The sequence below is a fragment of the Aplidium turbinatum genome, chromosome 7 (genome assembly GCF_918807975.1).
Source record: "Aplidium turbinatum chromosome 7, kaAplTurb1.1, whole genome shotgun sequence".
NCBI classification, from domain to species: Eukaryota; Metazoa; Chordata; class Ascidiacea; order Aplousobranchia; family Polyclinidae; genus Aplidium; species Aplidium turbinatum.
Window position 1 is genome coordinate 33,797,430 of NC_137478.1, and position 55,857 is coordinate 33,853,286.

The 55,857-nt window shown below is 39.9% G+C and overlaps 3 protein-coding genes across 4 annotated transcripts; 2 read left to right on the top strand and 1 right to left on the bottom strand.

Moving 5' to 3' along the window:
- Positions 1-1,206: 1,206 nt before the first annotated feature.
- On the top strand, positions 1,207-36,337 carry LOC145774672 (GDP-L-fucose synthase-like). 2 transcript variants are annotated; one of them, XM_082585966.1, is made up of 7 exons: positions 1,207-1,467; positions 1,666-1,906; positions 8,648-8,856; positions 14,851-15,038; positions 19,496-19,668; positions 25,627-25,820; positions 33,216-36,337. In XM_082585966.1, exons 3-7 carry the CDS (start codon positions 8,782-8,784, stop codon positions 33,381-33,383), a joined length of 798 nt encoding a protein of 265 aa, XP_082442092.1. In that variant the 5' UTR covers positions 1,207-1,467; positions 1,666-1,906; positions 8,648-8,781; the 3' UTR covers positions 33,384-36,337. The 2 variants fall into 2 exon arrangements, with proteins under 2 accessions (XP_082442092.1, XP_082442091.1); XM_082585965.1 differs by lacking the exons at positions 1,207-1,467; positions 1,666-1,906 and having other exon boundaries at positions 8,587-8,856.
- Positions 10,360-13,541, bottom strand: LOC145774446 (uncharacterized). Its single transcript, XM_082585696.1, has 3 exons — positions 13,290-13,541; positions 12,602-13,112; positions 10,360-10,370 (listed from the first exon to the last, which is right to left on the bottom strand). Exons 1-3 carry the CDS (start codon positions 13,539-13,541, stop codon positions 10,360-10,362), a joined length of 774 nt encoding a protein of 257 aa, XP_082441822.1.
- Positions 36,338-38,308: 1,971 nt separating the features above from the next.
- Positions 38,309-53,799, top strand: LOC145774671 (putative tRNA pseudouridine synthase tag-124). Its single transcript, XM_082585964.1, has 9 exons — positions 38,309-38,457; positions 38,572-38,647; positions 40,487-40,622; positions 46,910-47,090; positions 47,315-47,422; positions 47,703-47,834; positions 47,927-48,042; positions 51,118-51,251; positions 53,156-53,799. Exons 1-9 carry the CDS (start codon positions 38,309-38,311, stop codon positions 53,660-53,662), a joined length of 1,539 nt encoding a protein of 512 aa, XP_082442090.1. The 3' UTR covers positions 53,663-53,799.
- The last annotated feature ends 2,058 nt before the right edge of the window (positions 53,800-55,857 follow it).

Here is a 55,857-nt window from a genome sequence, read left to right on the forward strand (position 1 = left end):
CTTACATCCTTTCCAATTTGCTCAAGACCATCAACGCAGAAAAAACTACAGCCTTAAATGATTACATATAAAAGGCAAAGCACTAAAAAATGGGTAGCCACTTTAACAAGTCGAAATTCTGCCACTGAAATTGATTAGAATGAAACCGCCAACCAATAATAAGCTACGGTTTAAGTGACGTAAAAAATGGCGAAAAGAAAATGATAGAAAGCAAATTAAGTGATGGATTTTTTGTCAGCTGGTTGGCTTAGGGGTTAGGGTTAGGGCTAGAATGTAGTCATTTCATTGACGCGGGTTCGATTCCCACTACTGCTATTGCTCTTTTTCTTCTGTATAATAATTACCAAATAAAGTTCAAAACAAGCATTAACTCTCTGGATGAGTGCCAGAAGGATCACAATTGGACGGTAGCCTCTTATAATCTTATAACATGTTCTGATTGGTTAGCGGTTGCATTGTAGTCATTCGCAGTGGCAGAATTTCGACTTGTTAAAGTGGCTACCTAAAAAATGGCCATGAATACAGAAACACCAACCAGCAATGGCTACTCCAAACCATGTCGTAAATGTGCTCTATGCGGTAACCATGGAACGCATAGCCTAAGCCTAGCTTATGACAAAAACATGCACCTTCATTAAATGTAAACCCAACAAAAATTTCAGTTTCAAACATAAATTAACTTTCCAAAATTACGGGATTATTATGTTGCAACGTGCACTTCTTCGCGTGATCTTGAGCCGGGCGCGTAACCACTGAACTACCGGGGCAGACATCGGCAATGGTAAAGGATGTGGTCGGCTGTATGTTCCTCTGCACCACAGTTGCATGTCGCAGATGTTGATAGGCCCCATTTGTGCATCAAGGATGCGAAGCGCCCAACAACAGTGCGGAGGCGGTTCAGCCGTACTGAACTCCTTTCCTGTTGGCATGGGTCTAGGGTCTGGGACAAAGATGTGAAGTTTAGAGATGTTGTGCGTCCATTTCTCTTGCCAGGTAGGCTATTGGTGATCCAGGATGAGGTATTGCTGTTGTGTTCCAGCAAGGATTGTGCTTGAGCAACAAAAGGGCTTCTCGATTTGAGGTATTTTTTATTGCCGGTCTGATGGTGTAGCTGTGGAGCTCGTGGTGTGGCTCTATAGTGACTGGCGAGCCAGTCAGAGTGTGGCAGCTCTGCGCGTCTTCGGCGAAGCTCGGTCTCGGTGGTCGGCACTTGGCAGGGGGCCAGGGGCGATGCTTGAAAGAACTGGTAAAAACTCGGTAGGTGTACGTAGGTTTCAGGCATCCCGATTCAATATGCAAGGCGTCGAGCAGGGGAGTATGAGCACTACAACATCATACAGTGCCGCGGTGGAATTGACAAGAGCCAGGTCTGACGACCCAGCAGCGGGGGTCTGGGGGTCCTCCCCCAGAAAAATTTGAACAATTACTTTGAATTTGAGACATTCTGAGAGCATTTTCAACAAAAATGTGGGTATTAATATTCCTTTAAAATGGTGGTGTCTGGTGGCATAGCAAAAGGATAAGATCATGTTTTCTTCGGCATTTTTCGGAAATAAAGCTAAGTCTCTATGTTTTCTTGTTGCTAATTCCTGGCTGAGATGTTTGGTATTGGCAAAACTTGCACTTTTAATGCAATTTTGTTTAAAATTAGGCAATTTTTTTTAGACTGAAAGCATCATTCTCAATATCGTGACGTCACACGCGTGCCAAAGAGGGGTTGTAACCCCCAAAACCCCCCCCCCCCCCTTGGCTACGCCACTGAGCATAGGCATACAGCTTAGATGTTGTTGGTGGAAGGTCATGGATTTAAACATTGAAAAGGAGTAGAGCCAGGACAGATCCCTGAGGAAGCTCCATAATCAATTTGACCATGTGCTGTTCGGGAAGAAGGGAAAAAAGTTTGCAGGTGAGGCATACATATAGTGTCATGTGCTGCAGTGAGGTCAATGAACACGGTCAATGAACCAGCGTTTTTCTTTGTCTCAAAACAATCATCTATGTCTTGACTCATGTGAGTGACCTGTTCTATAGTTGATCAGACATGACAAAAACCTGCTTGCTCTGGTGGTATTGAGTGGGTCGATGATTGGATCGGCTTGGGTGTGGATGAGCCATTCGAGGAATTGATAGGGGATGCATAGGAGTGTGCAACGGTAGCTCCTAGCTTCATCCACGGCTATGGCGTCAGCTGGTCTTCAGGTTTTGGGTATTTCTAGGTGGTGCAAGCAAGAGGAGAGAAAAGCGTGCCATACGCTTTCCTCTTACAGCGCTGGTGAGTGGTGATCGCAGCTGGATATATTCCATACAATAGCAAATGTTCTCGCAAAATACAACAGTGGTGATTATTAGGGTGGCTCTTAAAATTGAGTTTTTGAATTTTGCATGGGACACCCTTTCAAATGGTGAGGTTGTCAGAAAAAATAACTCTTGCAAATTTTTTTTAAATTTGAAGTTGATTTAGAGGTGGCCCTCCCCCCCTAAAGTTCTGTGCCCTCTCTCGAAATACCAAATCTGCGTATCTCGAAAACCACTTGAGCTAGAGATACGGTTTTTGTGTTAAAAGATGCAGAAAACATGGTTTTCTATCTGCTTTCTGAACATTGAATGCATCTATCTTGAGTAGAAAAGCAGTTATTTAGAAAAAACGCATTTGACCAAATCTTGATTTTACAACCTTTTTTGTGACCACAAAACCGTCTACAAAATTTCGTTTTTTTTTCTTAATTTTTGCACCTTAGAGGGAACACTGGTAACGATATTCATTTCAAAATGTAATTCTGGTCAGTACTGCAAGAAGCGATATTATCGACAATATTTTACATATTGCCTTGCGTATCGTGACAGGATGTCTGCGACCTACACATTGTACACACTCGGACAATTTCCCTGTCCTTGCAGGCAACCAACCAGCTGAGTTTTGTCGCGAAGAAGCCATCCTGTCTCTTTCTCGGCATTACGAACCCCAACCACTTGCTCCACTCAAGTCTCTACAAGTCTGTGAGCGAGCAATCGAGCATCCTCGCCAACTGAAATCGAGACACCCATGACGCACAACTCCTGATGAAAACCGCTGAAAACCAATCCATCAGCGCGGCTACCTGGGAGGACAACAAATAGAGCTCAGAGAGGAAGAAGAACTCCTCAAGGCTCTAAAGTTTTATCTCCGACACCAGCCCCCATCCAACCAGAATGCATAATTTGCCAAGGAAGGCCTGGGTGTGGCACAACCGCCTGCGTGCTGGGCTACTGGAGTCAGACTATTCCGCTCAAACATGCACAAATTGGGGATGGCTCCATCCGCAATCTGTGAGTGTGGCATAGAGGAACAAACCACAGACCACACCATCTGTAACTGCGCCAAATGGTGTGCGTGGTCTGCTTGAACTGGATGACGAATCAATGCAATTGCTACTCGACACCTGCTCAAGCATCTAAACCACATCGGCACTGCCCAAGGGTGGTAAAAGATAGAGCCCCTTGACCCCTGGAGTAACAAAGAAGGTTTAAACAAAGAAGAATCGACAATATTGTTCTTGTTGGAATTTGGATTCAACAGTTTCCTGTGTTCAGTAACAACTTGCAAAAGAAACTGAAGTTGGTACTCATCTTCAGTTGAGAGTTTGTTAAAATCCGGGATTAGACTGAGAGCAACTCCTCTCTCTGCTCTGTCATTGACTACTGAAAGTCCCTTCGCCATGTGTAAAGCTTGAATAAATGCACCATCTTCAGTCCAATGAGCAGGATCCTTTGAAAGTCTAATTATTGCTTCATCTTCACCCAACAGCTGAAGCCATTTTGAATTAGAGGTGCAATACTGTTCTAGACCCTTATTGCTAAGAAACGCATCTACTTTGATGCTTCGTCTCCTTGGTGGACGTTCTGCTGTTTCATTTAACATGGTTGCCACCATTACCTTGTTACTTTCCACAGACAATCGAGAGTCAAACAAGGCTAGTTCAACCATTTCTTCAGACAGATACCATAAATGCAGACCAAGCTTTTGCATAAATCGCCTTCGCCTTCCAACAAGTGCAATGCATAGCACCTGAAGCTTGAAAGCAGATTCCACACTCAGGAGTTTCTTCAAGGAATATGACAAAAAACGGGCATTTTAGCTATTCATGAATGCATAAAAGTTTAGGAATACTTATTTCGTTTATTACTTTACCAGTTTTACAGGTTAGTTTATGAACTTTGTTTATTGAATAGCTTGGGCCACAATACTTGTTTAGCACTGTTTTGTGCTAGAATACCGAAAACAGGTTTTTTCTAAATAACTGCTTTTCTAATCAAGATAGACGCAATCACTGTTCAGAAAGCAGATAGGAAATCATGCTTTCTGCATCTTTTGACACAAAAACCGTATCTTTAGCTCAAACAGTTTTTGACATATGCAGATTTGGTATTTGGGAGGAGGGCGCAAAACTTTAGGGGGGGAGGGCCACCTCTAAATCAATTTCAAAGTCAAAAATTTTTTTGCAGGAGTTATTTTTTCTGACAACCTCACCTTTTCAAAGGGTGTCCCACACAAAATTCAAATTTTTTTCATTTTTTGCCAAATAAGAGCCACCCTAGTGATTATGACGCACTGACCTAATTCTGCATCACTCTTTGATACTAGGGTCATTCCATGTCAACTCAACAGGGTGTGCAAGCTCGACCCTCTTAGATTTTTTTGAAATTCACACTTAAGTTTTATATTGATGTATAATGAACACAAAAAAAATTTCAGCTCATTATCTCAAGACGTTTAGAAATTACAGCCCTTCAAAGTCACCAAGGTCCCTCAAAATGCGTTCGCATGTAAATTTTCCTCCATGTTTGGGTCTTCACAACTTTTCATGTAAAGCATTTACAAATCTGAAATTTGGTATTCTGATTAAGAAGCAGCCCTAGTTTTCATATCTACCATCGAAATTGCTAATTTCAAATTAGTTTTAGATATAGAACCTTTCAAAAATTGAAATTTTTTACATTTGAAAAAATTACATCAATTTTTGATGTCCGCTATCTCCCAAACCAATAGTCCCAGAACTACCATTTTGCATATTATTATTCTATACTAGTTGGTAATTAACCCCCATGAGACTTACACTAAAAAAATGTGAAATTATTGAAGTTTGGAGGGTGCAAAGATGAAGCGCGAGCAAAAAAGCGCAAAATGCGCCATCTTGTGGTTAATATTTGACCCTGTGGACAGTCATTCAGGAAGTTGAAACTTTCAGAAAAAAATCTTCTTTGCCTAAGCTATAAACAGTTCAAGTTTCAAATATGTAACCCAACTCCTTCAATAGTAAATGCAGCTGTGAAATCATGAGTTTGACCATCACATGCAAAAGTCTTGGGGGTGTGAGGTAGTGTGGCTTACTTGGCAAACATGAAAATGTTTTGAATTTTGCTGAGGACACCCTTTTAAATTGTGAAGTTGTCAGAAAAAATAACTCCTTCAAAACATTTTTGAATTTGAAATTGATTTAGGGGTGGCCCTCTCCCCCTGAAGTTCTGCGCCCTCCCCCAAAATACCAAATCTTTATATCTCAAAAACTGCTGGAGCTAGAGATACAATTTTTGTATCAAAAGATGCAGAAAACATGATTTCCTATCTGCTTTCTGAACAGTGATTGTGTCTATCTTGAGTAGAAAAGCAGTTATTTCAAAAAAAACTTGTTTTGGGTATTCTAGCACAAAACAGCTCTGAACAAGTATTGTGGTCCAAGCTATTCAATACACAAAGTTCATAAACTAACTTGTATATAACTGGTTAGTTTCAAGATAAACATGAAACTAAACAAACAAGCAAGCAAACAAAGAAAAAAAAGTCAAATGAATCAGTAATAGGTCACAACTCGCAGCTATAACTAAGTCAAAACAGGAGAGTTGTATTGTTTCATGTTTTTGTGAATCTCTGCTATTTACTGTTGACTTTTTAAGATCATAGCATGCATAACCATCACAACGGGTAGATGGCTTTCCGTGTTTCAGCATAATTATCTTTAAATGCCTTGCTCAATAGCACATTGAGCTGGTAACAGTAAAATAAAGCAGCACTAACACAACAAAGCAAGTATGGTACTGTAGTTAGCAAAGCACATTCAACAGTATGAGGCAAAGAATATTGCACAGCAAAATAATATAACTCCATAAGTGTACAGGATATATTTGTCACAGGACATCCCCGGCCAGGAATAAAAAAAAAACAAATTAACACTGAGATTTGCAAGTCAGAACATCTTACATAAGATTTAAACACTGGAAGCAAAGTAACGGACACAAAAGATTGTGGCAAGTCATTACAATTCATTTGCAGTGTGATGGCAAAATAATCATAATTCGATCATAGTCCATTGTGTTTAATCTGTACTGTCTGCCACCATGCCCTTGCAACTGTAGAGGACTTATTATACACAAAATATCCAGGAATGAAACCCAGTACTCATTCGTGAGTTGTGAGAGCATCTTCTGATGTGATGCTGCTACTACCTATTGCTGATTCATTTGTTTTTTTTTCTTTGTTTGCTTGCTTGTTTGTTTAGTTTCATTTTTACCTTGAAACTAACCAGCTATACAAGTTAGTTTATGAACTTTGTGCATTGAATAACTTGGACCAAAATACTTGTTCAGCGCTGCTTTGTGCTGGAATACCCGAAACAGGTTTTTTGAAATAACTGCTTTTCTACTCAAGATAGACACAATCACTGTTCAGAAAGCAGATAGGAAATCATGTTTTCTGCATCTTTTGACACAAAAACTGTATCTCTAGCTCCAGCAGTTTTTGAGATATGAAGATTTGGTATTTTGGGGGAGGGCGCAGAACTTCAGGGGGAGAGGGCCACCCCTAAATCAATTTCAAATTCAAAAATGTTTTGAAGGAGTTATTTTTTCTGACAACTTCACAATTTAAAAGGGTGTCCTCAGCAAAATTCAAAACATTTTCATGTTTGCCAAGTAAGCCACACTACCTCACACCCCCAAGACTTTTGCATGTGATGGTCAAACTCATGATTTCACAGCTGCATTTACTATTGAAGGAGTTGGGTTACATATTTGAAACTTGAACTGTTTATAGCTTAGGCAAAGAAGATTTTTTTCTGAAAGTTTCAACTTCCTGAATGACTGTCCACAGGGTCAAATATTAACCACAAGATGGCGCATTTTGCGCTTTTTTGCTCGCGCTTCATCTTTGCACCCTCCAAACTTCAATAATTTCACATTTTTTTAGTGTAAGTCTCATGGGGGTTAATTACCAACAAGTATAGAATAATAATATGCAAAATGGTAGTTCTGGGACTATTGGTTTGGGAGATAGCGGACATCAAAAATTGATGTAATTTTTTCAAATGTAAAAAATTTCAATTTTTGAAAGGTTCTATATCTAAAACTAATTTGAAATTAGCAATTTCGATGGTAGATATGAAAACTAGGGCTGCTTCTTAATCAGAATACCAAATTTCAGATTTGTAAATGCTTTACATGAAAAGTTGTGAAGACCCAAACATGGAGGAAAATTTACATGCGAACGCATTTTGAGGGACCTTGGTGACTTTGAAGGGCTGTAATTTCTAAACGTCTTGAGATAATGAGCTGAAATTTTTTTTGTGTTCATTATACATCAATATGAAACTTTAGTGTGAATTTCAAGAAAATCTAAGAGGGTCGAGCTTGCACTTTTCCAAAAACCTGTTGAGTTGACATGGAATGACCCACTACATATCTTCGACAGTTAATCCACGATCATTCTATTGCGAAATTAAATAATTGGCTAGAAGAAACCGGCAGCCAAACATGGCCGACTGAGGAGGTAGCACCAGCGATCAATCAAGCACTATCGGTACTTAGCGGCCATGGCTGCGATGGCCGCCGGCTGCTTTAAGGCTTGATACCATATACCGGTACTATATATATAACCATTTATTTCTTCTTTTTCCTGTTTTACGTCTCATTTCCTAGAATCAGGGTAGGACGGGGTCTGGCAAGGCACATCCTCAGTCTCCATTCATCACGATCTAGGGGGCTACTGTTGGTCATCTGCCACCGCTTCCTTGTCATCGTTTACGGTGTCACTCCATGTCTTCCTGGGACGTCTATTTAAAAGAGAATTTTATGTGCGTGCTGATAATAGCCTAGTTTGCTTTATTTGCTCGTTTTATGTTTTTTTTGAATTTTTTTTATATGTGCTAGCTGAAGATGCTATTACTATAACGAAATCGATTATTAATTAAATTATACTTGGAGGTTAGATTGTTATGCAAATGCCAGCATTTGATGAATGCAAAATAGCAGTATTCAGTTACTAAACTTTCTAGTGGAATACTAGTTGCTCTTGAAATAAACATGATCTATAGACTTCAAAAGTTGTGTATATTTAAAATTTTTAACTGTCAAACTGCATGCGTGATATTGATTATTGATTGGTAGTGATTACAAATTCATAGGCTTGTTTTTGTGTTGATTTGCCTGTTTTAGACTTGTTTTCAAAAACTAACCCTAACCCTGAGCTACACGTCATTTTCTTGTCAACCATCAGGGTGGATGTTTGCAAGAAACAGTGGTTTCATTTATATATATATGTTTTATAGTCCACAGGAATAATTTAATGTTATGGCGAATGTGATAGGTCAAGGTGGCAAATCTGAAACTGTTATTTTAGTGACTGGCGGAACAGGACTGGTTGGAAAAGCAATTGAGTATGTAGTTGAGCATGGGGAGAAAAAGACTGGGGAAACTTGGATTTTTGCTTCCAGCAAAGATGCAGATTTAACTGATATTTTCAGCACTAAAGCGATGTTTGAAAAGTACAAGCCAACTCATGTGATCCATCTTGCTGCAAAAGTTGGCGGATTGTATGGAAATTTGCGGGTGAGCAAGTAAAATTTTGCACAGTTCAGTGACAGCACTAGTCACTGACTAGCCTATTTTTACCATAATATTGTGAATACAGTACTGGTACCTGTTGTATTTCCAGACGTTTAATATAAAATAAACAATAATAATTGTAGCGATAGCCAACCAAGTGAGAAAACCATTTACCTCTTGTTACTTACTGATTTAGTGTATAAAATCAACGCAATATATAGTAAGAAAGAAACGCAAAACAATCAACTGAGGAACGTGGTACAGAACGCTCAATTGATTACACGCGCAGTGCGGTAGTAATCAATTCCAACGTCTGTACCAGAAAACGCTGAACTGTGATTATGTAGTGACGCTGGTCACGAGTTACATATATTCAACGTAAATAAAATGACGACTATAACACCTCCCCCGATAATTTTTATACACAATGAACAAGACACCGAATTAAACAATAACTCTCAAAGTCCGAAACGGGCCGGAGGTCTGCGGCGACGGCTCGACCTTCGTGGGTTGTGTGGCCCGAATTCCGGTACAGTCGGTGTGTCGTCCGAATTCGTTCGGGCTGAGGTGGAGACAGCGGAAGAGTCGATTGTTGGTGCAGGAGTATCTCCCGGCTCCTGGTCCTCCGATGATGCATAGCGAGGTTGCAGTTGGTCCATATGGCGCCTCCACGTCGGACCATGTGGCAGCAGACGTACCAGGAAGATTCGGCTACCCTGTCGCTTAATCACCTCGGCTAGAACCCAACGAGGATCCTGGCTCCGTCGTGGAGTGAATGATAGCGTGTAACAAGGATCTCCCGGTTTGAAATGTCGTTTTGTAACTTCAGAGGCGTCCGTGTTGTGATGGTTTTGTCGGGGTACCACTTGAGACGGTGTGGGGAGAAGCGTGTCGATCTTGGTTCGAATCTGACGATTGTTGAGTAATTGGCTTGGAGAGTAGCCACTCGGAGTGGGCGTGCGTCGATACTGCTGTAGGAATTCCAAGACTGCTTGTTTCGGGGGCAGGGAAGATTCGCGAAGTGCTTGCTTGAACGTACGTACGAGGCGCTCCGCTGCTCCATTGGTCTCCGGATGGTAAGGGGCACCCGTGATGTGCACCATACCCCTCTCCTTACAGAAAGTTTGGAATTCTGTGGATTTAAAAGTAGTAGCATTATCGGTAACTATAGTATGGGGATAGCCGAAATGAGCAAAATCTTCTTCTAGCAGGTTGATAGTAGCTGTTGAAGATAAGGAAGTAGTAGCATGAATACAAGGGTATTTAGAAAAAGCATCAATGCTGAGTAACCAATGGTAACCCATGAATTCTACCGCATGATCTATGTGTAAGCGACTCCACGGTGCTTCTGGAACCGTCCATGATTGGACCTGGGTTTTAGATTGCGGTTGATATTCGCCACAGGTACTGCACTTGTGACAAAGTTCCGCTATGTCTCGATCGATGTTTGGCCAGTAGACGGACGTCCTTGCCAACTGCTTCATTCTCTCAATGCCGAAATGTCCTTCATGAAGCAACTGAAGAACGGAAAGACGAAGTTTGGAAGGGATGACCACTCTGGAACCGTAAAGTAGACACCCGTAACAAGTAGAAAGAGAGTCTGCGTACTTACGAAACGGTTCGACCGGGTCTTGTGGAGAAGACTTGGCCGGCCATCCTTCATGAATGAAACGCATTACCGTGGAAATGATAGGATCTTTAGAAGATTCTTTACGCAGTGAGGCGGCATTTGGGGTCTGGACCTGCAAATCCAAAGCATCGATAGCGCAGACGATATCAATGTCATCCGCACTTTCCTCTTCATCGAAGACTTTATCCCATCCTGCTGGTAAGCGACTCAAAGCATCAGCGTTTTGATGATCCTTCGTCTTCCTGTACTCAATAGTGTATGTAAATTGCGACAAAAAGAGTGCCCAACGAGCCAAACGATTTGCTGCCAAAGAAGGTGTCAATTTGGTCGGGCCAAAAAGACTAAGCAATGGTTTATGATCTGTGACCAAAATGAATGATCTACCAAAAAGATATTGATAGAATTTCTTTAGCGCAAAAATTATCGACAAAGCCTCTTTCTGAATTTGACTATAGTTTCTCTGCGAAGCTGTTAATATCTTTGAAACGTTTGCTATAGGCCGTTCTGTGCCATCTGGGTAACGGTGAAACAAAGTAGCACCGATGCCCACACTAGAAGCATCACATGCGATACCTACCGGAAGTGAAGCATTGAAATGTGTAAGAACCTCATCAGTAGAAAGATAATGCTTCAGCTGAACAAAAGAGTTTTCCTCTTGTTTTCCCCATCTCCAAGGAATGTCCTTTTTCGTGAGATGGTATAGTGGTTCTGCTGCAGTAGAAGCGTTCAACGGTAGAAACTTCGAATAAAATTGTAAGGAACCTAAAAACGAACGAAGAGAAGATACGTCAGTGGGGGCAGACATCTCCAGTACGGCGTTTACCTTGGGACCTTTGGAGATGCCCTGCCTGGACAAAATGTGTCCGAGATACTCTACCTGAGGTTGTGCAAACTTACACTTGTCTTTCCTACACCTCAGGCCTTTTGAGTGAAGTCGATCGAGGAGCCGTCTAAGATTCTGGAGATGCTCCTCAGCAGTAGTGCCACTGACAAGAATGTCGTCTAGGTAGACTGCAACCCCTGGAAGGTCGGCTGTAAGGTCGTCCATGATCTTCTGAAAATAACCTGGAGCAGAAGATATGCCAAAAGGTAAAACATTTTGTAAAAGTACGCCACGGTGAGTGCTTAATGCGAGTCGTTTTCGACTGTCAGGACCAAGTCGAATCTGATTGTAGGCATCAGCCAAGTCTATCTTGCTGAAACCTTACCCACCACCCAACTTTTGCATTAAGTCTTCTGGTAAGGGTAACGGGTGACGATGGGTCTCCAGGGAAGGGTTCACCGTGACTGAATAATCGCCACAAATGCGTAACTTGGCCTTCGCTTCTGAAGAATTTGAACGCTTACGAACTGGAACAACCGGTGTGCCCCAATCGCAAAACTGAACTGGTGTCCATACACCACGTGCAATGCCCGAATCATAGGCTTGTGCTAAGTCCTCCTTTAGCGCGAAAGGTACAGGCCTAGGTTTGAGAAAAACAGGTTTAGCATCAGACTTAAAATCTATGTCTAGTTCATAATCTCGTAAGCACCCGAGTTCAGGCTTAAAAACATCTTTGAACTCGTCACATAAGAGGGAGCATGCTTTCTCCAGACTCTTATCAGGCTTGTCGTATGACTGGATACTCTGTAAAGTAGAATAGTTAGACAGAAGGAATTTATCGATAGAAATTCCTAAAGACGAGATTGCATCACGACCTAGCAAGTTCAGTCCTTTGACTGTCGTGACTACAAAAGGAATATTATCTGACCTTCCCGTGGAAGGACAAGTTACCTGGGCCGTGAAAGAACCCGTGATTGGTACTAGATGCTTGGTAGCAGATTGGAACTGCGACACTGGTGCTTGCAATTGAGGTGCGCCTACCCGAGTCCAGACGTCGCTGGAAAGGAAATTTCCATTTGTAGCAGTGTCCAGTTCTAAGTGTGTGGTTACCGAATTAATGGAGATCGGTACTTCCAACTTTGAATTTCGAGGTTTTCTGCAAGAACTAGAAAGTATGTTAATTTCCTTAATACAATTTACCTTAGAAGGTTTGAACTGTCTAGCTTTCTTTCGACAAACACTCTGTAAGTGTCCCGTAATATTGCAGAAATGGCAAGTGGCTTTCTTAAACCTACAGTCATTGGCGTTGTGGTTGGAATTACCACAGCGATAGCATTCTTTATTTTTAGAAGAAAAGAAAGTACCTGTAAGTTGCCTAGTTTTTGGAGGTTTACTGATGGTCCTTACTTTCGCAACTGGTACTGGTGGAGTGCCGTAAACAGTTTCTTTGGCCACCTTGGCTGCCTCTTCGGTTTCTGATGCAACCTCCACCGCACGTTTGAAAGTAAGTTCATCAGCTCTGATTTTGAATAACGCCTTAAGCACCGCCTCGTTACCTATTGAACAAATAAAACGAGTACGTAAAGCTTCGTCCAATGGATTTGAAATGGACGAGAAGTCACAGGTGGCAGCTGCCTGGCGTATGCGGACGGCTAGTTCTTGAGCTGTTTCACCGGGCTTGCGCTTCATTTCGCTCCAGAAACGGAATCGCTCCCTCACGATGAAGCGTTTTGGGTCGAATTGTTGAGCCATGTAATTTGTAATTTCCGTCATGGTGAGATCGTTGACTTCTTTTGGGTTTGTTTCCTGCGCAGCCAAATTTGTTAACATTTTGTAGATTGTAGGTGATTGATTGGTGAGAAAAACCTGCGGCATTTTGTCTTGTGCGACTGAATGTGCTGCTACAAAGGTGTTAAACCTCTTCCAATAGTCTGCCCACAGTTCAGTGGTGGCATCAAACATTACGAACTTAGGTAAAGATACCTGTTGTTGTATTGTTGTTGGTTGTGGTCTTGAAGTTTGGGCTCGTATTTCTCGTAGTTGTTCAAGGTGGCGCTTTTCTTGGTTGGCAATTTGATCTTGATGACGTTGTTCTTGTTCTTGGTGACGTTGTACTTGTTCTTGGTGACGTTGTACTTGTTCTTGGTGACGTTCTTCTTGTCTGGCAATTTGTTCCTTCGTCTGGCGTTCTTGGTTGGCAATTTGTTGTTGCAGGACTTCGATCAGTTTCTCCATGTTTCTAAAATCCTGTAGAAATTCTGTAAAGATCCTGCCGGCGACGCCAGTTAAATGTCTGTTGTATTTCCAGACGTTTAATATAAAATAAACAATAATAATTGTAGCGATAGCCAACCAAGTGAGAAAACCATTTACCTCTTGTTACTTACTGATTTAGTGTATAAAATCAACGCAATATATAGTAAGAAAGAAACGCAAAACAATCAACTGAGGAACGTGGTACAGAACGCTCAATTGATTACACGCGCAGTGCGGTAGTAATCAATTCCAACGTCTGTACCAGAAAACGCTGAACTGTGATTATGTAGTGACGCTGGTCACGAGTTACATATATTCAACGTAAATAAAATGCAAAAGTTGGCGGATTGTATGGAAATATTCAATATATTCAACGTATATTTATATATATTCAACAACGTATTCAACAAATATATACAAATATATATATTCAACAAATATATTCAACAACGTATACATATATTCAACGTAAATAAAATGCAAAAGTTGGCGGATTGTATGGAAATTTGCGGGTGAGCAAGTAAAATTTTGCACAGTTCAGTGACAGCACTAGTCACTGACTAGCCTATTTTTACCATAATATTGTGAATACAGTACTGGTACCGGTAGCCGTGACCCGAGCATAATGCATATTTTTTCATTTTCTCTTCAACAACTAAGAACAGGAAAAGAATAATTGGAGATATTATACGTAACAAATGCTTTAATCTTATAACCTATCAAAAAAGTAAAAAAAATACTACATAGTTTTAAAACAATGAAAACTATTAATACTACAAAAAAGTGCTCAATGCTAAGCAAAAAAGCAAAGCAGAGCAAATTAAATCAAATATAGTTATTACTATCTGAAGCCTTTACAAATTGTTTCACCTAACGGATCATCAGAAGGTCTTATTCAAATAGAATCTATTTATAATATATACAGCTACTGCAAAATGACTTCGGACCTTTTTACCAAAATTTACGCCATGTTTGTAGCTGTGCGTTTTACATCAGATCATACCACTAACAATAAGCATTGTGACTAACAATGCGAAGATTGTGAAAAATGTGAAGAAGGTTATAATAATGCAATATGACAAATTATTAAGAAAGGTCAATAGTTTTTATTAAAAAATTTCATTGTATACAAAATGCTTGTTTTTCTTGAAAATTTAGAAAGGTCCGCAGTCATTTTGCGGTAGCTGTATATAGTTTTATATATTCATAATTTTTTTTAATAAGTCATAACGTATTGCAAATTCTACTCAATTTTCCCCTCCCTGCCCTACTGGTTTTTTATTTTCAGGCAAACTTAGAGTTTTTTCGTAAAAATATGAATATCAATGACAACGTTCTCCAAACTGCTCATTCTACCGGAGTGCAAAACGTGGTTTCATGTTTATCAACATGTATATTTCCGGATCATACCTCTTACCCAATCAATGAAACTATGCTTCATAATGGACCTCCCCATGATTCAAACTATGGATACAGGTAATTTCTGCCAATATTATGAAGAACCATGTTTTGTCTTTCACTTCAGCATTTCCTTAATTTTAAAACCTTTTTTTTACTGAATATTTGTGTTGGCCTCCAACAAGCAACATTAGACCTGTTCTAAAATCAAAAAAAAATTCAAGTTTCTTACATTGTTTCCCATGATTTTGACCGTGAGAAATCAGAAAATGACTACCATTTTGCTCTCAGGTAATGGCATACTGTAGCGGCCGGACGCTGCTGATTAGCATGCCCTCTTATGAATTTTTTTCCCACAAACTTTCTGTCTCATTTGCATAAATCTGTAAGTGTAGCCATTACTGGTTACTGTGCGATGTAGCCACAACGATGTAGCCACAACCATGCGATGTAACATAACGGCAAATCTACGTGTCCATGAAGCACTAGTCAGAATGTGATTAGGCATGCTTCCATAAAATCATTGCTTACAATTCCCTAGATTTCTAAGCCATTTGCAGAACTAACTCTAAAGCCCAGTATTTGTACAAATCAAGTGGATTCCAGTGCGCGTGACGTCAGAGAGAGTGCTCGGGTGCTACACGTACCCTCCCTCAAGAGGCCTAAAAATGTTCATTTTTGCCCAAATCACCCAAAATCACCCAGTTTTAAGCCATGATTCTGACAGTGGAAGTTTTTATTTCAAATAAAAACATTTTGAGGTTTTTCATGCCAAATGAGCAAATCATTTGGAAAAGTTACACATTCATTCTAGCATATTGTAAAAGCTCTTTAATCCTTGTGTAACTTGGTGTTTTTGGTTTATTTCAAACCAGGGTGGAAAACATATTAGCATCCAAAGTTTTGCTAACACTAAATTGGTTAAGAAATTTTCTGTTGCCATATAAAAACTGAGGATGCGAACAGCTAATGTTAGCCAGTAGCCACCTTAATTGGACCTACCTCTATCAGCTTCAAGTCTATGTCAACAGATCCTACCATTACTGCTAAACAAACTTTGTAAGCATAGTTTTGATCTGCACTGAGATTGTCAATAAAAACAACAAGTGTAAACGAAAAGTTTTAGTTAGAAATGGGAGAGAAGTTAAAGTACCTTTATCAGGTTGCCTGGCTTAGTCATATGTTGGATTCCTTGTTTTTCCATTTAGTTATAGAATCAAAAACCCTTGAGCTGTAACAGTCGCATACCACTGAGAAGCATAAACTAATGCAATACGCTGTTCAGCAGAACTAATATATCTCTATCTGCAGACAGTGCACACTGTTTCTGGCCTTCCGGCCTCCTCAGTGCAGTAGGTTCACTGACTGGTATGGCCATGGAGATATATAGCCTACCTCCAATCCTCCATTTGGTATTTTCCCATTTGTGTTACTTAAGTTCCAAAAATGGTGGTCCACGACATTAAGGCGCGAACAAAACGGCGCAGAAAAAACGGCGCAGAGACAAAATGGCGCAGAGACAAAACGGAGCAGAGACAAAATGGCGCAGAGGCAAAACGGCGCAGACAAAACGGCGCCAAAGTCAACGTAACAATTTTTTTTTTTTTGAAAATACTTAACTCAAGCGCTATAGTTGATCAATAATAGTTTTGATTCAAACGCGTTGCTCACTTCAAGTTCATTTGGGAAGCACGAAATAACGTTACCGTGCAATAATATCTAATTTGTGATAATTAAATGAGTTCAATAACACTCAATGACATTCTTAATTCAAATGCGTTGCTCCTTATATTCGAAGTCAAGTTAAGACCGGGAAGTAAAAACCACATTTGGTCGGGGAGCAATTTGAAACAGCGTAAATTTGTTTGCAATAAGTTCAAAGATTATGTCGCATCATTTTCAAGACAAAATACGGCGCGATTAATATTCCCGCATCACACTTTGCATTCTGTCTCTCACACTAACAACCGTGACGGCTTATCAACTGCCAAGAAACTATTTATTCTGTAATTAGGCTATCCAGCTGGCAAAAGTGCGACCACAGTGCTTAGAGTTAGACGTGAAAATTGTTTGTTTTGAAAGGTGCGAAGATCGGAAACAACTGTTTGCTTGAGATGTAGGCAGATTTGGCTACAAGCCGCAAAAATTATATTCTTACACAGCTAACAATTCCGTTGTTTTTGCATTGATGTTGATTCAACGTCTGACAACGTTGAATCAAAGTTATAATGGCGGATATTGTTACCTGGATAATTGCTTTGTAGTACAGAATTAGCGCACGTGACAGTTCAGAGAGATGGGTGTCAAAGATAGGATGCAAATCAATATCACAGTTGGACGGAATCTATGGCAAACCAGACGGGTTTTATTTTTACTTTTCGAGCTGGGTACAAATTGCAACGGTTTGCCGATGTTTAGAACGATTCAATTAGCGAAATCAGGAATTGTTTATTTACCACGTTTCTGCAGAAACAGATGCAAAACAAAACGTAGTGCAAAAATATATAGTTACAGACTTTTCGCAGTCTATACTCACGAGTTACGTCATTTTACATTGATTCAACCATGATGATAATAAATCAAAGCTAAAACAACAATGTGCTGGTACGAGCTAAAAAATAGCACGCTTGAATCAAAAACTTCAACGTCAAAGTTCGCGTTGTGACGTCACAGAGATCGGTGAGATTAAAAGAAGTCCGATTGCAGCAGTTTGCAGAAAAATGTTTTGATCATACAATAAGCTCTCCCAGTCAGCAAAGCTGGTCTTTTTTACATTGATTCAACGCTTGCAGACAATAAATCAATGTAAAAAGGACCAGTTTTGCTGGCTGGAACATACTGCGTAGTGTTCTGTAACACAGAACTAGTTAACTCTTTAAAGTCTTATCGAAACTTTTCCTTTGCAAAATAAACAAACAAGATGACGATATCTCTCTCTTGTAGTCTCATTCCCGATGACCATAATAACAAACCGAATAAAACAAAATCTATCAAGCTGTCTAGCTCTCAATAAATGACATATGCCGGTCCGTATTTATACCATTAGCCAAACTGGATCAAACAGAAAAAATAAAACCCGTCTGGTTTGACACCCATCTCTCTGAACTGTCACGTGCGCTAATTCTGTAGCCAAATCTGCCTACATCTCAAGCAAACAGTTGTTTCCGAATTTTCACGTCTAAGCACTGTGGTCGCACTTCTGCCAGCTCGATAATTACTCATTTAATTATCACAAATTAGATATTATTGCACTGTAGTTTCTCTTTACAATAATGTTATTTCGTGCTTCCCAATGACTTTGGCGCCGTTTTGTCTGCGCCGTTTTGCCTCTGCGCCATTTTGTCTTTGCGCCGTTTTTTCTGCGCCGTTTTGTTCGCGCCTTAATGTCCTGCTTCGCAAAAATGGTACTACTGCCAACCTTGCCAAAGTGCTCAAACTGCAAGCAATGAGCTTTGTGCAATGCACAGCAAGGTGTCTCCAGCAAAGTGCTCAGTCGGCATTAGCCAAGAGCGTCCATAACTGCAGACAGTGCACACCGTTTCGGCCTTCCGGCCTCCTCAATGCACTAGGTGCAGTGCACCTAAGTTGTGCCACCTTCCCTTCAACCTCGCTTATTGGCCTACCGTCTATGGGTCTTGCTGTGCAACGTGGGCATAAGTATTGGGGATCCCTTTTGAGTGTGCCGTTTATTCCACTGCAATTCTTGTGGACCCAGAGAGAGCAATTGGTGCAGAAGGTAGAGCGGTTTCACTGAAGCATACCGAGCAAGGATGCTATCCTGATCTTCTCAGTGAGGTCATGTTGAGACCAGAAATCATTACTTTGGTCTTTCTAATATTCACGTTTAGGCCCTTTGCTGTCGTTCTCAAGGTGTAGTTCCGTCAACAAGTGTCTGCTCCCACAACAGCTCCCAAGGACAGCCAGTTTGCAGCGAAGTGAGAAAAGTTTTTTTTTCGTGTTACATAATGCAGGTAGCAAAACAATCAAGCACTGTAAAAAAATACAACAGATTTTTTTACTCCATTGCTATTAAAAATGTGAGGTAAAAAACAGTTCGTCTTAGCCATTTTACTTTTATTGGAATGCTGATAGGCTGTTAAATGGGGCACTGCCTGGCTGAAAACAAGAGCAAAATATTTGGTACCAACTGTGTCACAAAAGTTTGGAAAATCATATAAAAATTTGTAGTGTGATTTTTGAGCCTTTTATGTTAATCTGACTTGCCAGAAAAACAAAAGTAGTCCAAAGCAATCCAGCTCTTAGAAAAGCTTCATAAACAAATGCATTGTAACAATATTAAAACATTTTTATATGGTGCAACATTTGAAAATTTTAAGGGGTTGCCTTTTGCCACAATTACCCCCTTGTTTTTTGCCCCATCTTGCTATTAGATATGTAGTATTTCTTTTTTGGCAAAGTTAAAAAACTAAAGTATTGTATGTTCATCTTGTAAACTTTTATCTGCCTCTCAAGTGAATCTTAAAATGGAAACACTCCTGGAAGAATATTGATAAGTAGTTGATATCTTAATGCAGCTATGCAAAACGGATGATTGATGTCATGAACCGTGGATACAATGACGATCATGGGCGAAACTATACTTCCGTGATTCCATGTAACGTGTATGGTCCTGATGACAACTTTAATATCCAGGAAGGTCATGTTTTGCCTGGTCTCATGCATAAAGTCTATAATGCCAGGAAGAAGGGTAAGCGCATTGTTTATTGTTTGTAGTTATCCCTCATGTTATGTTCTTAAACATCATTTTGTTATTTAACAATTTCAATTGTGTGTCAAACCCTTGCAATGCGGAGAACAAGAGACGTTAGAGAACATGGCATTTTGGCACAGCAAGCTTGGTTTGAGGCAATTGTTGATCTTGCGTATACGCCGTATAGACAACTCACCGTACATCTCACTGCGTGACTTCCTCATGTGATGCATATTTTTCATTCAATTTATCTTGTGCAGATGTGTTTATTTACCGATTCTGAACTTCTATCACTATTTATTTAATAACCTGACCCTTAGGGTGTTGCACACGCCCCATGAAATTAAAATTCTAATCTAAGCTTGCTTGAATTTCTTTTGGTTCTGTGTTAATGAATTTCAATGATAAATCCAAAGTTGGAAAAATTTCATTAATGTTTACCCTTCCTACACATTTTGTAAAAATTCAACCTTTTATGCCACTGGAGGTTGCTTGCTCAACTTTACGTCAGTGAAAGCATCTTTAAAGCATGCCCCATTTTTTGCATCACAATTTAAAAAAAGTGTGTCCTGACTTGACCTTTGGGGTCCAGAGGTAGGGGCATATTAGTGCACATTTGTAATTCTTTGCTGCCAATAGTGGCGAAAATAAAATTTGCGTTTTTCTTGGCAACCACCTAACCAATTCAAACAGAATTTCGCATAGCCCTCTTTTTATGTTCAGAGGGTTTTGTTTGTAATGCTGGTTTGTTGTAATACTGCCATTAGAGGGCAGCGAAATACAGATTTGAGTGATTTGATTGTGTTATTTTTCCGTCTTATAATTTTATTTTCATTAGTTCAAACACCGTGTAAAGATATATGTATATATCATATAAACACATTGCAAATATTTTTCTCAGTCAGATTTTCGGGGACGTTTTTGGAGGTTAAGCATCTGTTAAGTATCTTAATTTTTTCCTTTTCCACAACCTCAACACAATTTGGAAGATTTTCTTCAGTTTTTGAGAAATGTAAAAAATCGGCCACAAGCTTCACTCCCCTCTCAGCAGGGTCAGTGCAAACTCTTAAGGAGCTTACAATCGTTTTGCCAACAACGTATTCCTCATCTTGTACTGCAGGCTTTTTATGAAAAGCATTGGGGATTGAAAAGATTTAAAAAAACAGTTTGCTGTCAGACGTGACAAACTGTGTTACAGAAACCCATTGCCCAGTTATGATATCTGGTAGATTTGGCTTGCCAAATCCAGCACCAAACGTACTTGTATTTGATTCATTTTCAAAGGCTAGATTTATAAGACTTTCAGCTTGGAGGTCTTTTTGTCTAAATGTGATATCTTTATCCCACAGGGCTAAATAAATGGGTTCTGACAAATACCATGTGAGTCTTAAAAAAGATTTAATTGCAGCAGCTCTTACAACCTCAGTGAAGGGGATCAACCTCAGTGAAGTTCTTGATATTGTTGACAAAATTCAGATCAAGATATGGTGCAAGAGGGCAATTGAACCACCACTCATTGTAAACAAACGTACAAAAGTCTACAAATCTTGTAATAATAATAATCGTGATTTTATTTGCGACCATTGCGATAACATATAGTACAGTACACTGCGATCACAGATGCGATACAACAGACGACAGGAAGCAGCGAAGTGACATATAGCCTTCGAGTCAGCTGCTCCCCTTATTTTGGCTTGCCATTAAGTGTCTTTGCCGAGACACAGCCGCGTGCTCTGGAGCGGTGTCGAACCCACGTTCTTTCGAATGTCGCGCAGATGTTCTCACCACTCGGCTACGCAGTCGACAATGTAATTCTTTGTATTTCTTTCTATGTAATTTATATAATTTCTTTTCTTGTAATTCTTTGTATTTGGGAGTTTGAAGCGATTCCTGGCTGGATGGACTAGTCCAGGGCTTCCCAAACTGTGGGTCGCTACCCCGCGAGGGGTCGCGTAACGAACTTCAGGGGTCGCACAGAGTATACCAATTTTACATAAAGTAGTGCATATTATCCTGTGGTATTTTTCAGACCTTTATTTTATATATAACTCAGTTGTTGAAACTGATGTAACTGTTCAAAACATTATTTAAACTGAGTTGTAGATTCTGCTTAAATAGGCCTAGTCCTAGGCTAGCTTGAGGACTGCATGCTAGTAGCTAAATATTGAAAAAGTAAAACTAATCGAATCAATCGAAAGCTGGTTAAAAAAATCGAACGGTAACGATAATTTTGTCAAATTTTGCACGGAAGTGGAGCTATTTTGGAAGGACTGTGTTGGCATGTGTACTGAGGGAGCTTCTGCAATGACAGGACATACAGCTGGGTTTCATGCAAAAGTGCGATTTGCGAGTGACAGGCCTACACAGTCATATTGCATTTACGCACTATAGGCTATGATTTATTGCGAGACCTTAATAGCTAAAAAGAATATATCCTCATCGGAATTTTATTGTGCAAGATGCTGTGAAAATATTAACTTTATTAAGAGTCGCGCACTCAATACCCGTATTTTTGCAAGTTTTTATGGTGAAATGTAATGAAGGAGAGTTCAGTTTAAATCTCTTTTACTGCATTGTGAAGTAAGATGGCTCTCAAAAACAAAACTTTAAAAATGCTATAATAACGTTGAAAAATGAAGTCCTGGTTTTTCCAACGGAAAAAAATCCAACTTGGTCCATCATTTCTGCAATGACATCTGACTTTCAAAATTATGCTATTTGTGAGATTTGCTTGATAAATGGAAAGAACTTAATTTATCCATCTAATGAAAAAACACCAATGTTTTTACATTGAAATCAAGAAATCAAAAACTTGAAGCGTTTGCTAAAAAGTTAAACATCTAGAAAGAAGAAGTTGAAAATGATTCATTTGAAATTTTTTCATCTGCTGTAGAGTTTTTGACTAACAGTGATGTGGAACCAAATGTTCAAGCCTGTGGTTATCGACCACTTGTCAAATCTGTTGAAACAGTTATAAAAGTATTTTCTTCCAGAATTAAACAATGTCAAATTAGATTGGATCCGAAACCTACTTGCAATACAAAAACAAAATACCAAGCACGGAGCACCTCTCTTCCAAATCTCAAGAATAACATATTGATCTATTTTCTGACTCTACGTTGCGGTTTTGAATTTTCTGGAATAAGTTTCACACTTTTTGGCTGGTTAAAGCGAAATATCTATTATAGGCCTAATTATCTCACTCAGCAGTGAGTGCACTCCTGCCGTTTGTGTTCACGCGTCTGTGCGAGTCAACGTTATCAAAGTTGACGACAATCGCAAGAAAATACCGTTCCAGACTAAGCAACATTGAAATCGTCTTGAGACCAGCAGTAACAAACATTGAGCAACGACTATAGATTTGCTTTGCAGCAGAAAGCAGTCGCACTGAATAAATGTGTTTTGTTTCCAATAGGCTACATGTAAAGTAGCAGGTTTCGAGTATCGGTAGCATGATGCTACTCTAGTTTCGTTCGAATTAAGCCTTTTAATAAATATCACAAATGTATATTTTGCACTGTTTATCATGTCAACTGTAAAGGGTCGCGGAAAATTTTAGGAGATTAAAAGGGGTCGCGAGCAAAAAAGTTTGGGAAGCCCTGGACTAGTCTAATGCATCATGACCATTTTGTAACAATAGTTGCTTCCCCATCCACCGAGCTTTATGGACAGCGTCGCAGTTCAAAAACTTAAATTTGCTTTCATTGCTTCCAATGTAGGCTTCTTGTAGGCTTCATTGCTTCCAATGTAGGCTTCCAATAAATCTAACAATTTTTGTAATATTTTCTTGGCTAAGCCTGAGCTTCTCGGATGAGATCTCAGGCCTCGAAATTCGTTTTTGTTGACGGCGGACAAACGTGTCCGGTCTGAGCAGCTATCTCGGCGGACAAATTAAGTCTTACGGCGGACACACCAGTTTTAACGTCGATCGTCATACTTAATCACTTTATCTTGATAAGTCTTCGCCATTTGAGAACCATAGTTACGGTTTAGGCTTTTTAAAATTTCAACGAAGTCACTCTGAAAGGCTTTCATCAAACCAACGAAGTGCGCTTGAAGAGTCAAAGCGCCGTGTAGCTGCTAAATATGATGATAATATGATGTTTGTCAAAGTTTTTAATTCTATGGACTTTCTGTCTGATGCAAATAAATAATAAAACAATAATACGTCGCATAACTGATTAACCTCCACCTCCGAGGTCGTATGGCTTCTTGCGTCACAATGCTCTAGGCACGAGTCGGCAAACTTCTACACTAACGCTATTTTCTACTGTGCGAAGCTTCACTAGGCTTTTTTCTTTAGGTTTATTTTTGCGTGTCATGTGAGCGAAAGTGACGAAAAGAGTAAACAAAACATTAGAAACAGCGCAATTACATTTTGATCTCTCCGTGATGCGGTCGCCTCTCCAAAATAGTATCAGTATTCCACGAGATCACGACAGGCTCGGGGCTATAATCAGCGCAGTCAGGGCCGTCCAGGCATATGCGCATGAGAGCTTCAATAGTATCGATCTTCAAAAACGTGCGCCAATCTCCACGCGATCATTGCTTGTCGTTAAGATACGTAATACCGAGATCTACTCCGTGTCTTCTCTCCAGACTGGCTAATTGAGGGAAAAGCGTAAATGCGGGCTCTTGTTTAACGATAAAATGTGCGATTTCAAACAACCTCTTAATTCTGATTATTTTCGTTGTCACTCATATTGTCGAGGGCCTTGGTGATCGGAAATTGATGGCTTGGAGTATTGTTGGCCAGATATGTTGAAGCTGCAGCCATATGAGGTAACGATGTGTTGTGATCTTTGACAGAGCTAATCCTTACATTCGTTGTTCCTTTAATATATGCGTCTATCACCACTAAATTTCCTAGTAGTAGGTTGATTGCCCTTATTCTCACTTTCAGAATTTTTTCTGGGTCTTTTCTTTCTTACTGTAATACCAAAACTTAAGTTTTGCTGCATCTTGCTGTAGTAACCTACTCGTATTATCTAACTTTGTGACCAACATTGCCTTATCAATATTGCTCGGAGATCAAAGCCAGACATTGTGACATAAGACTTGAACTAAGTTGGGCGTGATTAGTGTGGAAGTAGCGGTCGGTACTCCCATCGATTCTTAGCGAAGAATTCACCCTTGTTACGCTGATTCAATGTCATCAATCGTAGAAGCAACGTAAAAATCGAAAGTTTTCCTGCTTGAATGGAAGCTAAGGGATACAGATACAGTATTAACTTTTTCTAGATGCGCGCTGAGAATGCGATAATTTCGCATTCCCAGCGCAAATTATATTCTTGCAACAGTTGCTCGTGCTATAAATGACGATTTACATCGCTAGTTCCTGCGTTATTTCTCGGCGGACAAATATGACCGATCTAGAGGGTACTTCCCGCGGACATCACATGCTGTGACGGCGGACATGTCCGCCGTGTCCGCCGTGAATTTCGAGGCCTGGATCTATTAACGCATTAAGCTTTTTTAATTGTGCGATGGCAAATCCCCCAATTCGTTTGGATCTCTAGTGTGCAGTGGAGCTGATGCAAGGGTTACAACCGTTTTAGGGTTACAACCAAGTACAAAACATTTATCCCAGAAACAAACCCTTCCCTCTCATAAAAGAGGGCTATGTCAAATTATGTTCGAATCGGTTGAGTGGTTACCGAGAAAATGCAAATTGCATTTTTGCCACTACTGACAGTAAAGAGTATTAATAATAATATGTGTTGAAAATTCGGGCACACTTTTTGGAATTGTGCAGAAAAGTAGGGGCATTTTTTGAAGGTATAAAACAACATCCTCATTTCCTCAAGTGGCAAAAAAGTTGATGCTTTCACATTGAAGTGGGTCACGAAAACACAAACACACGAAAACACAGTCACACAAAACAACAACAAACAACAACAAAAACTGCTGATGTGGGGGGGGGTAAAGGTTGAAATATCATCATGGTATTTTCAGGTGAATCTCTTACTATTTGGGGTAGCGGGAAGCCACTCAGACAATTTATCTACTCCCGCGACCTTGCCAGGTTGATGATATGGACGCTGAGGGAGTATCATGGTTCCGAACCGATTATTCTGTCTGTTGGAGAGGAAGATGAAATATCAATCCGAGAAGCAGCTGAGAAAGTGGCCACAGCCATGGACTTCAAAGTAAGTTATGCTTCGATTGCAATCGACTTTACTGCAACGTTCTGTGATTTTTTCTGAACTTGATTCAACAGTGTTATCAGGCAAATGTGCTTAACTGTCCATATTTTATGCACTTTACTGGATTTTTCGCGCATGACTGGCTGTGGCTTAACATTTCCAATTTTTATAAACCGAGTCAGGCAATCTACCTGATTTATTTCCATTGTGCTTGATGTCAATACACGTTCAGCTTTTTATTATACATTTTGCACCATTGAGTGGTAGTTTCGTACGTGGAGCTCGTTGAACTTAAGCCACTTCTTAAATATATTTCCGCATTTTGTAAACTGTAAACATTTTGTAAACCGCTTTTGTAAACTGTATTGTAACCACCGGTGGTGGGATGGCGCAGCGGCTAAGGCGCTCGCTTTCCAATCATGCAATCCTAGTTCGACTCCCAGCTTAAGCTGGTTGTTGAACAGGGTTGAGAAAAATCCGGGTTTTAAAGCCCAACCCGCATGGGTTTTAAAAAATAAAACGTTTTTTTTTGGGTTATATTGGGTTTTATTTACAAAAGATGCAAAAAAGGTAGGTTCATGCTTATTTCACCTCAAATACTACTTTTTACCAATGAAGTGCCTCTCACTCACAGTACATGCTGGCATAACTCAATAAAATAAGGGGTCCACGTCTTTTAGGCGCTGACAGTTAGGCGCTGGTCTAATAGGCGCGCACACTGTGGCGTCTGGAAATTTAGGTGCGGAGCACTGTGGCGCCCGTTCATTTAGGTGCTATTCCTACTAAAGTCTGTAGATTGTATCAGCTTGGCAGGTAGGGGCGTAGGGCAATGCTTTTCACACAAAATATTATATTGAACAGGAAAATATATTGTTTTGTTAATGCGTGTGCGTTATTGTTGGTCATGGCTTCTGTTGTATTTCCAGACGTTTAATATAAAATAAACAATAATAATTGTAGCGATAGCCAACCAAGTGAGAAAATCATTTACCTCTTGTTACTTACTGATTCAGTGTATAAAAGCAACGCAATATATAGTAAGAAAGAAACGCAAAACAATCAACTAAGGAACGTGGTACAGAACGCTCAATTGATTACACGCGCAGTGCGGTAGTAATCAATTCCAACGTCTGTACCAGAAAACGCTGAACTGTGATTATGTAGTGACGCTGGTCACGAGTTACATATATTCAACGTAGATGACGACTATAACACCTCCCCGATAATTTTTATACACAAACATAAAAAATGAACAAGACACCGAATTAACAATAAAACTCAAAGTCCGAAACGAGCCGGAGGTCTGCGGCGACGGCTCGACCTTCGTGGGTTGTGTGGCCCGAATTCCGGTACAGTCGGTGTGTCGTCCGAATCCGTTCGAGCTGAGGTGGAGACAGCGGAGGAGTCGACTGTTGGTGCAGGAGTTTCTCCCGGCTCCTGGTCCTCCGATGATGCATAGCGAGGTTGCAGTTGGTCCATATGGCGCCTCCACGTCGGACCATGTGGCAGCAGACGTACCAGGAAGATTCAGCTACCCTGTCGCTTAATCACCTCGGCTAGAACCCAACGAGGATCCTGGCTCCGTCGTGGAGTGAATGATAGCGCGTAACAGGGATCTCCCGGTTTGAAATGTCGTTTTGTACCTTCGGAGGCGTCGGTGTTGTGAGGGTTTTGTCGGGGTACCACTTGAGACGGTGTAGGGAGAAGCGTGTCGATCTTGGTTCGAATCTGACGATTGTTGAGTAATTGGCTTGGAGAGTAGCCACTCGGAGTGGGCGTGCGTCGATATTGCTGTAGGAATTCCAAGACGGCCTGCTTCGGGGGTAGGGAAGATTTGCGAAGTGCTTGCTTGAACGTACGTACGAGGCGCTCCGCCGCTCCATTGGTTTCCGGATGGTAAGGTGCACCCGTGATGTGTACCATACCCCTCTCCTTACAGAAAGTTTGAAATTCTGTGGATTTAAAAGTAGTAGCATTATCGGTAACTATAGTATGGGGATAGCCGAAATGAGCAAAATCTTCTTCTAGCAGGTTGATAGTAGCTGTTGAAGATAAAGAAGTAGTAGCATGAATACATGGGTATTTAGAAAAAGCATCAATGCTGAGTAACCAATGGTAACCCATGAATTCTACCGCATGATCTATGTGCAAGCGACTCCACGGTGCTTCTGGAACCGTCCATGATTGGACCTGGGTTTTAGATTGCGGTTGATATTCGCCACAGGTACTGCACTTGTGACAAAGTTCCGCTATGTCTCGGTCAATGTTTGGCCAGTAGACGGACGTTCTTGCCAACTGCTTAATTCTCTCAATGCCGAAATGTCCTTCATGAAGCAATTGAAGGACGGAAGGACGAAGTTTGGACGGGATGACCACTCTGGAACCGTAAAGTAGACATCCGTAACAAGTAGAAAGAGAGTCTGCGTACTTACGAAACGGTTCGACCGGGTCTTGTGGAGAAGACTTGGCCGGCCATCCTTCATGAATGAAACGCATTACCGTGGAAATGGTAGGATCTTTAGAAGATTCTTTACGCAGTGAGGCAGCATTTGGGGTCTGGACCTGTAAATCCAAAGCATCGATAGCGCAGACGATATCAATGTCATCCGCACTTTCCTCTTCATCGAAGACTTTATCCCCTCCTGCTGGTAAGCGACTCAAAGCATCAGCGTTTTGATGATCCTTCGTCTTCCTGTACTCAATAGTGTATGTAAATTGCGACAAAAAGAGTGCCCAACGAGCCAAACGATTTGCTGCCAAAGAAGGTGTCGATTTGGTCGGGCCAAAAAGACTAAGCAATGGTTTATGATCTGTGACCAAAATGAATGATCTACCAAAAAGATATTGATAGAATTTCTTTAGCGCAAAAATTATCGATAAAGCCTCTTTCTGAATTTGACTATAGTTTCTCTGCGAAGCTGTTAATATCTTCGAAACGTTTGCTATAGGCCGTTCTGTGCCATCTGGGTAACGGTGAAACAAAGTAGCACCAATGCCTACACTAGAAGCATCACATGCGATACCTACCGGAAGTGACGCATTGAAATGTGTAAGAACCTCATCAGTAGAAAGATAATGCTTCAGCTGAAAAAAAGAGTTTTCCTCTTGTTTTCCCCATCTCCAAGGAATGTCCTTTTTCGTGAGATGGTATAGTGGTTCTGCTACAGTAGAAGCGTTCAACGGTAGAAACTTCGAATAAAATTGTAAGGAACCTAAAAACGAACGAAGAGAAGATACGTCAGTGGGGGCAGACATCTCCAGTACGGCGTTTACCTTGGGACCTTTGGAGATGCCCTGCCTGGACAAAATGTGTCCGAGATACTCTACCTGAGGTTGTGCAAACTTACACTTGTCTTTCCTACACCTCAGGCCTTTTGAGTGAAGTCGATCGAGGAGCCGTCTAAGATTCTGGAGATGCTCCTCAGCAGTAGTGCCACTGACAAGAATGTCGTCTAGGTAGACTGCGACCCCTGGAAGGTCGGCTGTAAGGTCGTCCATGATCTTCTGAAAATAACCTAGAGCAGAAGATATGCCAAAAGGTAAAACATTTTGTAAAAGTACGCCACGGTGAGTGCTTAATGCGAGTCGTTTTCGACTGTCAGGACCAAGTCGAATCTGATTGTAGGCATCAGCCAAGTCTATCTTGCTGAAACCATACCCACCACCCAACTTTTGCATTAAGTCTCCTGGTAAGGGTAACGGGTGACGATGGGTCTCCAGGGAAGGGTTCACCGTGACTGAATAATCGCCACATATGCGTAACTTGGCCTTCGCTTCTGAAGAGTTTGAAGGCTTACGGACTGGAACAACCGGTGTGCCCCAATCGCAAAACTGAACTGGTGTCCATACACCACGTGCAATGCCCGAATCATAGGCTTGTGCTAAGTCCTCCTTTAGCGCGAAAGGTACAGGCCTAGGTTTGAGAAAAACAGGTTTAGCATCAGACTTAAAATCTATGTCTAGTTCATAATCTCGTAAGCACCCGAGTTCAGGCTTAAAGACATCTTTGAACTCGTCACATAATGGTGAGCATGCTTTCTCCAGACTCTTATCAGGCTTGTCGTATGACTGGATACTCTGTAAAGTAGAATAGTTAGACAGAAGGAATTTATCGATAGAAATTCCTAAAGACGAAATTGCATCACGACCTAGCAAGTTCAGTCCTTTGACTGTCGTGACTACAAAAGGAATATTATCTGACCTTCCCGTGGAAGGACAAGTTACCTGGGCCGTGAAAGAACCCGTGATTGGTACTAGATGCTTGGTAGCAGATTGGAACTGCGACACTGGTGCTTGCAATTGAGGTGCGCCTACCCGAGTCCAGACGTCGCTGGAAAGGAAATTTCCATTTGTAGCAGTGTCCAGTTCTAAGTGTGTGGTTACCGAATTAATGGAGATCGGTACTTCCAACTTTGAATTTCGAGGTTTTCTGCAAGAACTAGAAAGCATGTCAATTTCATCGATACAATTTACCTTAGAAGGTTTGAACTGTCTAGCTTTCTTTCGACAAACACTCTGTAAGTGTCCCGTAATATTGCAGAAATGGCAAGTGGCTTTCTTAAACCTACAGTCATTGGCGTTGTGGTTGGAATTACCACAGCGATAGCATTCTTTATTTTTAGAAGAAAAGAAAGTACCTGTAAGTTGCCTAGTTTTTGGAGGTTTGCTGATGGTCCTTACTTTCGCAACTGGTACTGGTGGAGTGCCGTAAACAGTTTCTTTGGCCACCTTGGCTGCCTCTTCGGTTTCTGATGCAACCTCCACCGCACGTTTGAAAGTAAGTTCATCAGCTCTGATTTTGAATAACGCCTTAAGCACCGCCTCGTTACCTATTGAACAAATAAAACGAGTACGTAAAGCTTCGTCCAATGGATTTGAAATGGACGAGAAGTCACAGGTGGCAGCTGCCTGGCGTATGCGGATGGCTAGTTCTTGAGCTGTTTCACCGGGCTTGCGCTTCATTTCGCTCCAGAAACGGAATCGCTCCCTCACGATGAAGCGTTTTGGGTCGAATTGTTGAGCCATGTAATTTGTAGAGTGAAGTGAGTGAAGTTGCCTAAACTGGCAATGCTTTCTCACACAAAATGTTATATTACACAGAAAAATATATGGGTGAAGCTGCTTGAACCGGAAATGCTTTTCACACAAAATGTTATATTGAACAGAAAAATATGTTATGGCTTCCGTGAGTGAAGCTGCTTAAACCGGCAATGATTTTCACATAAAATGTTATATTGAACAGAAAAATATGTTGTTTTTTTTAATGCGCGTGTTCAGCATTTATTTGTTGTTAGTCCAGGTTTGCGCCGGCGAAAGCTTTATCAATAAATTATTCAAGTTTCCGAAAATGTATGAGATTGAGTTCACTTTTAGTTAGGTCAAATAATAACTAAACATTAGTAAAAAATGTACCGTAGGCTGTACTCAAGCGGGCGGTAGGCTTGAGTGAAGAGTAACTTAGTTTTCCGTCAAAACCCGGACTAGGTTTAATAACGAGCGAAGTCTCACCATTATGCTTGCAACTTGTAGCCAAGGTGTAGCCTATATGCCCTGTAGAAATGTATTCATGTGAACAGTAGTAGAGCGTCTTACGCGTTCTCGTCACATGGCCAATCCATCCCGAACAGAAGTAATTTATACATGTATTTAATCTAAATTACCAGACATTTTTCACACAAATCTGTTGTATTTACGCGGTAAAAACATGTCATGTGATCGACGTAGACGCACAATCTTGACATCAAATGAAAGCATACCTCTTCAGCTATCCGAAGATGCAAAGCTTTGCAATAAAATTTAAAACATTCTATGTACAACTAATCAACTGTAGCAACTTTCCAAAAGGAATTTTTTCTAATTTTTAAAAAAATTAAAAATTGGCAGAAAAGTGTACTTCATTATAATTTTTACTACCCAAGCATGATACGATAATATGAAAATATATGTAGTTTAATCGAATGCCAAAACAATTCTGCACATGAGAAAAAATTTACTTCGTTTCTGCGCGCAATGCTTTAGGAGGTACAGCAGAATGATTATATATGGAAAAATTTGGAAAATTTTAAGCAAAAAGTTTACGTAATTTAGCCTACAGTGTTTTTGATCGAGAAATTCCAAAGTAAGGGGTTGCCTAGCCAGTTTTGACTGCCAATTCCAATGAGTAAAAGAAAAAAAATCCACTGTGTCCCCATCTTTAAGAAGTCCTCATCTGATAACTGCACCGCCAAAATATTTTTTTTTAATTTGCCAAAAAAGGACAGGCAAAGACTATGGATCTGCCATCATTTACATTATTTTTTTGCTTGAAATAGGCTACCTTTTAACCTTGGACGTAGGGATACTTCCTTGGTCATCATGGCAAAAATCCCAACACGTGTGTATACGTCCGTGGTCGCGAAAGAGTTAACTAAAAATGAACTCAATAATGTTCGGAAGCTTCAATAATTTATTGATAAAGCTTTCACCAAAGCAAACCTGGACTAACAACAAATAAAACAATAATAAATCAATAAAACAACAATATATTTTTCTGTTCAATGTAACATTTTGTGTGAAAAGCATTGCCGGTTTTAGCAGCTTCACTCACTGAAGCCATGATATAATTTTCTGGCAAGTTGCCAAGCTAATACAATCTACAGACTTTACTAGGAATAGCACCTAAATGACCGGGCGCCACAGTGCTCCGCACCTAAATATCCAGACGCCACAGTGTGCGCGCCTATTAGACCAGCGCCTAACTGTCAGCGCCTAAAAGACTTGCTCCCAAAATAAGGCACTAGGGCTGTTTAAGTATGAGGCCTTCTTGCATAAATGAGTTTTAGTGTAGTACAAAGTGGCAGTACTTGATTTTTGTGTACAGAAATATCCACTGTGTTTTCAATTTATCCTTGGAAATTTCCTTCACAATCACATGATCCTTAAGTCCTAATTTGAAGTTTGTTTTAAGTACCTTGTAGTGTTTTGGTTCATTTTTTCAATTTTCTGATAAAAATTGGACAAATATGATGCTCTGGGTTTTTTATGTTTTTTTTTGTTTTTTTTAAGTGGGTCTGGGTCTTTTTGGGTCGGGTAAAATACTGACAACCCTGTTGTTGAAAAACACAGCTCACCTCTACCCAGGGTGTAATAAATTGGGTGAGCGTAGTTGCTGAAGGAAAGGCGGCCGAGAGAAAGAAACTGGCCACCCTACTCTCGTTAGTGCCGAAGGCTTATTTAGTATAATGAGAACCTTACCTTCTCATCCTCCGATGCTTGGATCAAGTATGGGACTCACCTTTTTTTTAACCAACGGTAGCCAAGCAATCTTTATGACCTGCTTTAATGATCTGCTCCTTGCATTGCTAATTTTAATATTTTTATTTATTTCAATTCAAATAAAAATCATTCTGTTTATTTCAGAATGGATTCGTGTTTGATACCAGCAAAGCCGACGGCCAGTACAAGAAAACTGCTGATAATTCAAAACTTCGCAGCCTCTTTCCAGAGTTTACATTCACCCCGGTTGATGCAGCGTTGAAAGAGACTTGTGATTGGTTTGTCGCCAACTATGACTCGGCCAGAAAGTGATCGCCATTATGACAAGACAATCTATATTCATTGCAACAAAACAAAAGGCATCGTCTGTTGAGGACAAGCAGTTTTCCAGAATTCGCTTCAAAGTTGATTTTTGCAAACTTTGCTGCTACGACTATAGATTGCCATAGCAACCAACAATTTGTTGCCATAAGTTACCACAGACGCAAGTATTGTTTTACATTGACAGTTTGTTTTACAGAAAATTCTTTTTGTTTGATTTCTACAAATTTCTTAATACATATGAAGTACATGCACGAATGATGGACTGTATAAATCTTATGAAAGTTTAATCATAGTCTAATATTGTAGCCCACAGTCATGATTATCAAGCATTAATGCTAATACGATAAGTCTATAGATTAAATCTATACTAAAGTTGCTCTGAAAACTTACTGGTTGGAATTTTATTTTTCGGTTATCTTTGATCTTACACATATATTACACAATCTGCAAAAGCCACTGTGACGTCAAACCTATTGGTACAAGATGTGACGGTTCAATTTTGAAGTTTTTGTAGATCACTGAATAATGACAAGACATAACTAAACTTCTCTTATATTTGTTCAATGCACATATAGCTTTCAATCAGTTATGTAATTGTGTGGTGAAATCTTTACCCAAGAACTTGGTATCTTTCTTGTGTTGATGACGTCACTGTATTTGGAATTGGTGATTTAGATGAATTCTCCGGCCCAGACTCCCCCAGTCTGAATTATTTTGCTTTCAGAAACGGAACCAACACACGGATGCTTGGTCGTTGATGGTAACATAACAACTGGTCCACAAGTTAGTTTCAATGTTTGTGTTTGTCTATTTTGTGACCCAAGATCAGAGTCATCCAATGGTAGCTATTTGCACATTATGAAGTATTTGTAACACATTCAACAGAATTTTTGATTTTGGAAAATATCGATAAATGTAATTTGCAAAAGGGGATTTCATCCATTTTCTTGTTCACATGCAGTATATATATACATATACTGTAATGTAAAGATGAAAAATTTTGAGGTTTTACACAAATATATGAATTCCAGGCTAATACGCATTTAATTAATGCTCTTTATTCATTTTATGCAGAGTTTCAACTTCCTGGTTTGCTGTTTATGAATTGTACATCTTACACTGTAGGTTACCATCACTGCTTGTAAAATTAGATTTTAAACTTTAATTTCATCCACTGACAATGTTGATTTTTTATGGTTGGTTCCGAAAGCTTTTATCACATTTGCTTCAGCTGAAAATGTTCCGTATTTCTTTATGCATTTGAAAATAATTGTTGATGTAACTGACTTTACTTGCAAATTTCTTCACAGTAACATAAAGTTGTACCAGAAAGATGAATGATTTCTTCAATGTGTCCCAACGTAACTGCATTAAATACATCGTGTGCCCAATCATCAGTTTGTTTGGACCAACCTATCGTTGAACAGCGTGGTTGATAGATCGCCTTATTTACAGATTCAGAGAGCGACTGTTAAGCGTCGTTCACACTGTTGTGCCATGTCTCGTGCTGTTCTTTGAGACGTTTTCGCTCCAGTGGTTTTCAGTGCGGCTGTTCACACTGTGCGGCTTGTGACGTGGTTGCTTGAGACGTTCTTTGCACGGTTGAGCGAGAATTGCAACGGAGCGATTTCAGCTCAAGTCACAAGCGAGAACGCGAGATTTGTAAACAGGGTTGAAAGGCAAGCAGGACCTTTGTGGGTGCTGTGACATCACAAAAACTGCTTTAAATGAAAATTACTCCCATAAAAGGTTTTGACTTGAGATAGGAGGCAAAATATGTCATTTTATCTAAACTTCCTTGCAAGTGCAGTGCTTTTCTCGTGTCTGCCCTCCATAGGTATACAAGCTGCATGATCAGGCTTAGAACAGCAGAGTGGAGAGATGAAATAGGCCTAGGCTTTTACTAATACAGAATCAAGTTAAGTGTAGGGTGACTAAGATTTTATGTACCGGTACCGTACATTTACATGGTAGAAGTGTCATCTTCTGTAAACTAGGCAACTAAACCTGCATCTACCAAAAGCTGTGGAGACTACAATTGTAAAGCAAAATTTAACATATGAGAAAACTGTATGATATGAAGAATGTGTTTTGTTATTTTGAAATGCATATCGGCTATATAAAACACTGGTAGTATACTGCATGTTTGAGTATATCAGTCAAGCGTGACGGTTTCCACTAGCAACACCCGCTTGTCAGGACCTGGAGCCTTGTCTGGTACATACAATGTAAACCTACTTTCACAATGCTCAAAGCTCCGCTCAATACAAGGCACAGCACAAGCCTCTCAGTGTGAACAAGGCTTTACGTATTTCTACTTCAATCAAGAATCATTTGTCTTGTGTTTGTCGTCAACGTTCTGCAAATATGATTATAAACATGCTAGATTTCCTGAGTGGTAGTTTTTTCATGTTGCGTTTTTTGTAACAGATGATAACTTCATATCTATGTTATTGCTGCTCGTAACGTCTGCTAGGGGTGTGGCGGTTGTTTGGACGACACTTTACGAAATCACTTTGAAACAAAATTCTTTACCAAGAAACTTAAAACAAAGATTTTTTTGCTGAAATATAATTTTATGAGCAAATGATCAAACTGCTTTGGTGATGAAACATAACAAGGCAAAATGTTTTAAAGGTTGACTCAGGATTGATCTCTTAGTGGTCAAAACTGATTTTGGCCACTAAGCGGTTTAAACCGGTCAAAACCCAGAAAAATATTTTTATGTAGTGAATTGTTGGCTACCTGGGCTATGGGCTATTTAGGAAATATAAAAGTAGTTGTGGGTTGTGACCATTTTGATATGCAGACCTCGAAATAGCTGGCGGCCATGGCCGCCTGAACATTCATTAATGGCCGCCAATACCGACCTGTCAGGCAAAATTTGATGGCAAATGTTTTTCATAAAAAAAAATTTGTTGGAATAAATTCTTGTACTTCAATTCAGTTGGCTGTGCAAATTGTTCATCGTTCTACCAAGCATTTTTTGGTTCATCAGAAACTTATTTTTAGACTTTGAATTTTCTCAATAATTAAAATACCCGTATTTTACAGACCATAAGGCGCAATTTAAATCCTTTTTTCCTCATAAATTGATCGTGCGCCTTATAAGCCGGCGCGCCTAATGTATGGATCAAGTAGTGCTTTATTGCCTACACTCAAAACCAGTACCGATACTATTATTATATAAATAAATCACCGTCTTACACAATAAACTGCGGTAAAAGCAACTAGCAACTGTGATATTCACTAGGCCCATTTTTCTTTTGCTCATTGTACTATTGTGACTTGCTTCCATTTATTACGCATTTTTGTTAAATGAGCTTTATACGGTAACCCATAGCCTACTTCTTAAAATACGTTGCGTTCTATAGCCCGGTGCGCCTTATGCCTGAACAAAACATTAATCAAAGCAATTTATTGACAGTGCGCCTTATAATCGGATGCGCTTTATGGTCTGTAAAATACGGTAACCAACTGATTGAAATATCAAAAATAATCAGAGAAATTGAATATTTTTTGTTCCAAATCTAGCATTTAGGTTATTGTTAGTAGTAGTAGTAGTAGTCCAGTTTTAATCCGGTGATGTCCCCGTTACCGAGGGTGGCCGGATTCACCTCCAAGTGCCGCAATCGTCTTCACACCCTGCCTCCACATCGATCTGTCTAGCGCGTCCTCTCTTGTCAAGCCCACCTTGCTGCTTTCTTCCTCAACTTGCTTTTCCATGTTTTCTTTGGTCTTCCTTGTTTTCTACGACCCTCCACTCGCAACTCCAGCGCTCTTCTCAAAACATCATCTTCATCCCTTCTCAAAACATGCCCATACCACCTCACTCCATTCGCTTTTGCCAACTTATCAACACTCTCATTCAACCCAAGCAAGCTCATAAGTTTTTCGGTATTCCTTTTGTCCATCAGCTTTACACCACACATTGCTCTCACCATCGCTCTCTCAGTTCTTCTTAAAATCGCCAATTCGTTTTCCCGTAAACACCATGTCTCACTTCCGTACAGCATTGCAGATCTCACACAACTAGTATAAATTCTTCCTCTCATTTTCAACGGAAATCTTCTACCACATAACAACTCTCGACATTCTCTGAATTTCACCCAACCAAACCTTCCTCTTGCAGTCACTGCCGCTTCACAACCACCACTGGCATTCATTCTATCTCCTAGATAGCAAAAGGCATTTACTGATTCAACTTCGTCATTCAGCTTTTCAACAGGACCAATCATTCCTTCCTCAATCTTCTTGCATCTTTCACATTCAAAACCATCTCCAGATCTGCATGTCACTCTCTTCATCTTTGCACATCTTCCATGCACCCATTTCTTGCATTTCGTACATGTAACAGAATTTGCCATCACTCTTCTTCCGCAGACACCACATGGGTCAATTTTGCTCATTGTGATTTCCCCTTCCGTTCCGCTAATTACGACCTTTGTCTTTTTGATGTTCACACGCATACCTTTACATTCATACGACTCCTTCCACTTCTCAAATTTCCCTCTCAGATCTTCCATTGTGTCACTCAACAAAACCAAATCATCGGCGTACAGTATCGTATTGTTAATCAAAACAAAATATAGTTGAACATCATTACTAAACATGGAGGATAATATTTTTAATTCAATTGAAAAGCAACTTGATTCATACACTAAAGGGGTTTTGACCAGCAATAGGTGGTCAAAACTGCCCGGTTTAAACCAGGTTGTAACCGGGCGGTTTAAACCGATCAACCCTGAGGTTGTTTAACTTACGAAACAAGAAGTTTAATTCGCAACAGACAAAACACTTGTCTGAAATATTTCTACTCTTTAGAATGGAGTGGTGCTTACTACTTGGAGTATTTGTAAAGAAGCATCACTTATGCAAATTTGTTTTACTGTATTTGAAGGTATTTTAAGATTATGTTTTCTCGAGGCCTGTCTTTGGGTCACCATTGTGTGACATGGAGATGTCTTATGACTTCCACCTGTAGTCCAGCATTAACACAAAAGAATTCTAATCGAGATTTAGAGATTCTTTTGAGGATGCCATCGCACAAATTGGCATACAAGTAAGTTGCATGCTCAACGTCCACGGGTTAAACTTCTTCATATCGTGTTAGTGTAAAATATGCTTCTTCTAAATTTCAAGCAACTGTTGTGTTTATGCTGAATCTTATGTTTAGAGTCATGAAGCTGCAGAGGCTTGTAGACGCCTACCAACAGATGTGCGATCCGATACAGTACTGTGGGAAAGATAAAGTGAGTCTTGCTGTAAGCTTTTTCATAAAACCAATAACCCTTGCTGAAGGGGCTGCAACTTCCGCATTCCGCAAAGTCGATTCTAACAAAGAGAACAATGTTAGGTTATAAAAAGGTCAGCATTTGCAACCAAGTTGATAAAATATGCAAAATGTGTCATTCAAAGCGCGAGAAAAAGTTAATGTGGTTAACGGAATTTCATAAACCACTCAACCTTCTATTACACAAGTCAATAATTATTTTTTATTTTTATTGCATGAGAATTTTTAACGGATTCGGCATGAGTGTGGAATGCTGATTCCAAATCTGCAATTAGTTTCTTTCTGGCATGCTCTTGTTTGTATGCAATCGACAATTTAATTATTTTTTTATTTGTGGCATATATTTAGTCCTTAAATTTAATTTGTACCGAATAATTTTAAGTTATAAGGCTCTGCTAATGGTAAAAATTGCTATACCCTGCCCCCACAAGCCCAAAACAAGGGTAGCGCCGGATATTGAAATGACCGCCATGGGCAAACCGTTTGAAATAATGATCTAAAACTTGGAATTCCTTTGTTTGGTAGCCTAAAGCCTGGTCTACACTACAAGCCCGAAAAGCGCAAACGCCTGCCTTGTCCAGCCTCGACTGACTAAAAACTATCTACACTGGCAAATTTGTTCTTGCGACCGTGTGCATTCAAGCGCTAACAACGTCACTTTCTGCTTGGTTACGTCAACTGGCTGGAAATTCGCCTTCAATTGATTTATACTTATCAATCAAACGCATCCATCGCTGTACTGACACAGTGTAATACGTCAACTGAAAATAATCTAGAATAGTATTGTAGACCTAGAGCTATCCTTTAACTTGTACAATTGAACACTGCAATCAATGCAAGGCTAGCAGGTAGGCCAATCCAAGTTTGACCAAAAGCCTGGTGAAGTGCTACCTGAACCTGACCAACAGCTACAGATAGTTTGAATCCGTCTAAGAGGTAGGACCACCATACTATAGCTGGAAGGCCAACTTTAATCATACCAAAAGCCTAGTGAAGTGCCACCTTAACCAAACTAACAGCTAAGTAGGCCTATGTAAGACTTTTTTAAACCTAACCTTTTAATTTTTATCTACACACACCAACTAACCTATTGACTGAAACAGAGTACCATCTTTCCAGAAAACTGAAACTGCCTTTCCACCAAAGTCCCACAAAATGCCAAGACCTGAGCTCAAACTAAATTTTGAGCCAGAACCTTGGTCAAGCGAATCTCTCCAGAGCGTAAAAAAAGCTCGCGATGACCAGACATTTTCAGGCCGACGGCGGCGCTGTTGCAGAGAGAAGCTTTGTGTTAAATAAAAAAAAAAAAAAAAGAATGCACGACGCTCAGCTCAAAATATTTTGTAGTGTAGACCAGGCTTAAGGAATAATATGACAACGTTTTACTCATCTACGATATTAAGTTGAAAAAATCTCAGTTAAGATTTTAAATATCTCTGAAAGCTATTAAGGGAACGTTCAAATATTACGTAACGCCTTCGAGGGGGAGGGGGGGGGTTTATGCAAAGCGTTACGTTAGCGTCACATCGGGGGGGGAGGGGGTTCAAGCAAAACGTTACGTAACGCTTTCGAGTACGGAATGGTAGTTTTTTGTGCTGAATTCGTAGTGAAAAAGCGTTACATGGGGGAGGGGGGGATTGAAAAAAGCGTTACGTTGGCGTTACATGGGGGAGGGGGGGGGGGTCAAAAATTGGGAAAAAAAGCGTTACGTAATATTTGAACGTTCCCTAAGTGGTTGGTTTTTCTTTTGTATTTGACAGTTTGGGGTTTGCTTATAGATATTGTCTTCACATTTCAGTTGCGAGTTGATCATCCTGATCCTGATGACGTCATTGTAGATAAGCAGTCGACTCGAAAGATTGCTCTGAAAGTTCTTTACCGTGGATGGAATTATCTTGGTTATGCTTGGGAGGACCATTCATGGAACCAACATGGTGAGGCCCTTTCACAAAGATTCTGGATTATTCTATGTTTTGCGTTCTCTAAAAAGAGCGTCAAACAGATTAAGATAATTTGGTTCAACGAAGGACGAAAATTAGTTATTATTCTGCGGACAATGCACACCGTTTCGGCCTTCCGGCGTAATTCATGGTCGCATTCTCATAATTTTCCTCAGGTAGACTGGAACAAACCCAACTCGAAGGTTAATTTTTCAAAAATCCTGCATCAGTCACGAAACTAGAACTACTTCCTGGTGACTTTATGGAGATACCTCAACACACAAGAAACATGCAACAGGAACCTAGGACACTCCTTGGTCCAACAACGCCCCCTCGATTGTGGGGACTAGAGAGATACTTACCTGTCATTTTTAAATACTAGTTTTTTAAGTTTTTAAATAGTGCTATTTTTTGTTTGACATGTTGGCATTTTTTTAAAACTTGAGTAGGCCTAGCTCTAATACGAATTGTAATCTAATTTTTGAAAATTGAATAGCTCAATTACAGTTCAATTACAATTACTCAATTGCGACGAAACTAGACGTTCAACACTGCGACAAAACTAGACGTTCAACACTGTGACAAAACTAGACGTTTAACACTGTGACGAAACTAGACGTTCAACACTGCGACCAAACTAGACGTTCAACACTGTGACGAAACTAGACATTCAACACTGTGACGAAACTAGACGTTCAACACTGTGACAAAACTAGACGTTCAACACTGTGACGAAACTAGACGTTCAACACTGCGACAAAACTAGACGTTCAACACTGTGACGAAACTAGACATTCAACACTGTGACGAAACTAGACGTTCAACGTTGCGACGAAACTAGACGTTCAACACTGTGACGAAACTAGACGTTCAACACTGTGACGAAACTAGACGTTCAACACTGTGACAAAACTAGACGTTCAACACTGTGACGAAACTAGACGTTCAACACTGCGACAAAACTAGACGTTCAACACTGTGACGAAACTAGACATTCAACACTGTGACGAAACTAGACGTTCAACGTTGCGACGAAACTAGACATTCAACACTGTGACGAAACTAGACGTTCAACGTTGCGACGAAACTAGACGTTCAACACTGTGACGAAACTAGACGTTCAACGTTGCGACGAAACTAGACGTTCAACACTGTGACGAAACTAGACGTTCAACGTTGCGACGAAACTAGACGTTCAACACTGTGACGAAACTAGACGTTCAACGTTGCGACGAAACTAGACGTTCAACACTGTGACGAAACTAGACGTTTAACACTGTGACGAAACTAGACGTTCAACACTGTGACGAAACTAGACGTTCTACGTTGCGACGAAACTAGACGTTCAACACTGTGACGAAACTAGACGTTCAACGTTGCGACGAAACTAGACGTTCAACACTGTGACGAAACTAGACATTCAACGTTGCGACGAAACTAGACGTTCAACACTGTGACGAAACTAGACGTTCAACACTGTGACGAAACTAGACTTTCAACTATGACTCTGAGACTCAACGGTTTATAACTTTGTTCATTTTAACAGTTAAAAGAATTAAAATCTTTCCATTATCTGCATTGAATCAAACCATACAGAAGACCAACATAATTTTATTTTTTTTCATAGTGTAAGTGTAAAAAATGTTGTGCACTTAAAGTGCCCCTGACAGGTTGGATCCAAGTATAGTAACTTTTTAAAGCATTTCCTTGCGCAGAATCATACTTAGCAAACTTTTTAACCTTAACCTCGTAGCTCGACTGGTTAGGGCGTAATTTACATCAAACGACGGCTCCGCAGCGCCACCACAGGCGAAACTCCATATTTCATTGCTCTGGGACGACTTTGGTGGTATTACGTCATTGTAAGTCGGCGTTCTTAGCGACGGTTGAAACATACGTTTCCTAGATGTGATTGCTGGATCACAGTTTAGTCGGAGTTGGTACAAGCGGTTGCTTTTTTCAAAGATCTGTTGTTTTTTACAGTTTAATAAAACTGTACTGGATACGTTCCTACAAAACCTAAAATATACTTGAAGTGAAAAATGAAGAAATTGTACGAATCATCATTCATATTTAATTCATCATCACTATTCATAATAAATAAAAGTTCTCTCTCTCTCTCTCTAATAATGTGCCCTCAGTACGTACATAGCAGAGTCTATACATGTAAAAGCCTAGTTTACCTGTACAAGGGTACGTTTTTGTAAACGTTGTTGTTTAGAAGTGCTGAAATCATTATCAGCAACTGGTTGCATCTTTGCTGTTATAGATGGTAGCCTATGGCAGATTCCTTCAAAATGTAAAGTTTGCTCAAGCCCATTTTTACTTGAGTGGTATTAACAAAATCATCTTCAGTGAAGTGAAGAGAACATATATGACTAGTTTTGTATGGCCCATCCTACTTTCGAACACTTGAAGAAAACTTCTACCATTTTCTTCTCAGCACCTTGTTTTGTGGGAAAGCGTAAAAAGAAACCACACGGTTTTTGTCACTGACACTGTCACATATTTATTTATTTGCGTCAAACAAAGCTGTCCACATCGAAAACAAAACAACGAAATACTGTAATACACAAACTGAAAATGCACAAAGATCACAGAGAGCCACCTTGGATGCCGTCGGTTTAAAAGCTCACTAAATAGGCTATCTACTGTCACAAATTTACATATAATGAGCGTTGGAAGAATTGAAAGCATTCAGAACGATAAAAATAATCAGATGACATCATGTCTGATATAAAGCGATTTGAGGAGTGTATGCAATCGGTTAATAAACGAAAACATGTTTTTTCCTCAATAAAGCATCAAACGTAGTTACATTATTCATTTTAAATTATAGGAAATTTTATTGAATTATAGGAAAATTTGATGAAAAGTTTAGGAACGAAGTTTTGTTTTGGAACATTATTCATTACTTGATATTCACGGGCACTGACCTAACGAGGCAAATTGTGCAATATTCTGAAAGAGTCATTGTAAGCAACACGTAATCGTTTTATATTAGAAGATCTAAACTTGTTCCACAACTGGGATAAGTAAAACGACATACAATAAGAACGAAATAAACTGTTTTTTACAGCGGGTGAGCATTTAGAAGAATTGAGATTTTGCATTATTTGCAGCACAGTACTGAGAGCGTACTTGCCTTGAAATATAATTTTCATCTGAGAACTATCAATAAATACACCCAGATATTTTACAGAGTCTGTGAACACAATTTCAGATTTACCTAGATGTAGCAGAGGAGCACGTAAAAGATAAAAGTTTTTTGGGGAGAATAACATACCAAATAACTTTTTAGAATTGAAAGTAATTTCATGATCAACAGCATACTTGTGGCAAACATCTAACAAATTTTGTAAGCCACACAAACTAGGCGAGATGCAGCAAATGTCATCAGGAAACATAATATGATTTAGACAAGAGTTGCCAACATAGCAACCAACTTTTGTTTTATTGAGATAAGAAAGCTGATCAATATATATATATGGCAAAAAGATAGGGGCTTAACACCCCACCTTGTCAGACTCCGCTGGACACAGTAAATGATTGGCACAGGTGACCTTCCCACCTCACTTGCATAGTTTTTTTAGTATAAAGGCCCAAAGGTCACCAGTATTCCAATAAGCGAACAAAATAGATAGGCAGTAGGCACGTTACGTGTGATAAGCGTTTTAAACAATAAATGATGATTGACTTTGTCGAAGGCTTTTGAAGCATCCAAAAAGACAGAATATACAGGAGTGTCATGACTGATATAAGAGGACACTGGTTGTTTTATTAAAAAACACTCATTTCAGTACTATGACCAGACTTAAACCCAAATTGATTGTCACTGGTATTCCAGAAAGGCAATAGATGATTCACATAAAACGTTCAAACAGTTTTGAGATTACTGTGGCTAGAGCAATAAGTCTATAGTTACCTGAATCTTGAATGTCGCCATTCAAATTCTTTACAATCGGGACTAACACAGTGTTCAAGCAAGAATTTGGTACATTGCCATGACTAAGACACATATATATTAAAAAGTACACTAATATAAAAACAAATAATCAGCATAATATGTTCAGCTGAAATTTTGTCAGCACCAGCAGCGCGGTTTATGGCAGTTTGACAAGCAAGGAACCAATTGTGTCCATGTTGCAACAAAAGTTGTAATATTTATCCCTAGAAGAAATACATGAGTTAACAAATTCTTTTTCAGTGTTGGTTTTGCTAGAATTTAGCAAGGAGCTGTAATGATGTTTTCACATCTCAGCAATTGCTTCAGGACCTTTGTGCTCCACCAACATTTACAGGAAGAGAACTTTTTTTGCAAGTAGACTTTTTTACTTTCTGCCAAAATGACTTATGTGAGCTGTCCAAGTTGAGTGCTGAGGCAAGCACATTTGCTCTATGTTGTTCAGAGGCATGATTACAACGGCAAAAGGCTTTTTTAAACTCCTTTCGTTTGCTCTGCATCAACTCATATAGTTAACCATTTCACTGTTTCCCATTTTTCACCTACATGATGTAACTTTCTCTGGCAGTAGCATGAGCTTGCTTAACATGATTATTCCAACCAGGAACAGAAAATATGTTACATTTCTTCTTTACACCAACAAAGATTTTATCAGAAGCTGCTTTGAGAGCATCAGTTATAATATTATAGAAAGAGTCTATTTGAGACAACATGAGAAGCATCTTAACAATGAGAATTATTGCATTTAATACTTTCAGTTGGCAAGGAAATTTGGGATAGATATTTTTAAATACAACAATACACATGAACAGCAATTTTTAAGCATTGCCTCAACCATAAATTAAAGGTAGCCTACTGTTTGTGAGATACTGTTGTTACACTGCAAATGGCTATAGACAGATTAGGACAAATAAAAAAGTATCAAAATTGTAGCCCTATGAAACTGCAATTTCAATTGAATTGAGATGCTGTTTGATAAAAATAAACTCAACCTATTTGATCAAAACCTGGTAGTAATAGTAAGTTAACTTTTCTATTTCGGTAATTCTTAATTTGCACATGCTTTAGACCAACAGAGCGCCACACATTCACGTTTTGCAGTAGCCGTACTATACCTAACTAAGTCACCAGTCACCACAGATTGTATCCTTCCAGCTTACGGTGACGTCACAGCGATGTTGCCGTTTTTATTTTCGCAATAGAATGAGTGTCAGATTCGCCGATGTCAACGAAAGTTTGCAAGCGTGTAACTTAGTAGCCTGTTGATATTTTTTACAATTTTCTGGTCAGGGAAGTTTGTTAGTGTCACCTTTTTGGTATCTTAGGTAAATTTCGCAAATTTATTTTTCTGTCAGAGGCACTTTAAGTTACGTCATACAATGATAGTATTAGTTCTGCAGTGTCAATGCTGTCGTGTATTGTGGATACCATAGCGACGTTTTTTTTTGCTTACTAACAGCATAAGACAATTTAAAAAACACTACCGGTACTTAAAATGAACCAAAAAACAATTCAGTTGATGTGTCGCAATCAATATGCGTAGTTCGGGCCGCAGGCTGTATCCATGTTCTAAATGAGGTGAATTATTTTATTTTGTAATTCTGTTGTGGTATTTCGACGATTACTGACCGATAGTCCCCTTTTGTTACGCAATCTTTTCTTGTGAAATCTGCTTCTAGAAAATTTTGGGTACGTGTGATTCTGGAAAGTTCTTTGACTTGTTGACCAGAAGAATGAATTCTTGTGATGTAATATTACCCTAGTCTTCTGGTCCAAGCAAACCTGTTATAAATAGCTGCGTGATTTGATTAGTTATTATTAGAGTTGTGTTGAGAGTTGTGTATTATTGGGATTGGAAGTTGTAATGAAAAGTATGTTGAAGACGATTGTAGAGTTCCACTCCAGCCGATATTAAATAGATTGTAAAAGTGGAAGTTATTGCCAATTGTGAAGTACCGGTAGCTGTTGCAAATAGTAGTGTATATTTATTTGAAATCGACCAAGACGTTGGCTGTCCAAGAGTTTGATTTCTTTACGCATTTGAAGTGGCGAACCATTTGTCAGCTCAAGTATTTCATCTACCAGCTCACAAGTAGGCCTACAACTATTTGACCATTTATCTGACAGTTTATTGGGAGATCAAACGTTAAACAACGTCATCAATCTTTCCAATGTTTCTTTACGAGAAAGAACTAGAAAGAGTTGAGACAAAATGTTTAATTTATTCTTATAATTTTCAATAACACCAAGAAGGTTATTAGCGTTTAGTTTATTACTCCAAATATTAAGTTTGCTTTTGAATTGGTATTTCATGCAGTTCGTGGATGTACAAATGTTGTGGAGCGAGTTCTTCTTGAAGCTTTGCTTCGTCAGCAGATCATCCCGTACATCGGTTCATTGAAGAGTATGGGGATGGAACGTTGTGGTCGTACAGACAGACAAGTCAGTGGAATATCACAAGTTGTTTCCTTGCGCGTTCGCAGCAATTTGAAAAAAGGGTAATCTCATTTGTACAGAGGATAGACTAGAGCATGTTGTCAGCTGATTAGAGACATCCATACATTTCATCAAGACAGCGATCAACGACATTTAAGATAAATATATTTATCTGAACTTCACTTTCAATAAATAGAAAATCGTCTTTAAACATCACATTTTATCGTACACTCAATGCCTATTCTTTATAACTTCAACACTCTAACCCTACACCCAATTTTTTCAGATACGGTGTTTGGGGAGTGTCCAATGACAGCGGTACAGACATTTACAATGCTGATTTAGGTGTTGTTCAAGCACATTCTACAACTTCCTATCATGAAGATGGTTTTTCGTAAGTGATTATGATGTAAACAAACCAATTGTGACATGTCTTTCCCTGTGAGTGAGTCAAACCCCCAATGAAAACATTCTTCAAACCTTTGCAATAAATTTGAACCTCAAATTGTTAGCATGTCACTCTGCAATGATGATGTTATTGAGATTGAAGCTGACCGTAAACTAGAATTTCAAAGTGTCTAGCAATCCACTTCTAGTGCAGGGTTACTTGTGTTTCATGTCGTCTTCAATAATTTAACTGGAACCAAGTGTATAAGAAACACGTTGTTTGGCAGGATTAGTGACACTTCATTGGACGAGGGAGAGATTCCATACCTGGACCTTCTTAATAAAGCACTTCCTGATGATATCCGCATTCTAGCATGGTCACCAGTTCGTCGGAAATTTAGCCCAAGATACCATTGCAAGTAAGCGACCTTTGCAGTTGCCCTCTGACTTAACCATTATTTTAAATATTTTTTTTTCGTGCCGAAAGACCATTGTTTTATGTTGTGTTTAGTCGCCGAACTTACCGCTACGTGTTTCCACGTGGTCTGCTAAACATTGACCAGATGCATGAAGCAGCCCAGAAGTTCGTTGGAAAGCACGACTTCCGAAACTTCTGCAAAAAATCAGGTAATTTTGTAAAGTCATTTCGAAACATATTTTGTTTATGACCCATGTTCAAAACCTTTGAATGCAAATTACGTAGTTAATGGTGCGATTGAAAGTAGTTGATAAAAGTGAGTAGTTCCACCCACTTGTTTATCTTAGCTCTTGTGGTAGTTGTGTGTCATCGTGCTTGACACAAACGATGTGGTAGTTGTGTGTCATCGTGCTTGACACAATTGATGTGACAGTTGTGTGTTATCGTGCTTGGCACAAACAATGTGGCAGTTGTGTCTGATGTGGCAGTCGTATGTCATCTTGGTTGGTACCAATGACGTGGCAGTTGTGTGGTCATCATTTTTGGCACAAATCATGTGGCAGTTTTGTGTCATCGTGTTTTGCACAAAAAATGTGGCAGTTGTGTGTCATCGTGCTTGACACAAACGATGTGGTAGTTGTGTGTTATCGTGCTTGACACAATTGATGTGACAGTTGTGTGTTATCGTGCTTGACACAATTGATGTGACAGTTGTGTGTCATCGTGCTTGGCACAAACGATGTGGTAGTTGTGTGTTATCGTGCTTGACACAATTGATGTGACAGTTGTGTGTTATTGTGCTTGACACAAACGATGTGGTAGTTGTGTGTTATCGTGCTTGACACAAACGATGTGGTCATCACTGAATACCTGATAGTTTTCGATGCATTTCGACACTTTCTTCGTTGTAATAAACCCAACCCCTCTTCGTCTTGTTGTATCATTGCCTGAGTAATAAACAATGTGTTCATCAGAGTTGAAAAAACCGTTGCTAATGCAATGCACTTCGCTTAACCCAAGGATGATAATATTGAGTCGATTCATTTCGTTTTTTATGATTTCCAGTTTTCCTGTACTTAGTCCATTGACATTCCATGTTCCAATTTTGTATGGTTTAGTGAAGCGTAGACTGGTAATTTCACTGCAAGCCGTTTCAGCAATTAGGGGTCCAAAAGGCTTTGCCCTATTCACGTCATTAGTACTTGAGTTCATTTGACCTTCTCTTTGCTCTTCTCCAGTAGCTTGATTGGTACCATCCAGCCTGGAGGTTCCACTTTCTGGTACCATTTCGTCTCCACTTTTTCGTTTTGTCATCATAGAGTATTTTGGCAAAAGTTCTGGGGTAGGTTGCCAGGTCTTTCCCCAGGCCAGAGCCGTTTAGCCAACGTATATAACATACGTTGTTGCCACCTCTCCACCACGTTGAGGAGAACGGTTGGACTTAGGAAGAGGAAGCTTGACACAATTGATGTGACAGTTGTGTGTTATCGTGCTTGACACAATTGATGTGACAGTTGTGTGTCATCGTGCTTGGCACAAACGATGTGGTAGTTGTGTGTTATCGTGCTTGACACAATTGATGTGACAGTTGTGTGTTATCGTGCTTGACACAATTGATGTGACAGTTGTGTGTTATCGTGCTTGGCACAAATCATGTGGCAGTTTTGTGTCATCGTGTTTTGCACAAAAAATGTGACAGTTGTGTTACATCGTGCTTGACACAAGCGATGTGCAGTTGTGTGCCATTGTGCTTGACACAATTGATGTGACAGTTGTGTGTCATCGTGCTTGGCACAAACAATGTGGCAGTTGTGTCTGATGTGGCAGTCGTATGTCATCTTGGTTGGCACCAATGACGTGGCAGTTGTGTGGTCATCATTTTTGGCACAAAGAATGTGGCAGTTGTGTGTCATCGTGTTTTGCACAAAAAATGTGGCAGTTGTGTGTCATCGTGCTTGACACAAACGATGTGGTAGTTGTGTGTCATCGTGCTTGACACAATTGATGTGACAGTTGTGTGTTATCGTGCTTGACACAATTGATGTGACAGTTGTGTGTCATCGTGCTTGGCACAAACGATGTGGTAGTTGTGTGTTATCGTGCTTGACACAATTGATGTGACAGTTGTGTGTTATCGTGCTTGACACAATTGATGTGACAGTTGTGTGTCATCGTGCTTGGCACAAACGATGTGGTAGTTGTGTGTTATCGTGCTTGACACAATTGATGTGGCAGTTGTGTGCTATCGTGCTTGACACAATTGATGTGACAGTTGTGTGTCATCGTGCTTGACACAAACGATGTGGTAGTTGTGTGTTATCGTGCTTGACACAATTGATGTGACAGTTGTGTGTTATCGTGCTTGACACAATTGATGTGACAGTTGTGTGTTATCGTGCTTGGCACAAATCATGTGGCAGTTTTGTGTCATCGTGTTTTGCACAAAAAATGTGGCAGTTGTGTTACATCGTGCTTGACACAAGCGATGTGCAGTTGTGTGCCATTGTGCTTGACACAATTGATGTGACAGTTGTGTGTCATCGTGCTTGGCACAAACAATGTGGCAGTTGTGTCTGATGTGGCAGTCGTATGTCATCTTGGTTGGCACCAATGACGTGGCAGTTGTGTGGTCATCATTTTTGGCACAAAGAATGTGGCAGTTGTGTGTCATTGTGTTTGACACAAACGATGTGGCAGTTATGTGTCATTGTGTTTGACACAAGCAATGTGGCAGTTGTGAGTGATGTGGCAGTTGTGTATCATCGTGTATGGCACAAACAATGCGCCAGTTGTGTGTCATCATGTTTGGTACAATCAATGTGGCAGTTGTGTGCTATCGTGTTCGACACAAACAATGTGGCAGTTGTGTGTCATTGTGTATGGCGCAAAACAGTGTGGCAGTTGTGTGTCATCGTGTTTTGCACAAACGATCTGCATGAAAATTGATTTGCTTCAATAAAAACGAATATTTTTATCATTAATTAGTGATTGACATTGAAAACACCGCTCACCTCTACCTAAGGTGTAATAAATTGGGTGGGCGTAGTTGCTGAAGTAAAGGCGGCCGAGAGAAAGGAACTGGCCACCCTACTCTCCTTAGTGCCGAAGGCTTAGTACAATGAGAACCTTATCTTCTCATACCTGACACTTGAATCAAGTATGGGGCCACCTTTACCTTTAGTGATTTGCGTGGCAAAACTAATTCTGCCAACTGTATTTATACATTTTACTTCTTGTTTGCTAGATCTCCTTTTCATTTTAATTTCCAATTTTTACTTTTTCAGATGATAACCTGTTCAAGCATTTTGAAAGAGAGATATTCTCATTTAAAGTAGAAGATCCGAGGAAAGATGTTGACTTCCCTGAATGCGGTCTTTGTGTTGCTACAATCTCTGCTCATAGCTTCCTCAATAAACAGGTGACACTAAACTTTTGTTTGGTTTGTTTGTGAATTCATCATCATCAGCCAGTTATGCAGAGGTGTGCATCCTCTACTTTAAAAGCAGCGCTAAGGCTAAAGTAGCGCACGCTACCGCTACTTCTCCCGCTACTTTTCTCTTAAACGGACACAGCACTTGGTGACGTCAAAACAACCTTGTAAACGAAACGTTGTAAACGAAAATAACCTTGTAAAATGTAGCGCCGCTGCTCCAACAAAAATGTAGCGTCGCTTCTCCAACAAAAATGTAGTGCCGCTGCTCCAACGAAAATGTAGCATTGCTGCTTCAACAAAAATGTAGAGTCGCTTCTCCAACTAAAATGTAGCGTCGCTTCTCCAACAAAAATGTAGCATCGCTGCTTCAACAAAAATGTAGCGTCGCTTCTCCAACTAAAATGTAGCGCCGCTGCTCCAACAAAAATGTAGCATCGCTTCTCCAACAAAAATGTAGAGTCGCTGCTCCAACAAAAATGTAACACCGCTGCTCCAACAAAAATGTAACGCCGCTGCTCCAACAAAAATGTAGCGTCGCTTCTCCAACAAAAATGTAACGCCGCTGCTCCAACAAAAATGTAACGCCGCTGCTCCAACAAAATGTAGCACCGCTGCTCCAACAAAAATGTAGCGTCGCTTCTCCAACAAAAATGTAGCGTCGCTACTCCAACAAAAATGTAGCATCGCTTCTCCAACAAAAATGTAGTGCCGCTACTCCAACAAAAATGTAGCGTCGCTTCTCCAACAAAAATGTAGTGGCGCTACCCCAACAAAAATGTAGCGTCGCTTCTCCAACTAAAATGTAGCGCCGCTACTCCAACAAAAATGTAGCATCGCTTCTCCAACAAAAATGTAGTGCCGCTACTCCAACAAAAATGTAGCATCGCTTCTCCAACAAAAATGTAGAGTCGCTGCTCCAACAAAAATGTAACGCCGCTGCTCCAACAAAAATGTAACGCCGCTGCTCCAACAAAAATGTAGCATCGCTTCTCCAACAAAATGTAGCACCGCTGCTCCAACAAAAATGTAGCGTCGCTTCTCCAACAAAAATGTAACGCCGCTGCTCCAACAAAAATGTAGCGTCGCTTCTCCAACAAAAATGTAGCGTCGCTACTCCAACAAAAATGTAGCATCGCTTCTCCAACAAAAATGTAACGCCGCTGCTCCAACAAAAATGTAGTGCCGCCACTCCAACAAAAATGTAGCGCTGCCACTCCAACAAAAATGTAGCACTGCTACTCCAACAAAAATGTAGCGGCATGTTTCCCACCTCTGCAGTTATGCCACTGCTGGCAGATGGTTTCCACATATGTTTCTACACCAGGCCAGCTTGTGTATTTCTCAACCTTCAGTTATCGCGCACAGTTTTTCACTAACCGGATTTTTGTAAATTTTGAATATTTTGTTATTGTGATAAAACAATGCTTTTTTGCCGTTTTAAGGCCGTAACTTGTCTCCATCGAAAGTTACCTCGTGTTCTTTTTGTAGAAGATTGACTTAGAATTGTTAGAAGAATGCCCATTTGTTTACAGCAATGCACTAACTAGGATGGCGGCCTTTGCAATAATCTTTCTAACGTTCCCCGTGCTGAAGGATGCTGTACAGTGTACAGTGTACAACTGTACATACGTGCTCGGCTTTCAGTGAAGTTTGTAAAATCCTGCTGAAGTGGCCCTCACCTTTTCGTATAAAATTTATACAAGGCACATTCCACCTCATACTTCTATTACCACCGAACTAGGTCAATTTAATTGTTAGGTTGTTAAGTGAGCAAGATGTTTACTTCTGAATATTTTATTAGCATAACCCAAACTGATAACCCTAACCAAAGTCTTTGAGGGGCACTTAAAACTTGAATATTTGAAGATATTTAATCACCATTTGTTTAGATTCGAATGATGATGTCGATGCTCGCATTGATTGGATTGGATAAAGTTCCAAAGGAAAAGATCGACGAACTTCTCGATGTCGACAGATCGCCTCGCAAACCTCGCTACAACTCCTGCAAGGCTTTAAATCTGGTCCTCGTGGATTGCTGCTTCGATGATGGCGATGTGGCGTGGCGTTGGAGTGAAGATGCCATCTCTGAGTCTTCAAAAATTATTGCGGCCTTGTATGGAGAATATGCAGTTAAAGGAGAGGTGTTACGTCATATGTACGCAACAATGTGTGCAAACTCGAATAATAGTGAGGAGCTACGAAATGTTACTGCCGGTCACATAAATGATAACCTTGTGTCATCATTCGTCGATGAACCAATGCAACTTTCAGATGAACTTTCCAAGACCATCATAGAGAAACAGGAAACATTGACACGACGAAAAGTTCACACTTTGATAAACCGTGGTTCATATCGCAGGGCAGCATCACTGCACGAACGTGGAAATGAAACATGATAATGTTTGAGACAATCAAGATCACGATCTATGACGTGTTTGTCTTGTTCTGACGGAATATGGCGCGACCAGTGACGTATATTCCAGGTGTTCACTAAAGTGGATACTCGTTAAAATAAAAACAGTTTTCCTGCCTTTTTAAAGTCGTCATGCATTTGTGTTTGCGGTTGACTATCTTCAAGCGTGTTTTCATCATAGTTTGGTTTGGTTTGGTTTGGTTTTGAATCTTTATCCTCGGACTGACAAAGCCTTGATAGGTTATTCCTGGTACTTGTTCGCATACTTGTAGAGGCACTTGACGCAGGGCCGGTTACCGAGATTGGCAGAGTGAAGTTTTCCGATTGTTGAAGTCTTGTTGCCGAGAAATTATTCCATTCACTAGGTGCCGCTGAATGGAGAGCAGTCCTGAAATGCGTTGCTCAAGCGCACACCCCGAGAGTCGAACCAGCGCCGTGTGATCTTGAGCCCGGCGCGTAACCACTGAGCTATCGGGGCGGATACTCTATTAGGTCAAACCGGAGCGTGTTGTCACAATTTTTTTAAATCAGCATGTAGCCTATCTCGTTCTATACCGATGGTATCGAGATGCTTGATAGTGCAATTGAAAGAGGATCTTCTTTTTTAGCTACCTACCCAGTGCAGTAGGGTGGGTTGCGAAACGGACTTTTTCACCAAATCGAAAACCTCAAATGGTTATTTGAAAATAGCAGGGATATCTAGAGAAGGGGATATGAAGGCTCGCAGCGATTGCCTATTCTCATGACACTACCAGGGCGGTAGTTTGTAATGCTTTAAACATGTGGTTCTTAAAATCGTTGAAAGTTTTGCTGTGCAGCTGGTACAGTGAGCTACAGGAGACAGTTAGCAAATGTTAAGTGGAGCATATTTAGAGAATACTTGTTCACTAAGACCAGGGGTGTGCAACCTTTATTGCAAGAATGCCAGATATAAATAACTGGGCGACACCGCGGGCCGCACGTTTATTTAACATATGATTTCTAGTAAGCTAGTTGCATGCACAAAAACGTAGGTTTTTGTTAACGCATTTCAGGACTATACTCTCCATTCAACGGCACCTAGTGTAAGATCGTATAGCGGTGCGGGTTGTCTGATGTTAAAACACCTGATCTACACTGAGGTGATTCCACTTGAACTTGTCTGCTCGCATACCACCAACAAGCTGGGATGATTGTTCTATGTTGGAAAAACGCGCAATTGTCTTCGAAGCACTCAATTTGTCCTCGTCAGGTCGCGGTTTTTCTCTGGGGAAAATAACCGTGACTTTACGAATACGAAAACGTATAATAATAATAAACAGTTACCACAATATACAAGTAGACATCATACGTTTGGTATGTTAAACTTCATAAGAGATGTACGGCTGGTTAACAAATGAGACAAACTATGAATAAAATGAAAATCATATTTACCGGTTGTTGACAACCCCTTTTCCAGAATGCATTTACAAGGTGATACGCCTAAGCATTATATCACGACTAAATAGAATAGAATTATAGTTAACAAATACTCCAGAAAGTCTAATATAACCTTTCTTAAATTACGATCAGGAGTTCATTTCAATAGCTCAGTTAACAAATACAGTAATCTATTTCTAAACTGCTAAACAATTCTATCCATTAATACGTGTGAAATTGACACAAAGGAATGTTCGCGTAGCTGAGCTATTATTGCTGAATTAGAGAAATAACGCAAAGTTCTTCTATTTAAAGCCATGAATTAGGAAAAAGGCTATTCCTGATGCTGAATGTAAAAACGTTACAGTTGCATAAAAAGGCCGTTCGTTGACGTTAATGCTGAGTATTTCACAATACAACGAATTTTTAAGAAATTGACACAAAGGAATACGTTTACAAACAAGCGAACCCATTTAGCATAGAATCAACGTCAAACTGTGCTATGCCAACGTATACACAGATGTAATCTCACAATAATTAATCAACTGGAAGGAATCCGACAACACAGGCTATTTTCGATGCGTTGAAAGTTAAAAATAACACTATTTCAAAATATGGGCGCCACTATATGACTAAAGGAGGCATAGACTCCTTTTTAGTCTGAAAACTGTCAGAATCTAAGATAGTTAATAGACTTGTTTTTTCCGGACGCTACAGACAAAGGGAGAATTTAAATGTTGTTTCTATAATCCAACAGACAACCAAATTTCCAGATAGGAA

Excerpts from the sequence above, each read along its gene's own strand:
- LOC145774671 (XM_082585964.1), top strand. The coding sequence starts at position 38,309 with ATGTTTTCTCGAGGCCTGTCTTTGGGTCACCATTGTGTGACATGGAGA. Across the intron at positions 40,623-46,909 it reads CCATTCATGGAACCAACATG|TTCGTGGATGTACAAATGTT; the intron begins GTGAGGCCCTTT and ends TATTTCATGCAG. Across the intron at positions 47,091-47,314 it reads CGCAGCAATTTGAAAAAAGG|ATACGGTGTTTGGGGAGTGT; the intron begins GTAATCTCATTT and ends CAATTTTTTCAG.
- LOC145774446 (XM_082585696.1), bottom strand. The coding sequence starts at position 13,541 with ATGGAGAAACTGATCGAAGTCCTGCAACAACAAATTGCCAACCAAGAA. Across the intron at positions 13,113-13,289 it reads CAACAACAATACAACAACAG|GAAACAAACCCAAAAGAAGT; the intron begins GTATCTTTACCT and ends TTGGCTGCGCAG.
- LOC145774672 (XM_082585965.1), top strand. The coding sequence starts at position 8,599 with ATGGCGAATGTGATAGGTCAAGGTGGCAAATCTGAAACTGTTATTTTA. Across the intron at positions 15,039-19,495 it reads GATTCAAACTATGGATACAG|CTATGCAAAACGGATGATTG; the intron begins GTAATTTCTGCC and ends ATCTTAATGCAG. Across the intron at positions 19,669-25,626 it reads CTATAATGCCAGGAAGAAGG|GTGAATCTCTTACTATTTGG; the intron begins GTAAGCGCATTG and ends TGGTATTTTCAG.